Source organism: Micrasema longulum, unplaced genomic scaffold (genome assembly GCF_059751315.1).
Source record: "Micrasema longulum isolate JH-2025_06_02 unplaced genomic scaffold, ASM5975131v1 h1tg000274l, whole genome shotgun sequence".
In the NCBI taxonomy this organism is placed as follows: domain Eukaryota; kingdom Metazoa; phylum Arthropoda; class Insecta; order Trichoptera; family Brachycentridae; genus Micrasema; species Micrasema longulum.
In genome coordinates this window covers 71673-143761 of record NW_028277478.1, presented here as the reverse complement: position 1 = coordinate 143761, position 72089 = coordinate 71673, and the positions used below count along the sequence as shown (strand labels likewise).

General features: G+C 31.7%; 4 protein-coding genes across 4 annotated transcripts in view; 2 read left to right on the top strand and 2 right to left on the bottom strand.

Annotated features, from left to right (window-relative positions):
* The window catches only part of LOC148282952 (carboxypeptidase Q-like), a 13077-nt gene extending 12218 nt beyond the window's left edge, over positions 1 to 859 (top strand). The window contains exon 3 of the mRNA XM_088224229.1: positions 1 to 859. This exon is cut by the window's left edge and continues 286 nt beyond it. Within this exon, the coding sequence (XP_088080355.1) occupies positions 1 to 836 (836 nt within the window). The 3' untranslated portion in view covers positions 837 to 859.
* Positions 860 to 26863: 26004 nt separating this feature from the next.
* LOC148282951 (ADP-ribosylation factor-like protein 3) lies at positions 26864 to 34232 on the bottom strand. Its single transcript, XM_088224242.1, has 5 exons — positions 34114 to 34232; positions 33309 to 33569; positions 32579 to 32711; positions 30055 to 30158; positions 26864 to 26941 (listed from the first exon to the last, which is right to left on the bottom strand). Exons 1-5 carry the CDS (start codon positions 34117 to 34119, stop codon positions 26900 to 26902), a joined length of 546 nt encoding a protein of 181 aa, XP_088080368.1. The 5' UTR covers positions 34120 to 34232; the 3' UTR covers positions 26864 to 26899.
* A 1-nt stretch (position 34233) lies between these two features.
* On the top strand, positions 34234 to 39104 carry LOC148282950 (uncharacterized). The gene is made up of 3 exons (XM_088224240.1): positions 34234 to 34359; positions 34623 to 35272; positions 38406 to 39104. Exons 2-3 carry the CDS (start codon positions 34659 to 34661, stop codon positions 39085 to 39087), a joined length of 1296 nt encoding a protein of 431 aa, XP_088080366.1. The 5' UTR covers positions 34234 to 34359; positions 34623 to 34658; the 3' UTR covers positions 39088 to 39104.
* Positions 39105 to 39820: 716 nt separating this feature from the next.
* LOC148282949 (uncharacterized) lies at positions 39821 to 52330 on the bottom strand. The gene is made up of 5 exons (XM_088224241.1): positions 52288 to 52330; positions 50691 to 51057; positions 46186 to 46347; positions 43267 to 43564; positions 39821 to 40940 (listed from the first exon to the last, which is right to left on the bottom strand). Exons 2-5 carry the CDS (start codon positions 51016 to 51018, stop codon positions 40565 to 40567), a joined length of 1164 nt encoding a protein of 387 aa, XP_088080367.1. The 5' UTR covers positions 51019 to 51057; positions 52288 to 52330; the 3' UTR covers positions 39821 to 40564.
* Positions 52331 to 72089: the final 19759 nt, after the last annotated feature.

The window sequence follows — 72089 nt, the reverse complement described above, 5'->3', positions numbered from 1 at the left end:
TAAGATCTGTAACACCGTTTTCAATGGCAACCCCACATACGGGAGGTCAATACAACCAAACTGATAAAAAAAGAATTCCAATCGCAGCCATTACCGCAGAAGATGCTGACCAACTTTTGAGAATGCAAAACAATGGCGTGAATATCACGATCAAACTGATTATGCCAGCAACATCGGAAACCAAAATATCAAGAAACACCATAGCGGACTTGAAGGGAGCTACAGAACCAAATAAATTAGTTATAGTGTCAGGACATATAGATAGTTGGGACGTAGGAGATGGTGCAATGGATGATGGAGGTGGTTCTTTCATATCTTGGGTAGCTCCGGTTGTTTTAAAAAAGCTGAATCTGCGTCCCCGGAGAACTCTGAGAACAATTTTGTGGACAGCTGAAGAACCTGGACTCATCGGAGCTAAAGCCTATGAAAAAGCACACCGAAAAGATAACGACAACATAAACTTTATTATGGAGTCTGATTTTGGTACATTCTCACCCCGCGGATTAATATACAGAGGAAGTAAAACTGGAGAGTGCATGATGAAAGAAATATTAAAGTTATTTCACCCTATAAATGCGACCCAACTGACGTTGGATGAACCTGGACCAGATATTGATTTTTTTACGAAGCAAGGAATTCCTGGAGGTGGACTTTTTACTGATAATGAGAAGTATTTCTGGTACCACCATTCAGCGGGAGATACAATAAACGTTATCGAACCCGACGCTCTCGATAGATGTGCAGCGTTTTGGACTGCTTTCTCATACATTGTAGCTGATTTAGCGCATGATATTCCGAGAGATATAAAACCTGTTAATGCTATTTTGATAGAATAATATATTTATTTTTGGTTCTTAAATTCCTATTTTATTTTCCATTGAAGATGACTATTAATTGAGGTTTTGCCATTTTATTTGTTTTTACTTTAAAATACTTAATTGGCGATGCGTAAGCTGGTTCTCGACAGAAGGTATATAAATTTATTTTTTTCACAGCGCGAAATTGGAATTAATAGGAAAGGAGTTGGGATGGACTGACCTTTTGTAGATTTTTGGTTCCTCTTGAAAACAGCAGCAAAACTCCACATTGATGGTCTCTTCTTTGTCACATAAATTTAGTTTAAGTTTAATATTAATTGTATTTTTATTTTTACGCAATGCGGTATACCGAAATCGATTTTGCGATTTACGTGTGTGTTAGTCGAGTTTTGATCGGACACTGACCCCAGGTGACAAATTAATTAACTAAATAGTTTCTGGAACTTTACACAGATGTGAAAGGGACAGGATTCAAGTTGGCGAGAGAAAAGGAGACGGGTATAGGAATTCATTTACGCTGTGACACATTTTCAAACGGCCTAACCAAACTAGTACCTAATAATTTAACAATATTTGAATTTATTAAAAATTAAATACTTAGCACAAAAGAATTTGATATTATATTACAACACAACAAGTTTTCGGTATTCCGAATTACCCATCATCAGGTGTAAATATAAACTAAACTTAAATATATACATAGAAAAGTACTTAGGTATTGATAGGGTCGGGTGGAAAGGGCAAGGTAATGTGTGGTAGAGGGGGTGATTATGGATACAAATCATTTTTTTCATTTCCATGAAATTAAACTTTTACATTATGTTACAAATAAAGGTATTATTATGAATAATTTAGAAAATATTGAAATACAAAAAAAATCTGAGTTTAATTTAATTAAAAATTCTTCACCTCTGTGATCAATATTCCCCAAAATTAGGAAAACTCTACCTTCTCCACCACACATTGCCTTGCCCCTTCCACCTGACCCTATAAGTACCTTAGTACTTATCTGTGTATATATTTTAGTTTGGTTTATATTTACACCTGATGATGGGTAATTCAGAATACCTGAAACTAGTTGTGTTATAATATCTGTCTAAGTTGTATATATGTAAGATGAAGATCCATAACTGGATTGTATCGAGGGGTAGAAACCACTGTATGAGATTGCTTCGGGAATAAATGCATAACATCGCTGCTGTTTTCATTATTTTTATTTTCATTACTATCCATATACGTATATCGTAAATGTGCATGTCATCACTGTCATACGTATTATTAATTAACTTTTGATTCCATTTTCGAGATGTATTATAAATTTTTTATTATTTTTATTTTTCTATTATTATTTTGTATATTGTTTTGATTATTTTGCATATTTTTTTGATTACCTGCATATTGTTTTAATATGTAAATAAACATTTTTGATTTTTGATTTATATATCGAAGAGTCCCGACTTAACACGGAATTTTCTAACAAGTCGGGACGTAAAAAAACATATAATTGTGTCTATGTAAAATTTCGTATTTTTTGCATTCAATAAATAAAATAAAAATTTATAAAACTCTTACGTGGTAAAAATTACGAAGTGTTTCATAAAAAAAAAAAAACTTAATATTTTTCCACGAAGTAAATGCTAAAACAATAAATAATAAGACTATATTTATTTTGCTCGCTCAAACTAAGGTTTTTCTGATAGTGCATCAAATAAATGCTAAAATTTTATTTGTTGAGTTATGCCTTTAGTTGTACAAATAAAACCTGTACTCTTTTTTTATTTATTTTTCAAAAATATTTACCCAATAATATTTAACTTAAAGCCCTGCTGAATTATATACTGTTCTTATATATTGTTTCAATTGTTTCATATTTAACCTCCATCGATAATAATTTGATTTAAAAGCGCTTATTACGCCATTTTTTTAATTTTATTTAAAATTAAAATTATTTAAAATTAGCACATAACAAAAAATTTGCTAGCCATACTTTGAGCATACTGACATTACAACTTTTTACTCGTGTACCCATCCTTGCCGGGTAGCCGACTCCCAATACATAACTTATTTTAATTTTATTTTTAATATGTAATTTTTTTTAATTTAAAGAAAGAATATATAAAATAATTAGACCCCCGAGGCATTATATATATATACAAGCAGTCATACTTGTTACCTAGGTAGGTTCATGCTCATTTGCATGTTTATAGGAAGTGGACACTACTGACTTTGCAACAATAACCAATGAACCAGAGATTCAATCTGTTTGTACAATATACTAATATAAAGTCTATTTATTTTTATTTTTGCCGAATTTATGTGTCTATGTAAGATTTACACACCTAAAATGCATCTCTAATTGACTACTTTTCGTCTATATTTCTCTGTTTTCCCATAAATCTTTTATTCTTAATTACCTAACATTACTTTTATTGAGTTTAGCCATAACAATTAACCATGTTTTCTTTTTATTATCTAACTTTGTATTCAACTTTAATTTTGTACAAATAGGCTACGGCCGTTAGTCATGGTAATAAATAAATAAATAAATAATCGATGCAACAATTTTTCAAAACATTTCCCGGCAGAAAGTATGTTCTAATCTCAAATCACTTACTCGAATATAGTAACACATGAATGAACGTTATTTTGGTAATAATAAGCGTGAAAATAATATCGAGATAATTTTAATGACTCAAAGAATATGATGTGTATTTTTAAATCATCGCAACGTTGCGCTGGCAATATCTAATAACTGATTTATATTTTTTAATATTTTTTACTTCTCAAATGTTCTTAAGTTTTCCTTTTATTTATTTTTATTATTTATAAAACATATAATGAATTTAGTAGATATTATACTCCCAGGAGTTATATTTAAAAAACTCATTTGGGACCGTACATATAAAGATTTTTTTTTTGTGACAATACATAATATCATACGTAGATACACTCCAAAGTAGTAAGAAAACACAAAATAAAAAACACATAACACAGTACTTTACACTATCTATATAAATTACATTAAAAGCTATCACTATCAAAAAGATTTAAGTAATATTTTTTATTGCGACATTTTTGGTTTTGCTATTCGACTTTTCGATTTTAAGCTCATCGGGCGGTTTACTAAATTTGTAGTGGCCAATATTTTACAGAGTTTTTTTTCCAAACTTCGTTGAGCGAAATTGAGTAACATGATTTTTTTCTGAGTTACGCGTATTATGGTTATGAATGTTTTAATTAAATCCGTATTTTAAATTTGTGTAAGCAGAAAAGTTTATAATATTTATAATATTATGTCTGCCTTAAAACAGGTTGTACCTAGTTAGGCAGACTAGACATGATCCAGAGAAATCTATTACCTAAGTGTGTATGTAATAGATAAAGTAATTGTATTTTTTGTTAATAAACTATGTTTATTTTAATATTATTATTATGTTAAATAGTCTTGGTGATGTCATGCAGTGGCATCACCTTGAATGTATTTTTTATTTTTGTTACGGATAAAAATTGTGAAGACTGTGTTTGTGGCATACAAAATTTAGGAAAATATAATGATTTGAGATTCGTTTAACATAATTTGCTATTATGAACCATACAACTTCATGGGAAAACGAATTCTCACGCGGGTGCGGGGCGAGAAATAGCGAGGACAAAGCCCTAGGGCTTCTAGGATATAGTGGACTGTGTTTTTTAATTTTAATATATTTGGTGAATATCTTTGATATGCGGTATGCAATGTCAATCGGTCACAACCCGAACAAATGAAATAGATCGGGAATGGAAGCTACTTACCTGGTTTGTTCTTGATGGAATTGCGGTCCGACTGGTCAATTGCGAGCGGCACCAACACTAGGACAGCCCCCCGATCTGAAGCTGAACACTGGTGGTTGGTGGAAACAAATGGCGATGCGGCACACGTTTGGCAAAAAAAAAATACGACACTAGGTCTTGCTGTGGCGGGTTATCAAAGGATGCAAGAGGTGGGAAGTGAACAGTTGTTGTGGGTAAAGGATATTGAAGTGTAACAATAATCGACAAATGCATTCCCACATAATTCGCAACCACAACGAGTTATAATTTTAGTTGGATTATCCGAAATGTTCAAATACCAAAATTATTCGATTATCACAACCGGTTATACGCAACACTAAATGAAAGTAATCTTCGACTAGCACATTATTCATAATCCCGGTAATTCAAGATAAGACATAATTTATGTATAAAATATTATGGTTTTTATATCGCACTGGTATTGTTGACTTATTTGAATATTGTGTTACTTAATAAAAACGTGGACGTGACAAATGTTATTTGTTGGTATTCTATTGCCGTTATGATTACTAACTGAAAAGCAAATAATATTATCAAACAAAAGTTTTGATTAGTGTAACCTGTCTCCGGAAGTAGACAAATATATACATTGCTGAATATATCAACGTAACAAATATTATAATTGAACATTTTTTTAAGGGTAAGTAAAAAAGATAAACGTGAGATGGTAAGTAGTGACAGAACAAAACGAGAATTCAGCTGAAACGGAAACCGAAACAGTTTCAGCCAAAATCGAAACAAAATCATATTTCATTCTTAAAAGACTGTGGTAAATAATCCCTTTGCGCGCGGTGATGCAACATTGTGTTACCATTGGTAAAAAACGGAATATTCTAAAGTTCAGACATTTGAAAAAAAAACATGAAGATAATTTTTTATAACTTCTTTTCCATAATTTATGCAAATAAACACATGACTTAGCCCTGTTATAAAAAAATAATTAAAAATCATAAAGACTCCGGTCATATAACGCACGTGTCCCCCATCACTGCCATCAACCAATTGAAACTATTTTAAACAACACTCACCACAGAACACCGTATTTGTCTTCCTTGTTATGAGTTTTATCTTCGTGCTCTCTTATACAGATGTGTTGCTGAATTAGCGAACATTTATTCTTCGCGTAGCAACGATAAAAAAAAAATGTATTAACATCCAGGATAGTAATACATATTTTACTTTCCAAATCCGGTGTGAAAATGTCCATTTGAATATTTTAAAAAATACGAGTCCATAATTTAAAAAAATAAGAGACATATATCAAGTTTTGTGTCCTATGTCGACTAGTGTGACATCACAGCCACACAAGAGTTAAATAAGTCTTTTTGAAACTTCCGAAATTAGGCGTTCTTATTGTTAAACATATGATTCCATTAATATAAATGTTAAATAAAATAAGCAATGAAAGAAAAGGCATAAACTTAATTAGTAAATATGTTTATTTTTAGAGCTTTTCGATTTGTTGTCCATAATAATACTTAAAGGTAACAGTTCTTTAATGTTTGTCATGCGAACTTTAACTTATTGACTATAAAATATTTAAAAAAATAGAAACATTAAAGAACTACTAACTTTAGTCAACAAATTACAAAACTAGTATATTTTGTTTTTAATCTTTATATTAGACAATGGCAATACAATAACTATTTTTTTGAATGAACGACAATCAAATATCTCTTACTGTGCTATTTTTTTTTTTTTTAATTAAAAGTTAAGTATTTTCAAAATACTTCAGTAAAAAATAAAAATAAAATTTTGAAAAATCTGCTTGTAAAAACATAATTAAAAACGGTAGTGGTAAAATCGAAACCGCCCGTCCGACGCGTAAGGATACTTTAAAAAAGATTCAATTTTACGAAATATGTTTTTTTTACATTCACGCCTTCAAGGCCTTTTCAAAAATTAATTATTAAAAAACAACAGTGCAAACCTCCAAAAAATTAAATAAACAGTGGGGTTAATAAACGATTATAGCGGGAAAAAATTCATTGATTAATTGTAAAAAGCAATAAATGAATAAATGGTCATTAATTAATTACCTAAGTGAAACATAAATCTAAGCAAACAAGCTATGTTTTCAATAATAATCATAAATACAGGTTTTGGTAGAGCCGATGTTTCTGCCAATTTTAACCGAAACCACCGCTGAAACTAGTTTTATTGCCCTTATTGGTCGAAACGGAAACCGAAAATTCATGCAATCTCTAATAGTAAGTTTTATCTTCCCAGTATTTTGAATGACGTATTTTTTATTCGAAAACAGATTTATTTTATTTTATACGGGAAACAAAAAGTTCTTCTTGTAAAAATTAATAGTTCTTATAAGATGGAATCATGCACAAAGAGCACACAACCCGCTAAAGAAGTAACTTTTAACATGATGGATGTTGTCTGAAACTCTCATTTATACTCAGTCTCGGTATTTTTTGCGCTTTGAAGTGACTTTCAACTTATTAAATATTCTTCCGTTTCCGCCGAAACAAGAGCAGGAGCTGAAATTTGGTTTCGAATTTATCAGAAATTCTTGTTTCGGTCGGTCAATAGCTACTCTAAAGCAAAGAAAAAAAGGCTGTCCGTTTTATTAATATGTTTGCGATAGTATTTATCGAAGGCAACGGGGAACCGTTCTGTAGCTCAATCACAAATAACTATCGACGTGCTAATAAGCGAAGTGGTAACAATTTCTTATCATGGCGGTTTATCGTATTCGCGATCACAATGGAACATCCGTGAACACCTAATATTAAATGTCAAAATATTTACGTTTCGCGACGTATAATCCTGCTGCGCAATCACATATTTGAATTTCACCGGTGTAAATATGAAAAATATTATAAAGCTGCTATTTTTGTTTATTTTTTATCATGCTATTTATTGCATTTAGCCGGCAGTTGGCTAGTCAAATGTCAAGAAAAGCAGTCGCCATGGTAATTGTAATTTAATTTTCACTTTTTTGTATTATTTACTCCTTACTATTTTGCAAATGCAATATATTGTATTTTTTTTATAGTAAACGCCGATTTTTCGTCAGTGAACTGTATTTATTTACGAGAAAAACAAAAAACAAACCGACACGAACGTTGACTTAAAGATTTCACACGCGTTGACTTATGACTGCGATAACTTAAGCATGTTCATTATTGTTTATTGTGATCGCTCAAATGCTTAGCATTTTTTAAGCACGTCGATAGTTATTTGTGATTGGGCTTCAGGTCATCTTATCCCAAGAATCACCATTTTATTTTATTTTTATTTATTAAGGAAAAACAACAGTTGTTATATAAGAACACAAAATATAAAAAATAGTACATACATCCAGTTAAAGTTTTTCACAAATATTATGAGCGAACATGTTACACAGTAAAGAGAAAAATAATATATTATTTCAGACATGAGAAAAAAAAGAGCTCGTAAGAAGGTTAAGGGATGAGGAAATAGAGTGGAGGAGTAGAGGAGAGAGATTTTCATAATATAGTTGACTTATTCAAAATGTTGATATTATAATTAAATAAACATAATTAAAGGAATATAAACTTATCACACACTGACAAATGTTTCATTTTACAGTGTTTCAAAAAGTTTTTTTTGAAGTGAGTTTTTTTTTACTATGGCGAGTAAATCCAATAAGCAATTTTTCTGGCCTTGGAGTAGCGCAGGACCAAGATGCTTTCGCTGTAGTGATCGCCAAGGTCGAGGGGACCGAATAAAGCACCGCAAGAAGTAGTATTCATAATTTTTTTAACGTTCCATATCAAACAAAAACAAGGTATTATTTTTACAAAATTAATAAATAAACATTTTCAGAAATTTGTATATTTTATTTTATTTCATTTCACATTTGATCGTATCAATAATCGTCAAATTTAGCGGTCAATGTGACCGGACCCGGACACTTACGTCACACAATTTTATCACCTGGACAGTCTAGTATTAATTATCTGCTGCGATTAAAGAACGTTTCATTTATTATTATTATTGCGTAACATATTTTTTGCTGAATTATTATACATAATTTAAAATATTTTTTTCTAATAACACGTTATATAATTTTATTTAGTTATAAACTAGTTCTGATATTAAAATGTTTTTAATATTTTAAAAAAAGATATCGTTTCTTTTTACTATTATATAACTATGTTTTGTTAGCAATTACTATTTATCTTTTAAAATATTGTCAGAACTCAAAAATATTTTTATTTATTATTTTGTTCTGATTTTCTTATTTTATTATTTAAATGCTGAAATCCATACATTAAGTTAGACTGAAATAAGCATTATCGACTAAATCAAGAATGAAGTGTTGCGTTGGTTTGGACATGCAGAGCGAATAGACAGCGAAAGAACGGCTAAAGAAATTAACTATGCAAATGTTGAAGGATGCAGAAAACGAGAAAGACCAAGAAAAACATGGCATGACAATACAACAAATACTTAAAGATCGACGTATCGAAAGCCAGAATAACCGGCGTACATGCATGAGAAGATGAAAAAGTGAGGTCTGAATGCAAAAACAGAGTAATATGGCGCACTATCCTCTCTGCCTTCCTTTATTTACTTTATTTTATTCACATTGAGAACAATACGGAGTATCTAATTCATTCTCAATACGCATAACAGATTGATTAAATATGCTTAACAGATTGATTAAATAGAAAAAAGAAAAAAAATATTGCAAAATGAACACACATATTACATGATATATTATTAATATTTAAAGCATTCACTTTGTTGCCAAGCATTGTACTAAATGTTATAAAATATTTTTATATGACCACTTACCGACTTTTCTACCGATTTTGAGATTCACCCACCTAAACTCTTTGACTCATAGACTCTTGGCCCCTCACCGCAAAAATAAAGAAACATGCTCCAGCTGATGTAATTTTTGACAATCACGTGAACCCTGCCGCTTTGCAAGACAATTTTTGTCTAATGAACCAAACAAGAGGCGGTTTATCTCGATGCTGAAGAAATAACTAGACAATTCAAATATTACTGTGAAGCAGTCTATGGAGGATGCCGATAGATAAATTGTCAACACGTCATTTGAACATTCGTATTTTTTTATTCTATTATTATCGTTGGGGAAAATGTAGATCTATTGGTATATTTTACAGCATTAGGTTCAGCTATTTAAAAGTATATTTTCTAAAGGTTATTTTATGAGCTCTGAGAGCCCTTGCATATATGCAATTATGAGAATTCTTGGAATATCTGGTGTTCCGAAGTTTTTTTACCATGATATAGCCCCGGGTCTAAACCCCATAAAAAATCAATTAATAAAAGCCTTATGAAAATCTTACAACGATAAGACAAAGATCAGAGTTTTCAGTGCTTGACAAAATGATGTCTCTAGCTTTAAAATAATGAGGCTGGTCAAAAGTCACGATTCATGTGTTTAGATTTGATCATTTTAATTTTTTCACATCTGAAAGAAGCACGGAATATACCAGATCCAGAGGGGCGTTAGTGAAAGCCATGCATACAATTTTAGCCTTAACAAAAGGCATCTCTTTTGTCACTTCCTCCATGAAGCCATTTTATCCAGGTATACATGTATACAAGGAAGTTCGGTCCATTTTCCATAAGGCCACAATAAATCATACGTTGATAATTAAACTAAATGGATGTACTATTTCTCAAAGATTCTAATCCAGATGCCTAGCGTTTTTCAAAATGTGTTATTGGTTGTAATTCAATTGCATGTAATGTTATTGCGGAAGGTCCGCGGCTAAATTTTAATGAACATCTGGATTTTTTTTTTTTTTTTTTTTTTTTATTTAAATTTTATTGATAAACCCTTACGGGTTACATACATTTAACAAAATGTTTTCACTTTTAAAATTCACATTCTACTGTTAATAATAATATTTTTAACATCTTTTGTAAAGGTTGCCTGAGTCTTTTGTTTAGTTTTGTCTGGTAGTTTATTGTATAATTTCAGTCCATGGTTTATAAGTCTCGATTGTCCTTTTCTCGTTTTAAAAGATTGTATATGATATTTTTCTGATATTCTCGTATTGTGTTCATGTTTACTACAATTGTTTTCAAGTTTTAATTCCTCGTCTACAATTACATCAGTGGCTAATTTATGAATAAATTTTAAAGATTCTAGTTTAAAGAGTTCAGTTATGTTTAATTGTTTAGTTTGTTCAAAAAGTTCTTTAGTTGCTGTTAGATAGGAAAGGTCATATACTAACTTTAATATTTTATTTTGCTGTCTTTGTAGTCTGTTTATGTCATTTTGATATCCTGTTCCCCATAGTAGTTGCATATAACATATTTTAGTTTTTACATATGCTTCATACATTAATTTTTTTTACTTTATTGGAACAAAGTTTTTGATTTTAAAAAATAGACTCGATAAAGTTGCCACTTTGCTAATTAAATTGTTGATATGAATTGTCCATGTCAATTATCTGTCTATTGTTAGTCCTAAGTATTTAACATGTTCAATTTCAGTTAGTCGTTCATTATTTATGTAAGCATCTACTTTGTGTCATTTTTTTCTAGATTCAAAATGGATAATATTGCATTTTTTTTCATTAAGTGTAAGTAAGTTTGTGTTTGTCCATTTGGTCAATATAGTAAGGTCTTCGTTTATGTCATTGTTTGTTAATACGTCTGTTTGATTTTTATAAAAAAGTCCAATGTCGTCGGCATACATAATAATTTTCCCTTTAAAATTATACAGTGATAAGTCATTAATATATAAAATATATAATAGTGGACCCAAAATAGATCCTTGTGGGACTCCAAAATTTACTGTTTGTATTTTACTTTTTTTTTCATTTACAAAGGTATACTGCTTCCGATTAGTTAAGTATGATTTTAATAGTTTGTATTCTTGAGATTTTACTCCTATATCATTTATTTTTTTTATCATGGTCTCAATGTGAACCGTATCAAAAGCTCTTTTAAAATCTAATATTACTCCTGTGGTTGGAATTTTAGCATCCATATTTGTTTAAATATAATTAATCAAATTTACTAGAGCGGTTCCAGTTCCTTTTTTTTCTTGAAAACCATGTTGGTTTAAGCATATTATATTAAAATTTTTAATATGTCCCATTAATCGTTTATGAATACATTTTTCAAAGATTTTATTAAATACAGTTAAATTTGCTATAGGTCTATAGTAACTAGGTTCCGTTCGATCTCCACCTTTAAATATAGGAGTTATTCTTGCAGTCTTTAGTTCTTCCGGGTAGATTCCTAACTTTATATGCATGTTAATTAATTTTGATATGACCGGGCTTAAAATATCTTTGAGATTATTTTTTTTGAGTGAAGGTTTAATTTTATCATATCCTGGCGATGCATTTTTTTTAAGATTGTCAATTATTTTACACACTTCTTTTGTCGTTGTTGGTCTAAGAAAAAAGGTACTATTTATTTTTCTTCTTCGTTTTTCTGATATGTTTAGACATGGTCCATCTAATTTACTTGCAAGGTTTTGGCCTACATTGGAGTAATATTCATTAATAATGTTTGATATTTCTTCTTCATCATTTGTGAAAATCCCATCTTTTACATTCATTTCTTTTATACTAGCTGACTGCAATTTTTTTCCAGACTTGATATTTTTTATTATTTTCCAAAGTTTATTGCTGCTGCCTTCTGCCGATTTTATATAATTCTGGTAATATTGTTTTTTTGATTTTCTGATTTCATTTCTTAAATCTTTTTGAATATTTTTTAGTTCGGTTACAAGTTGACTGTTATTTCTTTCTTTAATCATTTTTTTATCTACTTGATTTTTATTTTTTATTTTTTGAAATATGTTTTTAGTTAGCCAACCCTCCTTTATTGACGTTGTGAAGTTCCTCACCTTGGTTTTTTTGTTCTTTTTTATTTCGTTTTGGATAATGTCTTGTAACTGTTTAAAACTATTAACTTCTTGTATTTTTGCCATGAGATTTTCTTTTAATTTGACATAATCATGAATTCATAAAGAGGCCGGATCGACAAAACCAATCATAAAGAAAACATGACCCTGGCTAAGAACACATCAAAAGGAGTTCATTTAACACAAACTCAATAAAAATTAATGGCTACGGCCACTTGTAAAACTGTCTTCAGCGGTCTCTCGCTGGTTCAGAAGAAATTATAACCTGCTTCCATTTCAGGTATCATGTTGAAATGATGCGCTCCAAAAAGAATTAGATAAATTTAAAAAATTACACTCACATCATAATGCGAATTTTTAAAAGGCCGCCAGACCGAATTCTGTTACCGTACCCTGACGCCGAAGAAATTTTTCATAAAATATGAGGTGATTTGTTTGCAAAATTTGTGCACAATCCCGGATAGTACTCGTGTCAAAACTGCATCCAGTGCTACGAATTTTTTAAATAGACTGTAATAAATGCTGTTTTTTTTTTTAAATCTGCGTAATTTTTTAAATCATATTAAGTCAAAAATGTATAAATAAAATAAAATAAATGGCGACCTACATTCCATTTTGTTTTCCTTTTCAAGATTGGATGTCAGTTTCTTTAATCCTCTCAAACACAATGACATCAAAGTGGTTTTGAAGAGTACTTTCTTGAACAGAAGAAAACTTAATTTAAATATTTGTTTCAAACATTAATTTATTTTTACTTCCGGGGTTGAATTTAAATTTAAGATCAAAGGTTTACCTTTTCTTAAGACAGGTTGAAGAAATGTATTATTAATTTTTTTAGCAAATTAATGCTTTTGTTTTATAGTCTAAGCATGGAAATAATGTGTTTTTTAATCTTTCTTTGCCACTGGATATGGTAGTATTTGAAATATTTATTTTAAAAATATGTATGATAAAAAAAAAATACAAAAATATCCAAAATAAATACAAGATGCGTCATTTAAGACACATTGCCACAAAAAAAACGCAATTTAATTTTTCACAAAATGCCAGGGTTGTCACATGTCACATATATTTACTCTTGTTTATTTCTTAGATTATATTTTCACACATTTATACATCCTACATTTATATTCTCCTTCACAGGCACGTAGAAAAAAGCAAGATTTTTTCACTAGCTTAAATTTAAGTAATATTTCGCCATGGAAACAATTATTATTATTTAAGTAGGGAAAACTATTTTTAAATTATAGGTAAGTTGATAAAAAATATTAAACGCAATTTTTTCTATCCACAAACAATAGTTTTATAACAGAAAGAAAAGGAACAAATAATAAAACCACGGAGAAATAATAAATTAGCTATAACAAACAAAGTTTGTCAAAAAGTTTTACAAACTAAAGGGGACTTAAAATTAAGTGGATGGTTTTACTTTTTACTGCATATTTTACTATGTTTTTTGCCATAAATATGTATTTTTTTAACAATGTATTTTACTATGTATTTTGTTGTTATTACGAATTTTACTGGTTTTTTAAATATATATTTCATTACGTCCTTTACTACATTTTTACCAAAGTTTTTAAAGTATGTATTTAACTAAGTATTTCATTATGTTTTCATTACTGTCAAAAACCTTTTTTTTTTCTTTGTAGTGATTAATGTTTTATATAATTTTAATGTCTCAGATCGGGGTAAATAACCCTAGTTAGACAGTCAAAGCAACTTTGTAAAAATGTAAAATTTTATTTATATAATATGATAATAAAAAAAAAATAAAAAAGTATATTCAACAATTATGCACACTTAACTCAAAAACGACGGTTTTAGACATGAATCATTAAAGGGCCGTTTACATGTGAACAATACAGTAGATATGACAATAGTGTCTTGTCCCAGCTTTGTGAACAGCCATGACCATGCAGGACAGAACGCTGGGACAATACGAAAATTCGGCTGCAGCTCACATATGAGCGCTGCAAAAATGAATACACGACGGCGCGGCGTTTGTCACGAACGATTAACGAAAAATATGATTAATTTCACATCAAGATGTGTTGGAATTGTTAAAGGTGGAACTAAATAGTAAAAATTGTTTCTTTTTGCCACAATTTTTATCTGATTTTTTTTTTGGAGCGACACGTTCACGTCACGAGCTATTGTCGCAAGGTCCTATCCATACGTGTTCATACGAGGACAGTGTGGCCGCTGGCGTAATCATTGTCCCGCGGAAATAGCCTGCCCGTCTATCTCGGTGGCGATGTCTGGGGACGATTTTTGTCTTACAAATTGCTGTTTACACGTGGACAATGGTCAAGTCCTGGGACAAACAATATTTTGATGCAGCAAATTTCCGTCATCATCACCAAAGTACTTTCGAAACGACCCAATTTTTTACCGAACACGGAGCTATGAGAAGTTATCTATATAGGTTTAAATTAAGGAATGATTACTATTGTCCATGCGATGATATTTCTTCACAGAGTATCGAACATCTGCTATTTCAGTGCCCATTTTTCAGTTTGCAACGCCATAATCTTGAAGCAGAATGCAGGAAAGATGGAATATCCTTAACAGATATCCACACTGTATTTAAAAGTAGTTATCACGCGCCATTGTTCTTGAACTTTGCAACAATGGTAATTGGACTCATAAAGGTAATAAACCAAAATCAGTGATCGAACATCCCATTTCCAAGACAAACAAAAACGATTTTTTCCGAGTACCTTAGCCTTGTACATGACACGTAAGGCTATTAAATACAGGGGTCCAAATATATATTTATATAAACATACATAACTATATATCATGAGCAAATAAGGAAAAATGATCAAGACATAATTAAACGTAGTTATTCAGAAAGCAGCAATCCATAGAAAAGTTAAATTGAGATAATAGCACTTTTATAAAAAGAGTGAAAACTTAAATCTACACAACAGGTGGAATGTTTTTGACTTTGACAAATGATAAACAATGGATACGTGAGTTTTTTTAATATTACAAACAATAAAGTTAATGATTTTTAAAGTACCGTAAAGCTACTACATACAGAGGTCCAAATATATATAAAAATATATAAAAAAACAATATTTTATTGTCTACACGTAAACAGCCTTTATCGCTCGGGTGCGAGACGATGATTAATCTTTAGAATAAAACTGGCATCACACCAGCGTTGCAGTGGCGAATGGTGATTTTATTTACAGGTAAGCTATAAAAAAATATCATATTTTTGTACCTACATAGGAGGTACATAATATAATGTAAGTAATATTTGCTAAAAATTGATATTTTTCAGTGGTTCTGTGTGATACAACGACTCTCATCCATGAAACCAACTCAAACGATGTAACTTTGTGATATATTATATGATATAAATATATTATCCATTACCTTAGTATAAAATTCATTAAAAAATAAATAAAAAATACCACTATGAATTCAGTCGATATTAGGTATTCAATTGAAATGTCAACTGGCTGCATTGTTCTAGTAATTAATAGTTCTAAAAACGGCCGCGTGGAGCGCTATATGTCCTGCAATATGACGCATGAAAGTAATTATGGTCTTTTGTCAAAAGTACCATCTCAAAGAAAAATAGTCCTCAAGAAAAAATGTTTGAAATACTATTTTCCAAATCAAGAATCTTCAAATAATTTGTGTAAACTGCAAGTTTAATCTAGGAGAAAAAACCCGCACTGGGGTTAAAACATTCAAAATATAGTAAACTAATTTGTATGAAAAAATAAGCTGGAATAATCGACTAGTTTCTTGGCTCACTGCAGGCGCTGGGCGCGCTTTATTTAAAATTATATTTATATTAGGATAAAATTACAAATGGCGGAAATGATTTAAAATACATGTTAATTATTTTTTTGTTTTTCTGTAAATAAAGTTACAATAAAACATCATTATGGTTTGTCAAATATAATTGTAAGCTGCGCATAATTGCTTCTATATATGGTTTGCCCCTGCAGCGTTGTTACAGCGAATACCTCAAGCTTACATAATTATAATATTATTTAACCTTAAGGTATTCATAGATTTTACATTCACAGTTGATTCACCCTATTACCTTATCGAGCTTACAGAGAGATTACCTCAATTACTCAGGTATATTAATCATAATTAATATTAAGTGCTGTGGTGTATATTAAAATACTAGTAATGTTTACTCACTTCCATTTCATTTAATATCTGCGAATAAACAAACCCCTAAGAGATTAGGTCACTTAACCAATTCAAAGGAAGAATTATTCGTTCGATTTATATCTCAACGTTTATTTATCAAAACCAACCAACAAACCATTACGTTATTTCCCATAGGATATGTGTAGACAAATCGAATACTCCGCCGCATCAGCCTGTCTTTGCATTTAATTAGAAATTTATTTAGTTTTGATATTATAGTAATTTATTTATTTATTTTAAGGAAACAAACAGTCGACAGTTATAATATAATAACATAAAAAAAATACGGTTTAAAGACAGACCAGCAAAGTTTCTAAATAAGAATCATTCAACAATGTTTGAGTATGTCCAAATGCTTGGAGACTGGCTGGATTTCCTCCCTAGGGAGTTATTCATATTTAAATTTATTAAGCCAGCCAATGACAGCTCATAAGTCCTGTAAATGCCTAGACTTCCATATTCCCTTCTCAAAAATGTTTTCCCTCTCTGTTGAAATAAATTCAAATAAAAATCATACATATAAATTTGTGGTACGACAAAAGGATGTGTTTATGTGTATTTGTATGAGAGAAAGTGTAGAGGTGTGAGGGTGTGAGGGTGTGTATTTGTGTGGGAGTAAGTATTCTGGTGTGCGTAAGTGTGAGCATCATTAAATAGCAAGTGGGATCGTATTGCAGCCAGAAAGAATGAGTCTTAATTTATTTTTAAATAAATTACGGGGCATGTAAAATATATCAATAAATGGAAAAAAAAGCATTATAGTTAGAGCAAGAACGATAGAGGAAAGAGTGTTGTGCACAGTTATTTAGTGCTACGGACTGGTAATATAATAATAAGCACAAACAAATAAACCATCACTCCGTTTTCCCGTAAGGGTAGGCAGAGAGGATAGAACGCCACATCATTCTATCTTTGCATACAGATCTCGCTTCCTCTACATTTATACATCATCATTTACATATCTCATGCGCGCGCTGATTATTCCGACTTTTAACATGTCCATCTTCAAGTATCTGTTGGATTTGGTCATGCCATGTCTTCCTCGGACTTCCTCTATTTCTGCATCCACCAACATTCGCATCGTAAATATTTTTAGCCGTTCTTTCGCTGTCCATTCGCTCTACATTTCCAAACCAACGCAGAGCTCCTTTCTTGATTTAGTCGATAATGCTTATCTCAGCCTTGCATAATGTACGGATCTTCACATTTGTGCATCTATCGTACATATTTTTTCCACACATTCGCCCGAGAGATCGCATTTTGACAGCATTCAGCCGACTTTCATCCCTCTGTGGGTTAATTTATTAAGGTAAACTTTTATCTATTTCTATTTATTTATTTACTTGGTTTACAAACAATGAAAAATAATGCCTACATAAAATACAGAAATAATCAAATAAAAAAAAGACACTACTTAAGTTTTACTTTAATATTATATTGTATTATATTTTATATTTTACTTTCATCTTTATGAACAATCAATGTGTATATATAATTTATATTGATGTTTAAATTTTTGTTATTATAGGTATGTTTTCTAGCTCATAGATTTTTTTGAGATTATTTTTATTTTTTAATGAAAAAAAATAAATTTACAAAATACAGTCTACCCTAAACACACTTTAAACTAATTTTCTAGCTAGTTGGGACCTGAAACAAAGAACCTCTGTACATTTTAAAACTGTAAAATAAATAATTATGTACCCCCTATTTGGGGTTCACAATTGAAAAAAATCATTAGAGAACAAATTGTATTTTTTAAGCAAACAAGCTTCTTCGTCAAGGTTTGCGTAATTAATGAATTTTATCCTATTTTATTTTTATCGTGTTCACTTAATACTACACGTGGAGCCAATAACCACCCTTTTAGGAAAAAAAAAAGACTTGATTGAATTCAGAAAACCAGCGAAACACGGTGGCTCGAGATGATGCGTTATCACCAAAAGTCGCAGCGAGTTGATTGGCACACTGTTGTTGGTCAAATCCACGTCGAAAGTCATAGAAAATCATCGCACGAAAATGTTCACAATTTATTTCCATTTTTTTCTGTAAACAACATAAATATCATTCGTATGACAAAACATTCTGAGTACGTTTACCATTAAAAATGTCAAACTTTAGAACGACAATGTGAGGTTTGATATATTCACACTGGTGTTGCCATATCTCCAAACTTAAGTAGCAACCCCGTATATCAGCATCTAACGGGAACAGTTAGGAGCTCCCAACGCAATACCCAAGTCCAGTCCGAACAAACCGACGGAAGAGTGTATAATCGTACTCTGACATCCTCCAAAAGCACACAGTGCCACAGGATGTGTTCGACCGATTAATGGTCATCTCCACAAGCGCAGCTCGTGACAGGGCAAGTCCAAGTTTATGAAGCTGGTCTCATGTCCCGAAACCATTTATGCGGTATGATAGTCAAACACCAAAAAAATTACTACACATTCTGTGTCTGGTGGAAGGTATGAAAGACCACGTCCATCTCGCTTTACGGGCCATGTCCCATTTATTCTGCCATTGATTGAAAGTTACGCCTCGTAGAATATCGCATATTTCGCTAACTAAATATGTCCAATGTCCATATACCCATTACTTATTTTCTCAAACTGAACGGTTTAGATATGTAGGAAGAAATTTCCTTAAGGCAGTATACCAGCCCTTATATGTATATAAAATATATGTATGTTTGTATAGGGTTAAATAAATATTTAAAATACTATCCTCTCAAGTTTCGTTTTCACTTTTTCGTACTTCTGAATAATTCATAGATTGTATCGTATTCACATTTTGCAATAATATTGTATGTTTAAAATGGTTGGTAAATTTTGTGAAATAAATTCCTTATTATTCGAATATTGACACCGCAGTGGCTTTTACTGAAACAATAAATTTCAATTCAATATAATGGGTTTGAAGTAGCTAATACTTGGCATTTATTACTCAGAAATGCTGTTATGTTCCGCAATATTGCTAACAGATTTCCACAATATAATGATAACAGAAAATCAATCAACGGTTTCTTATCGTGTTTAATGTTTCAAGTACTTTTCCAGGTAAATACGTAGCTAAAACTTTCAGGACTAAAATCATTTAACAACTGACTTGTCGATACATTTTGTGTTATATAAATGGACTAAGCAATTAGCTTAACAAAGTGGTTAAGAACTATAAAAGTTCAGCCAAGTTCTTGGCCTATATATATATATATATATAAAAAGAAGCAATAAGTCGGTATTCTGACCAAGAAATCCCCTACATTCAGCATTTTTTTATTTGGTGTATTATGATATACAACGAAAGCGCCCACCCATTTCCCAAAGCTGCTCATAAAGATTACTAGTTAAGTACCCTTCTTCAATTTCAGAATGAAAGTGATACCAATACCACAATAAATATTCTATATAATAAAGAGCACGAGAATATAACTTATAACAAGGAAAACAGATACGCTATTGTGTGGCCGATATTTATGTGAAAGAGACAAAAATAAAAGAAGAAATTCTTTCAATCAGTCGGTTATTGGCCGTCAGCGGGAGTGCACGCTAGTTCAATGTCCGTCGTATTTATGATTTTTAATTTATTTTGCTATAACAGGCTTAATAATAATATCATTTTCATAAATTATGGAAAAGTAACTATGTTTTTTTTTAAGTCTTAACTTTAGAATATTCTGTCTTTAAGGTAACGCGAAGTTACATCACGGCGCGGCGCGGCGTGTAAAAAAAATTCGTAGCACAACCTTTTAAGAGTTGAATAAAAGAATATTGCATTTTCGTCAAAATGACAAAATGGGTTGAATGAAAAAATTTAATAGAGTAACTCATTTTGCTAATTTTTACAAACACGCAACAATTACTTACCTTTTTTTTAAACGGAAAAATAAATATTAGCATTCCTTTTTTTTTTTAAAAAAAAGAAATACTAGCGTTTTTATAATTTACCAAAATATTTCAATTTTGGTGACCATTTTCAACGGGTTGTAAGTAACTCACTATCAGAAAATGGTATTACACCAGAGATATTAAACATTTTATAGAAAGGAATATGGATAATAATCACTAGATTTTTAGGAACGCAAAGATAATATTAACTCACGTTTATTATATTTTAAAACGTATTCCTATAAGTGCATGCGTGTAACCAAGAAGAGCTTCCCAATTGCGCCGCCAGGCGTGGTTTGACGCTTACAAAAAATAATTATTACATTTGAATATGAATTGTTTTAAGTTTTGTTAATCACTCATGAACAAATATTTACCAGTGAAAAGGTACACAATTCTTTTTTAAATGTTTATCCAAAAGGTTTTAACACGTTTTCATGACACAAGTAGACATTTTTGTTTCGATTCTTAAAGTCGCGCCTAGCTGGCGGTCGAAGAAAGACTAAATACGCGTTGGGCATAAGTTAAGTGTTATCATTTTTGAGGGCTCAGGACATGTCTAAGTATGTATAAATAATATAATATGTCAATGGAACTGATCCTTGAAATTCCAGTGGCGTTCGCTTCAATTCATTTTTTTTGTTAAACAATTCCAGGGTTATTGATTTGCATGTTTGGCCCGTGGATGACTTGCATTTTTGAAATGCGATAGATATCTTGAAAAACAAGTTCAGAGCAGGTAACCAAATTGTCACAAGTCCCCGTTTCAATTTACAAGTGTCGCTTTTTCTTCAGGCCTTGTAATGCCGGCCGCGACAATGATGCCCGCCATCTCTGGGCAGGAATTTAAACTACACACCTAATAGGGTATTATCACTTGGGAGGAATATTGGATTCAACCTACTATACAAATAAAAGACTTTTTAAACTTCTAGTGTTAATATAACCCTTATAATGAATATTTTCATTAATATTATTTTCGTTTAAAAAATAAGGTCTTTAGAAAACGATCGTTTCGTAAGTTGGTAATAAATTTTGTCACAGAAGTTCACGAGTAATGCATTCATTTAATGGTGGTAATACCACAGGCCACAGATAGAAAAATAAGGAGAGTTGTCTATGCATATTATCTAAGGCCCCCCTTACCCACACCACACTCCAGTTCCAGGCTCTGACAGATGAAAGTGAAAACGGATTACATCTTACATCTCGAATTTCTTTTATTATTTTATGATTTTCAACCTCTTCTAAATATTAATTTAGTATGATAACTATGAATTGAACTATCAATTTATCATGAAAATTATAAATCACAACTCGTTATGTTTGATTAGTGACAGGACGCATAAATGTAAACACGCGACACATAGAAAAAGGAAGCTATCTACAATACTCTATAAAATCCATAGACATCGATGAAAAAATCTGATGACGTCACAAAACATCCGATGACGCCACGAATTGTTTGTTTTTGGCACCATTTAAATTACTAGAATTTAATCCTGTATATCCCCCTTATTTCTCTACAGATTTTAATAAGGATAATACCGATCGGCTTGTGATTTTTTAGATTAATTTATTAGCTAATAAAAAAAATTAATGATAATTGCCCATTGCAGAACTCAATAAATTACAGAAGTCGATTTAATTTATTCCTTTCTGACAGGTGTCATCGTTAAAATTGATCTGCCGGCCATAAAAAATACAGTTCTGTGTGTGAAATAGAACCGGAACCTTGAACAGGTTGACAGGTTGGAAAGAATCATGAACATTCAAACATTTAGAAAATGAGGAACGCCACAGCGTGTTAAATGATCACTTACATTAAAATATCTTTTCAATAATGATTAAGATTTATCAATGGATAGAGTTGTAAATAAAACACCAATTCAACTTTCAAATTATTTATTACATTCAAACCATACATAAATAATAAATAAGCACAATATATTTACAATAAACAGTTGCTATAGCAACTAACAACAGCAGGATTGATTAATTTAGAAGCAAACGATAGGTAGAAATGATTAATTCAAATGAAAATAATCTCGTGCATTAGATTACTAAAGTCATTTAGCAAAATACAGAATGCAGCAATTTATGCAAATGAATTAATAATCGAATGAATCAACGAATAAATTGAAATTAATTAATTCGATAATTTGATTAATTAAATTACTAATCATTCGATTAGTCAATCCATTGGATTATTTTCATCTATAATAGATAGGCACTCCAAAATATTTTAGAAAATTTTGTGAATGATTTTTACTGCATGATTGACATTCTGTGTTTAGGCGGGTGAAGAATACAGTTCTGAGTGAAAACGAACCAGAATCCTTGATGAGTATTTTTTTACTACATGGCTTCTCTCAGGCTATTGAATAGAGATAAGTCCACCTCGTAGTGTAGTGATTGGCGCGTTCGCCTATTATGTTTGAGATCCTTGGTCCGATTCTCATCAAGATTGAGATGAAATATTATTATAGTGCTTTGACCATAATATTTCACAATCCCTGGACTGGATCTGACGCCTTAGACTGATCACCTGACTTCATATAGCAAATATTAGCACTTTTGATATCTATCGTATTCTTCCAGTGGCCTTTATTAAAATTTAAAATAAAATGTATACCCTCACACAAGCCATGCCTTTGTGGAAATATTTTTTTGTGTTTATGCTATAGTGTATTTTGTATTTATAACTTACGTATACCTATTGTAAAATGCAAAGAAGAAAAATATAATACAATAAAAATGTAAATAAATGTAAAAAATGATCAAGATACGCTGAAATTGGAGTAATATTAGCAATGTTAAACGATGGTGTTTAAAACCATTCTTAACTCTTATGGAGATTTTGACAGCATTATTTCAAAATTGTTTTCAGTCAATTTTCTCAATTCTCTAATATTAATAATTAATTAATCAAATTTAATAATTAAATAAGAATGAAACAACCCTTATTAACTGCTTACGAGTTGTATGTATGCAACTCAGCAGGACTTTAATTTAAGACTATTTTTTAAATATTTTTGAAAAATAAATTTAAAAAAAAAATATATCAAAATTCTAAATATATTTTTTTTTTTAAAAATTAAGAATAATTAAGGTTCTATGTTTAAATGGAAGTGATAGCCGTGATGTGGGTTAGAAATTTCTTTAATTGGCAAAAAAAGTATAGCACTTAAGCTCTAAAGCTTAAACGTTTTCAGCACCTAAAGATATCGTAGTATGCTATTGAAACCGGCATTAAACTTATTTTAAGCATTTTGAGGTTTGGACGCTTTCTGCATAACTACGTCCAATTACATTAAAGTAATATGTTTTTAAATTATGAAGTGCAGTGGTTTTTATTTGTCAATAGATTATCAGGCTACTAAAGTCAAAAAAAAATAAAATATTTTAATGTATTGTATTATTAATGCGACGATTTTTTTTAATTTTGAAATTACTCCGCCTGTGATGTCACAGGTTGTCGTCGGTGAGTTGTGTGGGCATTTAAAAGTACAACCCCGTAGTGTCAAAATATAGTACACTAAGCATTGAATAAAATAGTTACTCCGTAATCAGAAATCTATCACAATACATAACAACGCTATAATTGAACGGTTATTGCTCACAAGAACTTGTGACGTTTCAAATAAGGGTGAGTGCTATAGTAATTAGACATTCTAAATCTAATTGAAATCTAGTAATGCGTACATTTCAATAAAAAACACAAAATGAGTGGAGATACATTCTTACATTTACCTATTTTTGACCATTAGATTAAGTGTCTAATTACTATAGTGCCCCCTAGCTCATTTTTATGAATTTTTCAAAACATTTTTGAGACACTTCGCCAAATAATTCAATTTTCGAATTTTTACCGGGTGAATGAAAGCATTATTTACATCAAATTTCCCGAAGAAATGAACAGTGGTGTTTAAAAACGTTTTTATCTCTTATAAAAAATTGATAGCATTGTTTCTAAAATATTTTCATATTGTATTTACAAAATTAACCAATGCACCAATGTTCATTCTTAACTCACCAAACACAGACTTCATCATAAAATGTAGGCACCATGTTTAATTCTTATTTATAAAATACTTTATTATGTATGTATATTTTTAATTGGGATTACTAAAAATGAAGTGGATTCATACATAAATAAAAGCACTGCATTGTGCAGTATATCAAATAAAATTCCTCTGAAAACTGTGCTGTTTCGTTGTGGTACATTAGGCAAAAGAAGAGATATTTTGAAATGCAGTGATTGAAAAACAAAAATACATATTACAATTTTCAATAATTTGATTTCCATAATTTATATAAATAACACTGTTCAACATGATTTTTATCTCATGAGTATCAATAAGTCGACTTAATGCAATTTTTTATCCCGTTTTCAAATATGTATTCGGAATTTCTCCATCACCCACAGAATTCCGTTAAATGTATGGACAATACTCACCTCAAACGGAAGTTTCCTAAAATTAGTGATGCAAAAATTAAAAAAGAAATATTTGTGGGTCCACAAATACGATCACTAATGCACGATGAAAAGTATGAGATACTATTGAATCCAATGAAGAATGCAGCTTGGCAAACATTCAAAAATGCTACTCACAGTTTCTAGGTAAGTCAGCATGTTTGAATATCGAGCAGTTATAACGCAGAAACTATTAAAATGTTAGAAGTTATAAATGCCTATTCTTTGAAAACATTGCGTGACAGGGAAAACCCATATTTCAGTCACATTTTAATTCAGGAGAAAAAATGTCATCAGAATCACATATTTTTCTTTGGAAAACAAAAACAATTTTTTTTTGTTGCCAGGTGTAATCATTAATGAAGGGCCGTTCTAGCAAGATAAGACTAGATATTTTTTTTTAATTGGAGAGATGGGTATATCAAGTGACCATATGCCTCAGAAGAGTTATCCGATTTTGGTCACCTCGCAAGGAGAAAGGAAGATTGCCAGGAGAAGCTTGTTATAGTCGGCAGCGTAGCGGATAAAGGAAACGAGGAAGGTCTCCCATGCGCTGGTCGGACCAGAAAAAGCCTGCCCGTCTATCCGGGTGGCGATGTCTTAGGACAATTTTATGTACTACAAATTGCTAAACAGTATTGTATTGTCTATGTGTAAACGGTCTTTAACAGACAACATTACCACATTGTAAAAGCAAGTAAAAATGCAGGACAGTCAAAAATACTATACGAGTACAATGCACTTAAACTGTGCAATGATTTGACCTGACTACTTGAAAAAAGTAATTGGGGACAAATTAAAAATCAACATTATAAAGCACATAATGACGGTTCTAACCCAAAGAGACATAACATGGCTTTACCTTATAATATGAAATTACGTTTATATAACCCTAATGGGTTTTAAAAGTTATGATCGAATTGAGCCGATTCAATCAATAAATAATCCACGAAAGCTTCACAAAACATCAATATTTTTTGGTATGAAAGGCTGAAACAGCATATTAACACAATTAGGAAGTTCAGTGGTTTTTTTAAATTTTTTTATTTGTTAATAGACTGTTAAACTAAGTCAAAATTTTTTTTTTTTAATTTTTATATATCGTATTATCGGCGCTACAATTTTTCAAAGTTTTGTATTTCTGAAATAACTCCGCGTGTAACGTCAGAGGTTCATTTCTGCTTATTCTCATTCAGTTCTTCCTATTGGTCCAGAAGCGACAAGCAGACCGGAAATCTTCCATAGCTCTCAGATCATAGGTTGATTCACATGAACCAGTGACGTCATTTAAAGTAGTGCGTTTTTATCAAAATATTTTTTATTATTTTTTCTGTACATTTTCAAGAAACTTTTCTTTACAATTTAATGCTCTAATTTTTACCCCGCGTAAGAAAACATTTTTTGTATCCAATTTCCCGTAGGGCTGAAGTTCCTCATTGAGAAAGGGGTGCTGTTATAATTTTAATATATGCATAGAATAAGGTGAAGAAAGAATGGCTTAAAAGATTTGCAATGTGATGTTGGTGGATGCAGAAAACGAGAAAGACATATGAACATGATTAAATTCAACAAATACTTGAAAATAGACCCGTCAAAAGTCGGAATAAACACTATGATTGCATGAGAAGATTCACAAATGAATTTATTGTGTATTGAAACAAGGTGCGAACATAGAGTGATGTGGCACTCTATCCTCACTGCTATGTGCCTACCCTTCAGAGAAAAGGTATGATGGTTTGTCATTGCTGTTATTTTTAAATGCCGTTATTTACTCTTTAATACATCACTCTTAAAAAAGAATACTGTTAAATTCATTATTTCTATTTATTTATCCTTAGAAAACATATCGCTATTTTTTTCCTATATTTTTGCAAACCCATTCCATGCCCTCCTGAAAAATAAAAATAAATCATTAAAAATAACATAATAATTATCATTTGACATGAAAATTATAGAAATCGGGGAATTTAAAAGTTTTGTTATTACGAGCATAGGAACCAACTACTTTGTAAGTAAAAAGCTTAACACCTTGCTAAAATGAACCTTTCTGAAACTTCTAGATGTAGGTTCTGCAGTGCAGATGAGGAAACACTTATACACATTCTATGCGAATGTGATGCTTCACATCATAAAAGGAGCCTCATCCTCGAGGGACCACTGGTTAAACATGAGGATGTTAAAGAGCTCGCCCTCTACCTAATAGCCTAATACTTAATGGATCTGGGCTAAGAGGGGGAGTTTTAGCAAAATGTAAACTCTCGCCTTCCACACAGTAGCCAGGCTCTTTATAGACCTGGGCTTGGAGGGCGAGAATTATTCACGGACACCCGTCACAATAGATTTTCACAGGTCGCAGTGACATCAGGAGCTTGCATAGTACTGACCCCCCCCCACTAAGAATAAGAATAAATAAAAAGCTTGGAAAAAAATCTTCTTTGAAACATTTAACATTGCTTTTTGTAGGTTTTAGTGGCAAAATGAAATTGCATACATAACTGCAAACATTATAAGATATTTCTGTACCTCAGAGACAGACGGATGCAAATCCAGAGTTTGATGATAAGATATTTTGATTTTCGTATCCAGTTTATTTATTTATTGATTTATTTATTTCGACGGCTTACGTCTTTGACAAAGTATGTATAAAATAATATGAAAAAACAATTATAATGAAACAAAACACCTGAACACAGTATAAAAAATATAGATACACGAAATACAAACAGCAGAAAATAAGAACATAATAAAGAAAAATTAAATAAGAAATTATAACATAGGTATGCAGCAAATTAACAATAAATAAAGGGTTTGAATAAAAAAGTATTGAAGAAACAGAAGCGATGTATCATAGCATGAACAGTAAAACAAATATAACACTTAGTACATTTTTATAATTTAGAAAAGAAGTGATTAAAAAGTAATGATTTTATTTGGTATAAAGATAAATGAAATAAGTCTAAGTTTCCATGTTTGTTTGCTAACATGTGGAACATGATCATGATCATTGATTTTGCAGAAATGTAAGTCTTATAATGAAAGAACTAATGTGTTAAGATACTGAACATACACATGAATGTTCTGAATAATAAGAAATCTATTAGAGAAAGTAGATTATTTGGGCTATTATTGAACATTTGACGTTTGGATTTGCATCCGTTTGCCTCTGAGGTACAGATATTATCATCAACGTGATAGGGAAAGAACTGAGTAACAATATCACAGTTTTGAGAAAAGTTACTTGACTTGACTAATTAAATAACCTTGAGAAAATATTCACTAGCAAATAAACTACAAATTTCATAAGAAAGTTTTATGAAAAAGTTGTTACAGAAGAGGGACTAGGCTAAGTAATTTTAATTTGGGTATTTTAACTTTAACTACAACAATGGCAATAATATGGACTGAATTAAAATGTTAAAAACAACTCAAAATTCAACAGATTCATTAAAAGATCTATACTGCTAGTATTTCCTGACGAAATTCCACAGTTAATAAATTAAGTAAATCTAAACCAAGGAATTTCAACTTATACCCACCAGAGATAAGTCCGATTACACCCAGTAGTATTAAAAATGATTGGTCATGTGAAAAGTCATTTTTGCAAGTCATTTTTTTTAACAAAGTCATCAGAAGTCGTAAACAAAACTTTTCCACACGTTTTTTTCATTATTCAAAGCATACAATCATCATCATCATCATTCCCCTTCTGCACTTAATGGTGCATAGGGCACTGCATTGGAACACTGATCGCAGCGCATCTTGATAATTTTCGTTACATAAGGGTAAGACGAACAGCCTCACGCTTCAGGTACCAGTCCAGGGACTGTGCAATATTTTAGTGTAAAAACACCCTTTTAAATAAATATTTTGTATCAACCATGTCGGGAATTGAAACCGAGACCTCTGGCGTGATAGGCAAACGCGCTTACCACTACACCACGAGGCCGACAAAGCATATTGCGTTGATAAAATAATATTTAAGAAAAAACAAAAAATTGGGTCTCATATGACCGACCATATACGCCCGTATTTTTTGAGCCAGCTTTAAGAGTTAATTTAACTTCACAGCAAAATAATTTTACTATACCTACCTATATTGTGCATAAATATGCATGAAAGAGTTTTCTGTATGACTACAAAAATGACAACATGGAAGATAAAATGTGCTTGTAAATAATGTCCATATTATGTGTTTTATGAATATTTTTTTATTATTATATTACATACACAAAATTATAATTTTACCCCATTTTAAGACAGCCAAAAAAAATTAATAAAAACAGTAATCAATATATAGAAACAGTTATTAAGATAGTTGACAAAGTGAAAAACAAAGTAAAAAATGGAATAAAAACATGGTAAAAAATTTAGTAAAAATGTAATGAAAAACGAAGCAAAAAAATAGTAAAAACAAAGTTATAAATATAGTAAAAACATAGGGAAACAAGAGAATTTTGAGTATTATTCAATTAAAATCTATAACCTACTTCCACTGTCTATTAAAACAATTAGTAACGAGAAAATGTTTAAAAAGGCTATAAACAAATGGATAGTGGAGCTAGGTAGAAGTAAGTAGTGGATTGTCTCATTCGCCCAAACCAATATTGAATCAACTGCTCCACAAGTGTATAGTTTATGTTAGGTTTTTGTTATTTTCATTGTGCATTTTGGAATATAAATAATATAGATGTACATATATACCTAGTTTTTAAAACAGTCTGAATATTTTGTTAATTATCTCTGTTTATTAAGTTAGTCTTTGTTTATTCTCTAATGTAAAAACGTTTCAAAAAAGTATATTGTTAAGTGTCCTCGGCACTGGTAACCCCAGTGAGGACACATTTTTATTATTATTAATTATAGTTTGTAAGAAAAAAATATGAACAAATAAATAAATACTAAAAAATGTAGTAAAAATCATTTAAAATACAAATATTTTAAAACTCAGTAAAATGTATCTACTTATAGAACTCAGTAAAATGTAACATGTACTTATATTGTTACCTTAACACCGGTTCCTTCAATTGCTACACAGGATTGAATTTGCCAAGTTCGGTCTCTTAGTAAATGTAATCCCAAAGCTTGAGCTACTTCACTCGCGGGTAAAGCTGAAAAATATCAAATACATATTGTTATTACACATTCAAGAGTGGAAGAAACTGGGTAAAGGCCTACCATGAGTATAAAATCCCTTTTAAATAAAGGAATACATGCTTGAGTACTTGCATAGGTTGTCTGAATAGAACTCTTGTCTATCTGTGTTGTTGCTGTTCCATCGAACGGAAGTGGTAACATACAAAACTAAATAGTAAACTAACTCAAGAGGACTGCGTGCTGACTGTACTCTAGAACCCGCTCCGTCTGTTCTAAGGTCTGAGAGGTTATAAGGGTGATTAGGGTTGTCACATACATGTTACCACGATGTGTGCGCTGGTTCGTCACCCGCGTCGCCGAAGCCGCCCTCCCAAACAGAGTCAAAGACAACGTCGGAAGGTAGGGGCACAACTGCGCCGACCACAAGTCTACCTCAATATCCCCGAAAAAGACTTTCCATCCGGTCCAAGTGAAGTTGAGAGGTGAAGGCAGTCATCTGGCAGAGCGGAGCAAAAAGTGATGTGCAGGAAGGCGAACAGGACGGAAAACTCAATAAAACACGTGTGAACTGTTCAGAGTTAGGAACTAAACTAATTTAATAACACAAAATACTTTTAATACCCTGTCATCGCTCTAATTTTCTTTCATCCTCTTTCACAGTAGTAGCCGCTCGATTGTGGAATAATCTACCCACTAATAGAGACGCTCCTTCTTTATTTACATTTAAGTCAAGATTGAAATGTCACTATCTAAATATTTAAATTGTTCCTTTTTCCTTCTTTTTTCCTTCCCATACCCTCTCTTTTCTTCATAGTTCAGTGTTAATTTTTTATTTTTTTTTATTTTGTTAATCTTTGTTTTTAATTTTTGTATAAAATTGTAAGATACAACATGTCCATGTATTTGATATTTACTCAAACTGAACGGTTTGGGTTGGTAGGAAGAAATTGCCTTAAGGCAATATGCCCGCCCTTATATGTATATAAATATATTGTATATGTATATAAAGTGTTAAATAAATTATTAAACAACAATACACATTCTTTGTGAATGTGATGCTTTATATCACAAAATAAACTGCATCCTCGGGGACCACTGGTTAAACCCAAGGATGTTAAGCGCTCTCCCCTTCCTAATAGCACGATACTTTAAGGACCTGGGCTTGGAGAGGAAAATGTAAAAGTATGAGAACACTTGCCCTCCACTCAGTAGCCAGACTCTTTAAAGGCCTGGACTTGAAAGGTGAAAACTAATTTACGAGGACACGTCACAAGAGATCTACACAGGTCGCAGTAACATCAGTGACGGGATACAAATACTTACATAAATATATTAATATTATTTTGTCAGTTGTATTTGCAAATCCCGTTATCAGATCATTGATTCATAATATTATCTTTGAAAAATAAATTGTTCTGATTTAAATAATAAAAGAAAACACTAAATAGAACGAAAAATGTATTTTAATCTGAATAGCGAATCACTAAGTGGCTGGTAGTTTATTTTAAGCTACTTAATTATCTATGGTAACTATTATTAGTATGTACATGGTTATAGTTATGGGTGTTTATTTAGTACTGCATAATAAATAGTATGATAACAATTTATCTTTACCAGGAATATGATAATCATACTGAGGTTATTTGGTTGATGACTGATATTCTCATGTATGCCAATCAATAAATGACGCTTTTAATCTGCAAGCTTAAAGTATGCTTGGGAACACTTATTATTTTTGTAGTATGTAAGTAAATGAAAGAAAGAAGAAAATAAATTACAGAGAAAAAACTCAAAGAAAAATGTAAGAAATTGATAGAAGAGACTCGTTATATAGTGTAATTGGTGGCCTCCATAGTGCAGTGGTCAAGACACTTGTTTCGGGTTCGATTCCCGGTGAGAAAATGCAGCCCTGGTGAAACTAACTCGGTAACTATGGTACGTTTTTGTGTCAATACTCCATAGAGCATGTCTATGCATTATTATGTCAATGCATGAAAGGTAAGGTGATCAGCCTTACGCGTCATGTGCCAGTCCATGAACAAAAAACACTGCAGTGAAGAACCGCCTTTAAAACCAATATTTTAAATCCACCCTGCCAGAAATCAAACCCAGGACCTCGAGCGTGGTGTGTGTGTACATACCAACGACTTCACTACAAAGCGAACTTTTTCCACTCGATTTTCTTTTTCAGGATTTTTACTTAAAATTCGAAAGCACTCGTCTAGGGTTCGGGTTCCATTTCACATACAGAACTGTATTTTTCATTCAGCCGGACACGGCAAAAATAAAAATCAGAAATGGTTAAAATAATCAGTTAGACAAAAATCTTTTTAGCGGTTCTTTCGCTGTTCATTCCCTCTACATGTTTAAACCGCAGCACCACATTCTTAATTTTATCATTTATCAATTGATTGTTTATAATGAACAGTTTTACCAGAAGGAACATCCTGTTTGTTGGCATATACAAGTAGAGGAACTCCCTTTAACTTTTCATCTCCCAGAAGTTCACTGAGCTCTGAATTAGTTTCTTCTAAACGTTTTTTGTCTGAGCAATCAACGACATAAATCTGGAAATAAAAACACTGCTGTCATAAGTAGTTCAAACCATCTCTTTTCTAAGCCACCATCATCAATCCATCGCCACTCCCCAGTTGGGGAATATGGCGTTCACAAGGCTTCTCCCAAAACTAATCTGCAAAAAACTATTTCTTCTCTGAGGCCAGTAAATACTATAATTCTGTTTTTTTCAGTCATGCATACATTTTTTATATTTCATACAGCCATTTGACAATATTAATGAATGATTATAATTTCATTGCTGTTATTATTATTGTTACTGATCATATATTCATATTTAAAACCTTTATTTTATAATTGAATAAATTTTAAGTTTATAAACAAGATTAATTTAATTTCTACTTATGTATTTATTGAGATAATTGCTTTTAAAAAAAAACAATTAGTAATTCCTTAACTATATACAATTCCTTATAACTTTTACATAATATATTTATTTATTATCTACAAACACCCAGAGGACATTTACGTGACAGGTATAAAATTAAAAAGTTTTAGTAGTATTTGGTAATTTGTCATTTACGAAAGTTTAGTTTTAATGATTCCCTAACACATTTTTTTTTTAATCGTTTTATTTTGATTCTTACCAAAACGTCGGTGTTTTCAAAATAATTTCTCCAGTAGGGGCGGATTTTTCTCTGCCCTCCTATATCCCAAACATTTAATTTAAATCCATCGGAGAGAACGGATTTAATATTAAAGCCGGCTGTAGGGGTTATGTGAGTAATGTCTTCGGATGCCAATTTTTTCAGAAGGGTAGTTTTTCCTGCGTTATCCAAACCGAGCAATAATAGTCTTAATTCTTTCTCAGGGGAAGACCGAAGCTTCCTGAGTAATGCTAGAAGACCCTAAAAATAGTACCAATACAACAATATACAAGTAATTATATCCTTTATTTAAGCTATTATAATGTAAATGCTTATTATTGTTTTATATTATTCACCAGGTTTAGGTCTCGTGATAGTGTTATGGACTGTAAAATTAAAGATCTAAGTTTCAAACCCTTTGCTATCTTTGGATTACCATTTTTCTGGCACAAGTTGTTTAGAACATTTGGAAAATGGCCGTATTTGTGTTCATTATAAGAACTCCAATGTTTAATCATTAATCAAACTAAAATATTCGTCCAAAACAAATATTTAAAAAAAGTACTTGTAAGTAAGAACTTTTTACAATGAATATTGTATTATATTTTATACTACTTTTTTTTACTTTGATTGGTAATCATGAAGGATTATAGTTGCAGAGTTCATGATTAGCGTTTCCATAGCAACGCGCGAAAAACTTTAAATATTTTAATCCAATTACTAAAAAATGTCTAGTTGCTTTATCGTAATATGCAATACTTGCGGTCAAATCAGATAAAATTTAAATATGTATTTGTATACTCACCATCATTGAATACTATTTTAAGAAATTCACTATTGAATATTTTAATGGTTTATAAATCAAATTGAGCACCGAACATTTGACAAACCGCTGCGGTTTTTACAGAAACAGTACTGACAACTTTATAAACACCATAGCTTATTTTACTTTGACATTTCGATTTTGTCTAAACAAATCTGACGTCTTCGTTAAAACTCGAGTTCAAACCAAGTTGTCAGAAGTTGAATTCGGATATTGGAATACTCATCGGTAAATTTACATATGTTTTCTATAAAATTTGTTTAATCTTTTTATAGTAGTAATAATTTTAATTCATATTTTCCAATGCATTTAATACTATTTTAACATTAGCGATAAAAATAACCTCTAATGTTATTTGTTAATTGATAATTTTTTGCCGCTTTTGAAGAAAAAAAAACAGTCTCGTCTAAATTAATGTTGATTTAACCTAACTAATTCAGCTGAACTTCACGGATTCTGTCCGCTTATTGTTTTTTTTAATCATTTTGCAGGACGGATCAAAAGAATTCGAAAGGGTTCGATACAATATGACTTTATTTTATTCAGGATTCAATGGCTTCGGACAATGGCCAACAGAGCAGAATGTCCTTTGTTATTTTGAAAACACTAGCCTAAATAAATATTTGGATTTTCCCGACAATATTGAAAACTTTGATTGGTTTTTAGAATGGGCTGTAAACGTTTTCATTTTGAATTCTAAAATCGTACTCAAAGGTTTTATCAATAATTCAGAAGGTAAAACAGAGATTCTGCGTAACCCAAATGGTAATTTATTTACCAATGTAACAGGGAATGATAAATATTTATTGTTTTACAACTTTAAAGAAAAATATGTTTGGAAATATTTTTTGGACCCAGATTTGGATGACAAGTGGAAATTGTTACCAAATTTCTTAGATTCTGAAACGAAACTTGATGATGGCGCTGTTTTATCTGATGCAAATAAAGACGAAACTATTGTGAAGATTTCATGTGGTGTTTTGATCAACATGTGCCTTACTTCGAAGGGAAGGATATTCAATATTCCATCACAAATCTCTTCAGAAAGTATTTCTGGACAAATAATTGACGTGTGCTGTGGATACGAACACGCCACTCTACTAACAGATCAAGGATGTGTTTATACTGTAGGAGGTGGCAGGTAAATCATTACTATATTAATTTCTTTGTCCAAGCGGAATAAAGAATACATCATCCCCGCATAGAGCACCGCATCGGTAAATCAAATGCTGTATATTTCAATAGTTAGGTAAAGTGATCAGTCTTACGCTTCAGGTTCCAGTCCAGAAAATATTGCAGTTCAAAAAAACCTCTAAAATCAATATTTCATATCCATCCTGCCAGGAATTGAACCGAGGACCTCAATAATGGTAGGTGAATGCGTCAACCACTACACAATGAGGTGTACTTATCTACACTTGATTTCCTCAGTCAGGATTTTTACCCGAGAGCAGCCAACGAGTCAAAAGCACTCATCCAGGGTTCCGGTTGTATTTGTACTCAGAACTGTATTCTTCATCTGCCTGAATGCAGAGAAGAATACCCTTTAAGTTAAATAGATGAGTGTTTTCGACTTGATGGGAAATCGACTAGAGAAAATGCTTGATGGTAATTTGGTCAGTCAACAACTTCGGTCATATATAAATAATTATTAAATAAATAAGTATTGCAAATGAATTAAGCGGAGAACGAAAGAAATAATCAAATAAATAACAATTTGATAGACAATTGCTGACCTCCCTCTAATACACAAAGTGACATGCAACCAGGGGCGAATGCTCCTTATAATCGATTACATGCAGCTTACCATATTGTTTTGACATCGTAAGTAATGTTTTATAATACTGTAGTACTCGTATTATAAGGAAAAAACACATCACCAAAAAAATATATTACTTTTCTTGGGTAAGTACATTTATATCATATTCCTTTACTCCATACAGCGACCAGTTGCGCCTCTATTGGCCAAAATTATTACACGAGATTACTCTGCTCACTTTAAAATCACTAATTCAAATACGTCTTTAACCTAAAACTTTAGGATCTCGTTCGAAAAATTACACTTGCGATTACATTAAAATCTTGCAGCTTTCATTAATGCAATTTAGTCTTTCAATACTTTTTCATAAGGGCTAGTATTCTTTAAAATACATCAATTTGACTTACGACAGTCTAAGGGAGGTGACAATATACGCACTCGTTATGTGTGAGAAAGAGATAACGAATATATTTTGTATGTCTTAACAGGGAAGTTACAATAATAAATAATAAGTAAGTAATTGATCATACTTATGTTTCGGTGGTTTGAAAGTAAATTTGCTTTGAAATAAATTAATATTTTGATATTTTAATCGAAACCAGTTGATATTTTAATCCATAATATAGTATAAATCCTTTAGTGGGTTTTAAAAAACAAAGATTCGCTAATTGTTTTTGAATTGTAATTCGTTTTTGTGCATTCGATGACAGTTGAATATTGTAGGTTATTCTTAAGTATCTATTTAAACTTTTAAAATTTAGTTAGAGTTATGATAAAAACGTTACTAGTGTATAGTGTTAAGAATAAATATAATGAAGAATTATAATATGCATAACTTATGTCGTTTTGTGAATAATAATGTGATATAAAAGTCGATGAAACAATGATTCTTAAAACGTAATTTATGTTTTGTTTGGTGAACTATCGTACTCGGTAAGGAATACTTTAAAATTATTTAATTATTATCATTTATTAAGAAATAGTGTTTTATTTCAAGATAAGTTATAATAGTCTGACTTAACCAAACATGCACCGGTATGCTAATGAATTATCTAGTTTATTAATTACTTTTTCGACGCCTAGGCCAAAACGCGAAATAGCTGCGCGGATGGGTCGTTGCTTTCTAATGACGCAGGCGGGGGTTTGAGTCCATAGGGGTACCATTTTTTTTTGCAATTATGTTTTTTTAAATTGTATTTTTTAAATCAAATGTTTGTGCTACATTAGAAAATATTTTTACTGAAACTATTAGCCGCTGGAGCCATTTGTTAGGAATTATTTATTTAATATAAAATAGACTTGTTTTTTATATGCCATACTACCACCATGGACATTTTATCAGAATTTTCATAGCTTACCAATTTAAAAACTCACCGCTCGCCACTGCATGCAACATAATAGATTGCCCAAAATTACTGTCCTTGATAAACTTTTGTGTACCCACAAAGACCACCAGACTCCAACACATGTTCCAGTGTGAGTACAATAGGACAAACTTTACCCACCATTCTCCCCGGGCACGCATCCACAGAACAGCTAATAATTATGCTGAGTTGTTTGATTTGCTCCACACCACTACTGCTACTCTTAAATTAGCTACCCTTTCCATCGAATGGCCATCCCCTCAATTCTCATCTTTTTGATTTCTATTCATCTTTACTTATTTCCATTTTCTTTTTATTTTTATAATTAACATATTAGTGAAATAATGCTGATTATATTTTGTGTTGATTACTATAATACTTTACGTACTTCTCAACCAAATATTGTAAGAGCACTCTGGGCGATTATTAAATAAATAAATGTGCCAAAATATCTATCAGTGTCAAATACGGTAGAAGCGCTGAAGATAATGCATTTCACCAGCCGAAAAAAATCATTTGTCTCTAAATCTGTCTCTTCCCCTAGACAAAATCCGATTTCGAATGTTTCTCCTGAATATGGCTTTTGTCTTGGAGAACTATCGATAGTCTAGAAGACAAATGTGCTAATTACAGAATTAGTCATTTTTCAGGAGAGCCGTTTAAAGTTTGACAAGTAGCATTTTTACCTTTGTTTTTATGTCGCTGAATGAAAATGCAACTACGATTTGGGAAGAGATGAAAAATTAGTGTTCTAGTGAGTGCAAATAGTACGAACGAAATGCTCATTGAAAACATTCGGCGTTAAAATGTCCAAACTCAGTTTTTTTGTACTTGGCACATTTGTCATATAGACCATCGGTATATTCATCGAGGACATTGAGCACTCTTGGGGCCATAAAGGAAAAATTTATCTGTGCAAAAGTCGTATGCGTTTTAAGTATTGAGTAATTTAAATTACTGGGAAACTTTTTACGAGCATTGGGGATTGTTAAACTATCTGTAAAAAATTGTTAAGAAACACTTCTATCAGTGTTTCAATTCAGTGGCTTATACACTGCCGAGTGTTATAGCTTATTTCGTAATGATTATTGATTTTAAAATGTATAATATATTGACGTTCTAATATTCATGTATATATTTTGATTTTTTAGCCGCTGTCAGCTTGGAAATGGATCAATTGACAGTTCAGAAAAGCCACAGCTTGTAGAAGCTTTAGCTGGTGTGGAAATTGTGAAAATAGCAGCTGGTGGCTGGCATTCTTGTGCCATCAGTAATATCGGAGATTTATATACATGGGGATGGAATGATAAAGGACAACTCGGAATATTTTCACAACCAGCAAAAAACATAGACTCTTCAGAAAACAAAACACAAGAAACGAATGAAGACAGTAGTTCTTTTGAGGATTTCTTAGGAACAAATCCATTTGAAATTAGCTTACCAAATGTTCACAATAAAGATGCAAATAAAAGATCACAGTCATCGGCATTTCATGAAAATTTGGACGAAACTCAATTGAAAAAATCAAAACAATCGAATGACAATTTTAGAGAAGTCAATTCATACGCTATTCCTAATTTAATTGACTTTTACGATGCAATGGATGGAAGAATTTTAGAGCTGAATATCGTTGATGTCTCTTGTGGATCGAAACATACGGTTATCAAAATGGACGATGGATCGATTTGGGGATCTGGTTGTAATAAATATGGGCAGTTAGGATTGAATAGTGAGCTTATTGAAAGTGTGAATCACTTTACAATATTAAATGTCAAAGCCAAAAATACTGTAGTAAAATGTGGCATTTGGACCACTAGTTTATTTAGTAAATAAATAAGGAAATAACTAAATATGTATCAAATTATTTTCATATACATATATGCATATCAATACCCAATACCAAAAATTTACCCCAACACTTAAATTTTGAGGCCATTTTCTTTTAGTCGTAACTAATAGTATTATAATTAAATAAAAATACTATACAATGGACTGAGTCCTTACTACTTGAAAAATTACATTGGAGATTAATTTAAAGGCACATGATGACTACATTAACCAGACAATAAATAAAATGATTTGACCTTATAATATGTTTATATAATCCTTACAGGTTTAAAAAAATATATAAATAAATAAAAAAAACTCAGAAAGAAGTTGCGATAGAACAGGGTTTGAACTTTGGACCTTCTCATCCAGAGTCCGCGACACTATCGAATAATGTGTGAGACCGCCATAAGGATTTATTATTGATTTTATTTCCCCACATAAATTCTTTTTTTTTTCTTATCATTTATTTATTTATATTAAGTTTCAATTAATTTTATTCGGAACATTTATTTTTTATATACATTCACACATATCTTTGAGTTATTTCTATATTTTTTACAAAAATATATTAAATTTTTTTTATGGGAAAAATGGCTCTGCATTTTTACAGGAATAAATATTATTACCTTAAAAAATGTATCGGTGAACAGTAATTTATATGTGGATATAATATTGTCATATAAATAAGAATACTAGTGTTAATTTTCAAAAGGTTCAAAATCTCACAATTCGGCCTATCTTGTTGGATATGAGCTTTCTTTATAAAATTGTTAAGAACCTAATCGATAGCCCAGAAATTGGTAGAAGCATTTCATTTTGAGTCCTTGTCCGTAGAACTCGTCATTCTGTACTCTTCAACATTCCAAGCTAACAGACTAATTTTATGAAAAATAGCGCTCTTCGAAAAATACAGACTACCTATAATGACAGTGTTAGTGACATCAACATATTACACTGTGAATACTATATTTTCATCAGACCCAAAAGACCTTTTAAATTTATCTCCTGCTTAACTTTTAATTTTTACTACCTGCATCTAATTAATTATTGTTGGTTGTGAATTTTTACTAAGATATATAAATGTTCATGGAAGCAGATAGAGAGGGGAGGAAATTAGAGTTGGAACTATACAATGTCTTCTCCATTTTATTTACTTTTTATTAAATGAGTTTAAAAGTATAGGGTGTCCATTACAATGGAATATCGAATTATGGGCTATATTGAAAGGTTGTTCGATAACTGATCAAAGGAACATTATTTGAATTTTTTTTAAAGCCTTCCTGATGTAAAATATTTCTAAATCGTTAACTTTTAATTTTTTATCGAAGGGTTGCCAGTAAAAAGCATGGCATGTTGGTGCAAAGATACGGGGAATGCCTCAAAACCGGTAGAGAGAAGTGTTGGTAAGTGGTTATATACAAATATTTAATAACATTCAATAAAATGTTTGACCACAAAGCTTTAAATATTAGGAATAAAACTATTTTGGTTTCTTCCCCTTGTCATTACTGGATACAATAATTTCTTCTGCGGGAGGCCATAAATCTTCAAAAAACGTGACATCTACAGCCATTTGTAATGGCAATATAACATCTCTTAAATCTATCTCTTCTTCTTCTGGTTCTTGAACCTTTTGTGTTTCTTCCATGATTTCTTCTTCCTTCTTACTTTTATTTTTTTGGTTGTCTTTTTTATCTTTTGCAGGAGTGTGCACCTCTGGTTTTGGTTTGAATATGTCGTGATATAATAAAATTGGTTTTGGTTTATTGATTGTGTAAGGCGAATAAACATCAAGACAGAGTGGTCTTTTACCAAAAATTCCACTCAAAAGCATGAAGATAAATTCATCACCAAATCTAAAAAAAAAAGTGTTTTTATTTCTTTTATTTATTTCAATTCCCATAAGGCTTTTACTTATGTTATTATATATTATTTTTATAAATTATATAAAACATGGGTACATAAACAACATACAACAAGACTTACAATTTAAAGATATAAAAGAAAATACTATATATAAAATTATAAAGAAATAGAGTATCGTCATTGCGTCGACAATTTAAGTGGTATTTTTTTAAAAAATAAGGAGGTAATTGAAACAATATACCTTTTGATGATAGCTTTTTAAAATGTATATTTTTTTTTAAACATGTCATTTTAAGGTCATGTTTATTGCCTGTCCGTATTGTTGGGGCCCTACTATTTTTATATCCTATATGTTTGTTTATTCAGATAATTATTTAAGTAAGTGTAATTTATATACTGGTATATTTATTAGATGTACAACTTTGCTTCCGTTGTTTTTTTTCCAAATTCGAGGCCTTATTGTTAAAAACAGGTTATACGTTAATGATTCAAAGAATTGTTCATCGCAGGCCAAGACTTTCTCCCATCTTTCGGGCAGCGTACGAATCCCGCATTGAAAAAACTGGTCATCTTTTAAAGCGATCTACGAATCAATCCAATTGTTTCACTTCTTCATAAGACCGGAAGTGCTGGTCAGCCATTGATCGAAACAAATGATAGTCAGAGGGAGCAACGTCTGGAGTATACACCGAGTGGGATAAAACTTACAATTTCAATGTTTTCAAGTATGTCTAGACCACTTTTGCAACATGGGGTCGAGCATTGTCATGCTGCAAAACACTTTATCGTGTCTCGTTGTATTGCGGCCATTTGTCTTTCAATTCGGCTCAAATGCATTAATTGTGTTCGATAATGACCGCCTGTGATTATTTTACTCGATTTGAATAGCTCAGAATACCTACACTACACCCAGCTGGTTCCACCAAATACAGAGCATGACCTTAGAGCTGTGAATATTCGGTTTGTCCGTTGACGTGGAAGCATGGCCAGGAAATCCCCATAATTTTTGTGCTTTGGGTTATCATAATATACCCGTTTTTCATCCCCGGTCACAATGCGATGCAGAGATCTCTTCTGTCTTTGCTTTTCAAACAACTGTTCACAAGCAAACATACGCCGTTCAACATCTCGGTTTCAATGCATATGGCACCCTTGCTTCTGAAGCATTTTTGTTTTGTTTTGAGGCGTTTTAAAATTGCTTGTTGAGTCACTCTCAATGATCGTGCCAAATCTTCTTCACTTTGACACGAGTCTTAATCAAGTAATGCCTCTAATTCTGCATCTTCAAAAATCTTCTCTTTTCCACCGCTACGGCTGTCTTCGATGTGAAAATCACATTTCTTGAAGCGTTAAAACCACCCATGATACATTCCTTTACTAATAATGGCCTAACCATAAGTATTTGAGAGCATTCGATGAGCCTCAGCCACAGATTCCTTCATATTGAAACAGAAAATTAAAACCTCCCGAAAATTACAATAATTTGGCTCGTAAACTGACATTTTCAATCGAGAATATCTTCATGATGCAGACAAATGGACTAATGTTTCTATGAGGTTATATCGACAGATGCCCAAGTTTATTACGTGACTTGTATGATCTATTTATTTTGACCACTACTTACCGCTAAAGCCATCTACAGGAAAACGGTGAAGCAAAGTTGTACACCTAATACTTAAAAATTGATAAAAAGTGACAATTTATGCTGAATTCTTATGAAATCATCAACGTGTTATTGTAGTTATTGGTGGTACTACTACTACTACCATCGCACTATAGAGCTAGGCAGAGAGGATGGACCACCACACACGTCTATCCTGACGTACATTCCTAGCTTCTTCTACATTCATACATCTTGTCATACATGCCTTTCGGTTGTATCTGCTTTTGACATGAATGGACTTAAGATTTTGGATTGATGGTAGTTCATTGTAATTTATTATAAAAAATGAATATGGAGTGGGTTTTGTAACTCTACAACTCAACGAGGAAGTTCAGTGCCACGAAGAGTGTTGTGATATATTTCCGGAAAGCCAACCCACCAAACAGGACAACTCACCAAAGAGAACCAGGGACATCTTGCGCAGAGTAGTTAGTAAATTATAAAACTTTGTAGCAACGATACATAATTTTTTTTTTTTTGAATTTGGCTTAGTTTGACAGTCAATTAACAAATATAAAAAACCACTGAACTTCCTCATTCTAAAATATAGTGTTGAGGTTAGAACGATTCTAAATATTTCATTGTATAAGTACCTTCCTTAATCAATTAAAAAACATAAAAATCTCTAACTTATGATACCATCAATTTCTTACATGTTCTGCAAAATAGCGGAGATTTTAATAAGCGCATTAAGGCCATCCAAAATTAATGGTTCTTTGTTGTAAATGCCAGTGAGATATTTTGAATTAATGGGAAATTTCTGTACAATTTCAAGAGATTGATTCTTATTTTTTTCATTCTTGTCATTTGAGGATTTTTCTTTTTCTGCACAATATTTTTCCCCATTTCCTTTTTCTTTATTCAAGAAAGTGCTTTTGCCATTTTCTTTTTCATGGTAAGGTCCTATTATGTGTTCATTAAAATCATCTTTTTCAACTTCAAGAATTTGTTCTGGAAAACATAACTAAAATTAAATAGGTGCGAAGGTTTTCACGGTCACTGTTATCAATTTGTTTCTTGTTTGAGTGAGGGACTCAGTTTACCCTAAAGATGGCTTCTGCAATGGTAGCCGAAACGTCAGAACAAATCCAACAGACACGGTATCACCCAAAAAAGAAAGAAATTGATCACTTAAAATTATTTGTTTTGAATGTATTTCTTAACTATTTTTTTTTTTAAAGGAATAACCCGCTAAGCCTTTATTTCAAAGGCTTGTCAGCAGGCAGGAAAGATAGGATATAGATGGAAGCAATGAAAAATACACCACAACACCCAGACCAATTGAGAAAAAAATCTTTCTTGGATTTCTTTCTTGCAACTGGCGGGAATCGAACCCGCAACGCCAGTCTCACAGTTAGCCGTCTAACCAACTGCGCCACGGCGCCTGTCAACCTGTTGGACTATCAAATAATAATTCATTCATATTATGGGGATTTTATACTTTAATACTTTGTTTTCAATCCAATAAGTAATAAGTAGTAATAAGCCTAATAACATGTTAAAACATTAGAAGAATTTTTACATAGAAAAGGTGCAAATATGAATAATTGACACATGCTAAGAATATCACAAAATAAGTCAAATAGTTTGCAATGTATGACATAATAACAACTTTTAAATCCATTGTAATATGGCAAGGATGGCAACATTGGTGCCAAGAAGGAGGATTATCTAAAAGCCAATCAGGGGGTTTGAAGAAGCCATGTTGCCTGGAAGTGAGTCCAAAAAACCAACTGTTAGTGAACTTCACCATTTTTGCATTTTATCTCTGTCTTTGAGTTTGCCAATAAACTAAAGTTATATTTCCACAAGTCTTTTGATTTGACTCTTTATGGGACACCTAGAAAAAAGTGGTCCATACATATACTACCAGAATTGAATACATCGGACTGTGTCCAATAATTCCCCTACTTAGACACACCTTAGCCGCACGCATACTTGAAGTCACCAAGTAATATTGCCAGATCGCGAATAATATAACCATAATACAAATGTAAGGTAAAAAAAAAAACAATTTGTTAATTTTTCTAAAATTTTCTTGTGCACTCGGAAACATTGATTGACACAACAGAGTAGACAAGTAAAGGGTCATTTAATAAGAGTAATTGAATTAATGAACTTTAAATATAAAACAAATTTTATTTTACATAAAACGGATATTCTTATATCATGTTAAATAATATTTGATGTTTTAAAGATAATGTCCTCCACGGCATTGTTTAATCCGAGGTCTAATTTTCATTAGTTCTTGCATTAGATGAGCAAAGTAGGGTAAACAAATTTACAACCCTGACAACACTAACGAAATTTCCATTTTGTTTCTTTGACAATCTGACAGATGGAAAAATAATTCAATTTTTAAGTAATGTATTTGCTACTTACACATTCATTTGCTAATTACAATGAAATGTGATCGCATCCTGTTTCTTCAAGATCCTAGCAGTATTTCTAAACTTTAAAAGGACACGGCACATTAAAATTCAAATTAGGAGTTGCGTACTGAACGAGGTCTACTAAGAAACTAATGGGTCAAAACGTAAAACTACTCATTTATGAGTAGTTTAGTCGCCTTCTGTTTGATGCTCATATGCGGTTTCTGGACTATTCTTAATTCAATGTACAGAACTCATATTTTGCAAAATTTACAGATCATTTCATCATTATTGTAGTAATTTAACAAATAACAGATATATATTTGAACCATTAAAGAAGGGACAGAAATGAATCTACTTATACTAGGTATTCACACTTATTATATTATTAAAGTTTAATGGACACTAAGTTGTTTATGTTTTGAGCAGTCAGATAAATGTATTGTTAATACCATTAATGCAGGCATACACAAGGAACACTTTCTCACACAAATCGTAACTGAACAAAAATGATTTTACACTGTTAAGTCCGCCCACCAAAGACTTAGAGTATTTTCATTATTATTTTTCATTTTTTATGTTTATTTTCACACATAGCACATAGTTACAATATCTTTATAAAATTCTGAGTCACAAAACAAATAAAATATAATAATGCGGTTCATTAAATTTATACTCTGGCATTTAATATATAAATATATCACTATTGTGGACAACATAGCAAAAGAGCTAAATAAATTATTTATTATTATTATTATCAAAAATTATGTTTAAGAGTATAGTAATTAAACTATGCGCAATAATTTTAATTTTCTTAATATCTATCCTATGAATAAGAAAATTTGTATATTGTTTATGGGAACCGAACGAAAATATTGGCTGTGGGAAATAATATTTTTGCAACTATAATTTATTACTAACGACTTGGCAAAGTTTCAAACTATTCTTGAATAAAATGTTTTTTTCCTACTGACAAACAGATGGCTCAAAACTTTATGACAAAACTTTTGCTATCGACACATAGAGGGCAATGTCATTAACCCACGATGCTATTAAATATTATTTTAAAATGTGCATAATCATAATTATTATTGTTTGAAAATAAAAACAACTCATTTATATTTAAAGTGCAATTGATTATCAAGCAATTAAACTCTAACATGCTTTATCATGTAAAAACCGTAAAAATTGACGTCTTACCTAATTCATTTAGTGATGGCATCCTTCCTTTATTTTCTTCGACAAACTCTTCTGCTGCGTAAAAAAACATTTCCATAGTTTCCAAAAATGTTTTATGGTCGTCTTTATCTTCCAATTTTTTGAAAAAATAGCAGAACCAATTTACCAAAACTTTTTGGTTAGCTAAAAGCAAAACGATGAATAAAAAAATTAAACACACAATCATGTTAAAAAAAATTCGCCCATTTTGGGTGGGTACTTTGAATTGCCAGTTTCATGTCTTTTAGCCTTTGCAGTATTTGTAATATTTTACTTTGCGTACTGTTTACATTAAAATATTTACACCCACGTATAATAATTATGTTATGTGTCCAGGTGGATGAAGAATACAGTTTCGTTTGTGAAATAAAACCAGAACCCTAGACGAGTGTTTTCGCCTGGATGGCTGTTCTTAGGTAAAACTCCTGAAAAGGGAATCCAATGGAGATAAGTCACCTCGTAGCGCAGGTGGTTAGCGTGTTCACTAACTATGATTTGAGGTCCTAGGTTCGATGTCTGAGGGGGTCAACATGAAATATTTTAGAAAGAACCGGGTCCAGATTTGTTTTTTCTTTCTTGAGGTTGGTAAGATTGTCAAAGGCATACGTGTCAATTTTTAGCGAGATCTGCCACTGTCATGTAATTTGTTTGTGGCAGCTATGTGAATAAGCCGATCTTTGATGGGTTCGGCGAATTTTTCTTAATTTTCTTCAAAAAGTTCAACGCAAATCTGTCGCTGAAAAAATGGTTTCTTTGGACGATTCCACCATTCAGCGCATCATTACAGGCGACGAGACGTGGGTCTATGAATATGACCTGGAAACAAGTCGACAATTTCGGAGTGGCTCTTGCTAACTGAGCCAAAACCCGAAAAACCAAGCCAAAGTCGCTCAAAAATCATGAATGTTGACTGTTTTCTTCGATTATCATGGCGTTCAGAGCTCTTTTCAACAGACGATCAACAAGGAATACTATTTAGGCGTATGAAAGCGTTTGATGGAGAATATTCGCCGAAAAAGGCCAGATTTATGGAAAGGTAACTCTTAGTTTTGCATCACGACAGGGCATAGTTTTACACATTTCTCTTGTACGCGATTATTTGACCAGAAATAACGTAAAAGTCGTTCCTCATGCACTGTATTCACCTGTTTTGGCGGCGTGTGACTGGTGTGACTGTTTGCTGTTTCCTAAACAGATATTATTACTTCGCGGAAATAATTTTCACCTGATTGAGGTAATAAAAGAAAATTCGCAGAGGGACCGAAAGTCATTTCTAAGTCGGCGTACGATTAGTGCTATGAAGATTGGAAAAAACGTTGGCATATGTGTAATGCTTCTAATGGTGATCACCGTATTTTGCGGACAATAAGACGCATCGGACAATAGGACGCACCCCAAAATTTAGTTATCAATTTTTAGAAAAAAAAAATATTTTGGACAATAGGGCGCATCGGACCATGGTCTGGAAAATACGGTACTTTGAAGAATATAAAATAAACATTTATGAATATTTAGATATATTTATTTTTTGCAAATTTCGGTTCATATTTTAACACAATGTATATTAATTTATAATGTGATTTTTACCCTGCTTTATTGTCCTTAAACTGGCACCCGAAGCGTAAAACTGATTACCTTACCTTTCTGTAACAGATTATCAAGATATATCGCATTTATTCCACCAATGCAGTACCCTATTCACCACCAGGTGCGGATGGTGGCTTAATTTAATTTTTTTTAAATTTTATTTTATTATTTTTTCACGCCCATAAGGCTTTTACATATATGGAAGTTATATAAAACATGAGTATATAAACAACGTTAAACTTAAAAAATCCAATATACAGAAATAAAATATAGGACATTGTTTAGAAGTAAGGTTGGTATAAAAATAAAAATATGAGTTTAAATACAACATCAATTTCCAAAAATACAATATAAAAAAAAAAATACAGAACAGTGTTTAAAAGTAAAGTTAGTTTTAAAAAAAAAGAACTAAAAAGAAGCCATATATAAAAAAAAATTAGATAAACAAATCAATAAAATACAAACATATTAAAGAAATATAGTTTAAAGGTTTAAAGCAGCTAGGTACATAATATAATAATGCAACGTCAACAGAATATTAAGTTCCATATGATATGATATTTGAATGATGATAACATAGAATTAAGAATAGTCCATAAATCGCATACGCACATCAAACAGAAGGCGATTAAACTACTCATAAATGAGTAGATTTACGTTCTGACCCATTAGTTTCGCAACTCCTGATTTGAATTCAACTATGCCGTGTTGTGTCCTTTTAAAGTGTAAAAATACTGCTAGGATCTTAAAGAAACAGAATGCAATCACATATTATATGTTATTATCAAATGAATGTATATGTAACAAATGCATTACTTAAAAATTGAATTATAGTTGTATCTGTCAGATTGTCGAAGAAAAAGAAAAAAAACATTTCGTTAGTGTTGCCAGGGTAGTATTTTTTTTTACCCTACTTTGCTCATTTAATAAGAGAACTAATAAAATTGTATCTCGGATTAAACAACTCTATCGTAGACATTTGACCGACAGTATCTTTAAAACATCAAATATTATTTGACATGATATCCGTTTTATGCAAAACCAAATTTGTTTTATATTTTATGTTTAAAGTTCATTAATTCAATTACTCTTTTTACTTATTTACTCTGTTGTGTCGATCAATATTTCCGCGTGCACAATAAAATTTTAGAGAAATTAACAGCTCCTTTTTTTTTACCTTACATTGGTGTTATAATTATATTTTTTCCCACCGTGCAACATTATGCGGTGGCATCACGAATGCGCGCGGCGAAAGTGAGGCATAGTAGGAGAATTATTAGACAGTCCGATGTATTCAAATATGATTCTACGCTCATTCTGGACTATTCTATAGATGATAATGATAATTATAAAATGTTAATAATAGTTTAACCGGTTAATTATTTAAGAAATCAGAACCGATAAATAATATCAAATTATTCGCTTTGGAGAAAATTGTTTTTTTTTTTGCCAAAAGGCTTCTACAGAGTATTGTAAGTGAAATTTGTAAGTATACAAGAGTATATATTGTTATTTTTAAAAGTTTAAATACATGTGATATTGGTGTGGCTCTACTTTATTAACTTGGTACTTAATTATCCCTGTGAATTTAGTCATTATTGTCAAATAGTCTGTCAAAAAAGAAAACATAAAAAAAAAATTTCTTCATTTATTATTTATTGATTAAGACTTACAGAAACAAAAGAAAAAAACTTTTAATAATTCACTTTTTTTTTTACAAACATTTGCAATTCACAATTTGTTAACTAAACAATAGTCTGTTGTAAGGCTATCAAATTGTGAATCTACTGGTTTCCAATGGAACAAAATAATAATAAATGTATTCAAACGAAAAATTAAACTAAGCATCAACGATAAATTAAAAACAAATATTATGTTGGGTTCAAAGCACACTTTTTTCATTATTATTTTTTTTTTATTACATTTTATTTTTTAAATAATTATAAATCATAAAACAGAGCATTACATAACAATGGAATACATATTAATAGTAAAAATAGTAAACAAAAAATCCCACAAAGGCATGGCCTGTTCGTGGGTACCTATACAAGAAAATGTTAATGAATTTTTGCTCCTATAATAAATAATGGACAGTAATAATATTTTTGTGTAACATAAGAAAGGAAAAATAAAATATTCTGTAAAAGATAATATGTTTTTTTATAGTAATTAAAAATGGAAATAAAGAATATTAAAAAAACACAAAAATATTTCTTTTTATTAAAGGGCAACAAAATAAATCATAGAAAAAAGAGTTCGTATCTTTAGTTTGAATCCAGGAAAGTGCATGTTTTTTAAAAGAAGGAAAATTTTGAAAGTTTGTAATCAATGAAATATTATCAGTAAAAAAAAATAATTTGGGCCTATAAAATATGCATGTCTCTGTGCGAGCCTCGATTTACAATGTGGTATTTCTAACACATGATTCCTTCTTTGACTTGATCTATTTGAGTTACTTGTAAATTATGGATACAATCGTGGTTCTCACCGGAAATCGAGCCCGGATCCTTCCGTGCGTGAGTCAAGCGTCTTAGCCACTACACAATATAAATGTTAAAATATAGGCAGAATGGTGAATGTTACACAGCGTGCAAAGTGGCCATTTAAACCAGCTAATGACAGGTCATAAGTCTTGAAAATGCCCAGACTTCTATATTCCCTTCTATAAAAAAATGTTCTTCAACTTTCATGTTGTTTTTTATTACAACTTTATGGATTATCACTAGTCTTTTATTTTTATAATAAATAATTTTCGAGACGAATTTTCAACAACAATTATGTTTTACAAAACATCGTAGATAGGTGGTGGGTGGTGTACAAAGATTGATGGGTATCGTGCAGCACAAACTTACCGTTTTTCAACTATTACAATACCTATCTATGTGAATAAATTTACTTACCCTGCGTCATTTTTTGGATTTGAGCCTTAATAAGGCCATCAGAAATAACGTCTAAAATCCAAAACTCAAACAAACTGATCGGGTAAGATTCGCATCCGATCAAATCTCCCAAAATTCCAATCGATTCCTTCACCCCAGTTTCCAAGACGTCGGGAATCTCGTCTTCCTGAGTGAAACTTCGGAATTCCCCAGGAAAAAGATGAACAAAATCTCTTCCATATTCTTCAGTCACAAAATAAATAATTCCTTCTAAAATTTCGACGCAAAATGCAACATCTTTCAACGTGGTCTCCACTTGAAGTTTCTTCACATTTTTTTCACACTCCATTAGAAGCGAAGTTAAAGCGGCTTCCAAGTGTCGAGTTTTCTGAAATATGAATTAGTAGATATTAATGACCGACTAAAACAATATTTTCACACAGAATTAAGAATAGTCCAGAAGGAGCGTAGAATCATATTCGAATACATCGGACTGTGTTCAAAAAACCCCCTACTTTGCCTCACTTTCGCCGCGCGCATGCGTGAAGTCACCGCCCAATGTTGCCAGATCGCGAAAAATATAATATAATGTTTGAATCGGGTTGTGGTCCTGTGGCTAGTGTCTCGGACTCACGAACCAAAGGTCCGTGGTTTGAATCCTACTCTACCCCAACTTGATTCCCATTTTCTAATAGTGAGTTATTTACAACTCGTTGAAAATGGCCCTTAAAGTTAAATATTTGGGTAAATCATAAAAACGCAAATATTTATTTAAAAAAAAATATAGTAAAAATTATATTTTCTTTAAAAAGCAATTTGTTAATTTCTCCAAAATTTTATTGCACACGCGGAAACATTGATTGACACAACCAACAGAGTGAATATAAATAAAGGTTTATTTAATAAGAATAATGTAATTAATGAACTTAAAAATTAAAACCAATTTTATTTAACATAAAACGGATATTTTAAGTCATGTTAATTTGATGTTTTAAGGTTAATGTCGGTCAAATGTCCACCACGGTGTTGTTTAATCCAAGAGGTCCCATTTTCATTAGTTCTCTCATTTTGACTACCCTGACAACACTAACAAAATGCCAATTTTGTTATCTTTGTCAATCGGACAGATGGAAAAACAATTCAATTTTTAAGTAATGCATTTGCTACTTCCACATGCATTTGCTACTTACACATGAAATGTGATCCCATACTGCGAATATAGGGCATGCTGGGGGGATTATTGGACACAGTCCGATGTATTCAAATAGGATTCTACGCTCCTTCTGAACTATTCCTAAATCTTTGCAAGCAGGCTTAGTTTCGATTCTAAATATCACGCCTGGCTGACGGTCGAAGAACGACTGAATACGCGTTGGATATGACTGAGCGTTTGGGCATGAGTTGAGTCATCATTTTTCAGGGCTCAGGGCATGTCTATGTGTATTAATATGTCAAAGCCTAGAACATTTAATGAAAAACAAAATTGATATTATGATATGATTATGATATTTATTGACGAATTTTTTTTTTAAAGCTATCAAGTTTTTTTATTTTACAACCAATATTGAATTATCGATTAATTAGTACACAGATCAAAGAGTTTAATAAAATTTCTTACCTAATTATCGTAATTTTCTTAATAAAATTGACGTTTAATTATTAGTTTAATTCAGCTGTTTTAATAAATTTTTTATTCTTTTATTTTTATAAAAAATAGTTAATTGATATTTTAGTACCTACCAACTGACATTATTTTCAATTGATTATTTAACAGTTAATTTGCAGGCCGTAAGTATGGGTACACAACATAACAACGGTGGCCTCCGTGTGTAGTGGTTAAGACACTCGACTCACGCGCGGAAGGTTCCGGGTTCGATTCCCGGTGAGAACGCAAGAAATAGTATACCATAGTTCACTACTGTAATTGGGCCTTCTGGCCTGTTGTGGTGAAAAAAAACTGTATTTAATTCATCATTGTAATCGTTTCCTTATCCGTATTAGTGGTGCATAGGGTACTAAATTGGTATTCCAATCCTGAACAAATCAAATGTAACAAAGGGTAGGAAAAAAAGGATGGATTTCACATTAAGATTAACAAAATAAAACAGAAATTGAGAATATCTTAGCGAGGGAAATATTGAGTTCTGGGTTTTAACAGAGCTTATAACGTTTTATTGGCTGGTTTAGGTGGCCACTTTACACACTGTGTAGCATTCAGCATTTTACTTATGTTTGAATGCCCAAATTTATACTATTCTTCCATTAGTTTATTTTAGTGGTATTAAAGAGATGAAACGTGGATAAAACCCTTATTGTTGTGAGGAGATTAATCGGGTCGAATTATTTCACATACTTCAGAAATTTTCGATTACAATATAAATAAATTTTAATAAATTATTCCTTAAATATTTTTGAATGTTATTTTTATTCTCTGTTGCTGAAAAAGAAACATTTCACTTCAACTATTAGTTTTTTTAAATAATACTATAAAAACATTTTGCGATGAATACAAAATCTGCTTTTTAAATAATAGTTTTTTTAAAATTTTATACTGAACAATTTTTTGCAAACAGAGAGGGGAAACATTTTTGAGAAGGGAATATGGAAGTCTAGGCATTTACGGGGCTTATGACCTGTAATTATTTGGTTTAATTGGCCACTTTACACACTGCGTAACATTCACCATTCTACCTATCTTGAAACATTCACATTTCCTGAAATCTTCTATCTATTGACTTTTGTGAAGTAAAAGAGCTGAAACCTTTATCATTTGGGTAAGATTCATCAAGCTGAACCAATTCGCCTACTAGACAACGCCTGGACAACAATTTTTTAATTGTCAACATCATGAACGTCAACAGACGGAAGAGTTACGGAAATGTGGATATTTAAACACAGGTAGAATGGTAAATGTTACACATAAACCAAACAATCTCAGGTCATAAGCCCTGTAAATGCCTAGATTTTCATATTCCGTTCTCGAAAATGTTTTTTCTCTCAGTTCCAAACAAATGTTAAGTGTAACATTAAAAAAAGAACTATAATTCAAAAAGTATTTACATATTACAACAGAGATGAATAACATTTTAGACAAGGTAATATAGAGATCTAGGTATCTACAGGGCTTACGACCTGTCATTTGCTTGTTGGTAAATCCACCTGGTCCATGAAAAAGTAAAGAAATTGAACAAATAAAATTTTCCGGCGTTGCCTAGTATGTAGGCCTAGTAGTATGTGCCTTAAATGACTCGCCCACAGTCTGTATTGAATGCCGCAGCGAGACTTATTTTTGAAATCTCTGAAAGTTCAGTCATATTACTCCACTATATCGGGAACTACACTGGCTACGTTTACCACAGAGGGTGGAATACAAACTCTGTTGGCTTATGTATAAGTCACTGCACAACTCTGCTCCAGAATATCTTAGGGAACTCTGCATTCCAGATGAACTAGCTGACATACGTCTTACGCTTAAATCAGCTACATCAACTTCGAAAAGAAAAGTAATTATACCTTTACGCAAACAGCGCACTAAATTTGGCGAACGCGCGTTTGCGGTCGCAGGCCCTACGGCATGTAATGCTCTCCCAGCAGAGGTCCGAAACTATGAGAGTGAAGTGATGTTTTGGAAGAAACTTAAAACCCACTTGTTCTCTAAATCATTTGATTAAATTCTTAGCATGTGGTTACAAAGTACATTATTTTTCCTCAATTAAAAAGTTAAAATTAAATTTATATCTTTATATAATCACTTTGTAAAGCGCCTTTGAGGTATTTTGTTATGAAAATGGCGCTATATAAGTTGTCCATATTATTATTATTATTATTATTAGGTGAAATAGTTCAATTAGATAAATCTCACCCGCATAAATAAAAGTTTCAGCTCTTTAACTTCACACACATCAACAGATGAAAGAATTGAAGGAATAAAGATGTTCAAATATGGGCAGAATGGTGAATGTTACACAGTGTGTAAAGTGGCCACTTAAACTAGCCAATGACAGGTCATAAGCCCGGTAGATGCCTAGACTTCGATGTTGCCTTCCCTAAAATGTTCTTCATCTCTGTTGTAATATGTTGATGTTAACAGCTCCCTAAAGAGTTAAATCCAGTCCTTGTCTACAAAAATTTGGACAAACTCAAAATATCGTTTTAAAGTCAAATTTTCGGCCCCTTAAACTAGGCAATGACAGGTCATAAGCTCGATAAATGCCTAGACTTGATCCTCTTTTCTCAAAAATATTTTCCTTCTCTGTTAAAACAAATTTCGATCTAAATAACTCCCTTGAGAGGAAATCCAGCATGTCTACAAATAGTTGGACACAATGAAAACATTGTAAGTAATAAACATATTAATAATAATTTTGTGGTAACAAATAAATAATTTCACTGGGTTATAATATTATTATTCTTCTTCTATACGTGTCATATCGGTTCCCCCCGACATTGACGATCACTTGGGAGAAAGCTTCCCTATCCTGAGCAGTGCGAAACAGCTCCTCCACAGTTCTAATCCTGGTCCATGCTCGGATGTTTCGAAGCCAGGAAAGCTGTTTTCTTCGGACCCCTCTACGTCCCTCAATCTTCCATTCGTGACAAGCTGAAGTGTGGCATATTTATCACCTCTCAACACATGGCCATATGAAATCTTACGGAGCTTAACAGTGGTGAATAGTTCTCTATTAGTATTGGCTCTACGTAATACTTCATTGTTGGTTATCATATCGGTCCTAGATATTTTTAACATTCTACGGTGGATCCACATTTCAAATGCTTCAAGGCAGTTTATAATATTAACTTTTAGAGTCCACCCCTCTACACCGTACAGTAAGACAGACCATATATAACATTTGACCATTCGTTGTCTCAGCTTAAGGTTTATATTATCGTCACAAAGAAGATTTTACATTTTGTTAAATTCTGTTCGGGCTGCTTCAATTCTGCAATTTATCTCAACGTTGGGGTCTAGATTTTCTGTGAAAATACTGCCTATTTTGCCCAGTAAAAATTATATTGAGTACTAACTGAACCCAGCTACGCTTCGCTGTGGCTTTGTCTTATAATTATTATGGGAGTAAATAGTCTAGCAACGAGAAAACACATAACTAAATTTAATATCTTTTTTTGCATTGCTGGGACTATGCTGTAGAATATAAGGAAAGAAAATTGTAACTTTGGCTAAAATTGAGAAAACTGTGTATAACTGTCATTCAGTACATGTTAACTATGACAAATTATGAGTTAATTTAAAACGCTTACACCGTTCCGTTTCCATTGAAATTTCATAAAAATACTTTTTTGCTAAAAAGCAATGCTTTGTAAAAATCTTGGGTCAATCCATCGATGACTTTCCGAAATTTGCGACCACAAACATACGGAACCTGCATTTTTATATATTTATAAGAATATATGTTTTTTATATAAATATATGTATTGTATCCGCTTCTATTTATATAAGGCTTTGATATATCTAACAAAGGTTTTTTTGCATTTAACAAAATGACGTCTTTAAAGTAAGACTTGTGACCCAGATGAGAGATGAGGATTTATATTTCTGAAACTACACACAGCCCGCAAGTTAGCAAAGGCTTTAATGCGTTCCTAACGATACCAACCTTAACGTCCTTTACCACGCACCCCCTCTGTAGAAATCATCGCGAACATTTAAACTGCATTTAGGAAACCTAGAAAAGCTTTTAATGACGTCACATTTCAAGTCACGGGTTGAGCTTAAAGCTCTCGCAGTTGAAATATGGATTATAGCTTTTATTACATCGCCCTGGAGTGTAAATCAATTATATGTGCTCTAAATATGATTTTGTGACACAATTTATTTTTAAAATGTTCGTAATGCACCTAACCTTATTTTTTTAGCAAACTCGTAAAAATACTTTACTACATAAAAATTCGACACACATTTTCTACAACTGTTGTTCTAACGTGAACTGTCGACAAACAGTCAGCAGCGGACGTCCAGGATCTAAACTAAAAAAAAAACCAATAACTCCACAGCATATTTTATTTTATTTTATTGATTATATATAAAGTTTTTTTATTTTATTTTTTTATTATTTAATAATAGACTATTGAACTAAGCAAAAATTATATTTAAAAAAATATATGTAATGTATTGTATTATCAACGCTATGATTTTTAAAAGTGTTCTATTTCTAAAATTACTCCGCTTGTGACGTTTCAAGGTCTCTTCCGCTTCTTTTAGGTCAGTTCTGCCTGTTGGTCATGGACTTTTCGTAAAACGGAAATCCTTCACAAATCTCTGATCGTTGTTTGATTCATATGACCTAGTGACGTCATTCAAAGTATTTTATTTTTTAAAAACTTTTTTGTCGTGCATTTTCAAGTAATTTTGTGGTACAATTTAATGCTTTAATTTTTACCTCGCGTAATAAAATATTTTTTTTATCAAATTTCCTCATCACAACAGTTATTTGAAGAAACGTATGTACAAGAAACTGAACAAAAATAACAAAAAACTATGTAGCAAAGACAATCAAGAGCAATAAAAAATTGTATACAATATATTCATAAACACGATTTATATTTAAGACTTAAAATAAAAAGTTGTCAATAAAATTGTTGAGAATGTTTTCCCGGTCACTGTTATCAATACCTGGTGCCTCGTGGCGTAATGGTCAGCGCGTGTGCCTACCATGCAAGAGGTCTCGGGTTCAATTCCCGACATGGTTGATATGAAATATTTATTTGAAAGGGTTTATTTCACACTAGAATATTTCATAGTCTCTGGACTGGTACCTGAAGCGTAAGACTGATCATCTTACCTTCATGTAACAAAAGTGATCAAGATAAACTGCGATTGGTGTACCAATACAGTGCCCTATGCACCATTAAGTGCGGAAAGGGAATGATGATGATGTTATCAATACGTTTCTTTTTGGGTGATACCGTGTGTGTTGGATTTGTTCCGACGTTTCATCACACATTTACATGAAATATTCTCAAAGTTCAATTGAATTACAGGGAAAATACAATTACTTTGAAGTGATTTTAATGCATTTATTTATTTGACACTTTATATACATATACATATAAGGGCGGGCATATAGCCTTAAGGCAATTTCTTCCTACCTACCCAAACCGTTCAGTTTAAGAAAATTATAAATACATGGACATATTGAATCTTACAATTTTATACAAAAATTAAAAGCAAAGATTGAAAAAAAATATATATTTATAAAAATAAAAATAACACTATACTACGAAGAGAGGAAAGGGGATGGGAAGGAAAGAAGAAGGATAAAGGAACAATTTAAATATTTAGATGGTGACATTTCAATCTTGACTTAAATGTTAATAAAGAAGGGGCGTCATAGCATTGTTAAACAATTTTTTTTCTTTGTGTGACTTTTTATTAATGTGTCTGTAATAGGCACACGGAACATGACAGGAAAGGCATTTTTGACAGTTTTTAAGTAAGTTCATGTTTATGGTATACCTTAGATATTTACATAACTATCTGTATATAATTAACTGTTCAATCATCAGTAATATTAATCCTGTTGGAATAGTGCTTTGTTATGTATTTAATATCTGAAGACTATCTCTGATGATAATCTAGCTTCTTGTACGGTTGTTTGTTATCAACGAAGTTTATCGCATCCCACGACACGATGCAAAAGTCCCAACATCCCCAATCTCTTAAATATATATCAAAAAGTTATATCTTTCGTATGTGTCGAGATATTGGTCACTTTAAATGAAATAAAAATGACGTTTAATCATTATTGTGGCTTTTTATATTTTTTATAAATTTGGACCCCTGTATTTAGTAGCCTTACGTATCATGTACAAGGCTACGAAGTGGGATGTTCGATCACTGATTTTGGTTTATTACCTTTATGAGTCCAATCACCATTGTTGCGAAATTCAAGAACAATGGCGCGTGATATCTTCTTTTAACTACAGTGTGGATATATGTATGATATTCTATCTTTCCTGCATTCTGCTTCAATATTATGGCGTTGTAAACTGAAAAATGGGCACTGAAATAACAGATGTTCGATACTGTGAAGAAATATCATCGCATGAACAATAGTCATCATTCCTTAATTTAAACCAATTTAAGTAACTTCTCATAGTTCCGTGTCCGGTAAAAATTCGGGTCATTTCGAAAGTACTTTGGTGATGATGACGGAAGTTTGCTGCATCAGCTAGCGTTGGCAAAAACATTTTAGTAATTTTACATGTAGAAGAAGCGCGGTAATGATCTTCGTTTGTTTGTTTGTTTGTTTGTTGTTTGTTTTACACTGTGGCTGTTATATGAAATTTAAAAAAATAAAATACTTAAATTAATCACTCTCTGGGGGTAGAAAAAATTCAGAATACCACCCATGGTCGGTTCTAAAATTTTCAACAGTAAACACAATATTACGCATTTCTATAGATATATGCAAACCCTTGCAAGTCTCCCTTCACCACAAAGGAGTGAAAAGGATGTTAATAACTTTAACTCTCCCGGAAGGCTTCATATTATTTTGAGTCCTTTAACAGTCCAAACGGGGGCTTTCGCGTCAAAGGGAAAAAAATCGCCGACCTACCCTACTAACTTTTACGTTGGCGTATCCGTAGCGGGGCGGGCAGGGGAGGGCGGTGCGTTCTTTAGGAGAAAGGGTAGCAACCCTCCCCATACTCCCGCCCCCTTATCCAAACAGGAAGTAACTAATACAGTGGCGTCAGAATTAAGGCAGTATTTAAAATCATCATCATCGTTTAATTACCGCTCCTAAAAATGCATCGGCCACTGCATTGGTACAGCAATCGGAGTGCATCTTGATAATTTTTGTCACATGAATGTAAGATGATCAGTCTTACGCTTCAGGTACTAGTGCAGGGACTATGAAATATTCTAGTTAAAAAATACTTTTTTTAAAAAAAGTATTTAAAATAGATATGCAATTTATATGTTATATTTATTTATTTAACAGTTTGCAAGTCAGCCTTACTCTACGGGTTATTTATAATATAAATAACTGTGTGTATTGTATTTAACTCATTACGTAAATTTGACTGTGAATATCGGGTAAAATTAAGCACATAGCTGCTAAACTGCCGATATGTACCGAAAAATATGACCAAATTATGTGCAAAAGCCGTATTCAATCAACTAAAGTCATTCTATTAAATAAATATACATATCAATATGAGATTGCCCTGAACTATTATCTCTCATCAACTTTAGGGTGCCTAGAAGAATGACTAGACAGGTGCCACCGTTTTGTAGCAACAATTCACGGACAGTGTATACCGAATGCCGAATTAAACAGACTTGAACTCGAATTAATGAACTCGGCAATAGTTATTCCCACGTATCCGATATATTTAGTGTAGGGTAGTTCCTATAGAACAAACCTTTTGAACTTTTCCAAAGATGGTGAATGGTAATTATAGTTATTTATTCATGCATTTCGTAATATACACAGTTTATTGTTCACTTTGCCCCGCTATATAAAACAGTACTAATGATTTTCTTGTTGTATTACTGTAGAATGTTTTATTATTTAAACTTTCTACTGAATATGCTGTATAATTTTTAGGTTAATTTTATAAAAATAAATCTTGTACGATTTTTTGGTTTAATTTTTTTATTTAAATCTTGGATATAAGGAAGTTTATGTTTAAAAAAAAATATATATATTAAGCCAAATATGTAGTATCATAAATGTTTGTAAAAGGCAGATTTGCCGTTTATGTTAATAAAATAAATAAATATATTACATGCTATTTGCTATTAGTTATATCCCATCTCTATTGCAATCAATTTCCTTTCATGTTCCTAATCATGTCACCAGAAGTCAAAATCTGCTACTAATTAAACCTTCTAAGAGCAACATTTTATACCCAAAATGTGTAGATAGGTTTATTGTCACACCACTTGGAATTCTTCGGAACATATTATATTCTATCTGTTCGTAAATTTCTTTGCGATTAACACAGTACCTATAGGGTGAAGATTATATCTAAGATTTTTATTCTTAAAAGCGTTTTTTATAATTGTTGTTGTATATTTAGTTGTAAAGGTGCTAAACTTGCTTTGTTTCTTTGTTTTTCTCATTATGTGTTATTTTCTTAATGTTAAGATTATTTATGTCCCGAATTGAGTTGTTGTAACTCCTGGGAATGTAATTCAACGTATTGTACTTGTAAAATACTTTGTGTTTTATGATTCATAAATAAAAAATTAAAAAATAAAATAGATGGATTGGCATGGGTTAGCTCGAAGTCTTATACATATATATTTACGATTATTTTACGGCCCTTGTTTGTCATCTTTGTTCAGTTTCTTACGTTCGTTTTTTCAGTTTTTTCATGGTACTGTTGTAATTAGCTTAGGCCGCACGCATAATATATAAATAAATATACTCTAAGATTAAAAAAGTATAGGTATTAAATGAATTTTGGCGATTTATTATCATTAACATAATTTGAGACCCAGTGTTCATTAAAATTGAACGTTAATGCGTTATTTAATAACAACATATAAAATATGTTTTTCAAAAAACATATCACCTTTTGTAGATATATACTGAATAAACAATATTTTATACATCCAAAGAAATTCATTTAAATCTGAGTGTATTAACAATGTATATTTCACTACTGTTTCAACATGTATTTTATAGTGCAACTGGTATTTTTTCAACTCAATTATTTTTTCTAATTGGCTAGTCGCCACTGGCTTAAGGCTGCATCCATGGGGTGGTTGTTGGCAGGGAGGGGGTATTGGAGGGGTCGGTTGTAGGACCCGCGGGGTTGTGGAGAGGAGGAAAGGGGTGCGTGCTTTTACCGTAAAAATGTATTGATTTTAAGGTGGGTCAAATGGTCGCCTGGCTTGGGATGGTGTCTTAATTATCAAGAAACTGAAAAACTGTACTTTGAGCATCCAAATCCTTGTAGATTTGCACTGGATTTAATGATCGAAGCATTTAATTGACGTATGTAGTCGTCGATATTATTAAAAAGCTGTTTATGTTGAAAAGAGAGTGAGTAGCAGGAACAGATTGAACGGAGTACTGAATTAAATGGTGGAAAAAATTATATGTATTTTTAATAAAATACTTTGTATTTTGACGTCATACAAGAGTTTAATATTTGTGAGAATACAACAATTTAAAGATATTCAAAATAATCAATCTTCAGATGTAGATATAAACTGTGTATACTTACGTCTGATGATGGGTGATTCTGAATAACCGAAATTTTTTGTATTCTTACTAATATTAAATTCGTGTAAGGCGTAAATTAATAAATTATTTACTATACATTTTATATTAAAAACACTATTTGTGTGGTTTTTCATTATAATAAAATATCTTTGTTTTTAACCACTAATTAAAATAAAATAAAATGACTGAACGGTTTCAAAGCAAATAAGCTTCTTCGTCAAGTAGGTTCAAAGGTTTTCACGATCACTGTTATCAATTTGTTTCTTCTTTTTTGGGTGATACCGTGTGTGTTGGATTTGTTCCGACGTTTCGGCTACCATTGCAGAAGCCCTTTTTCATCAGCTCACTCAGTTTACCCTGAAGATGATTCCTGCAATGGTAGCCGAAACGTCGAAACAAATCCAACACACACGGTATCACCTAAAAAAGAAGAAACAAATTCTTCGTCAAGGTTTACGGAACTAATGAAATCTTTTCTATTTTACTTTTTTCATGTTTACTAAATACCACCCTTGGAGCCAATAAACCAAGTCTTTTTTTCACTAAAAGGGTGGCAATTTGATATTAATATTTTCAAAGCTAGTCGGGAGTGGACTAAAATAAATATTGTTTATTTGGTAATTATTTTTTTTTATCTTATAATTTCTAGGTTGTCTAATTTCAATATTTTATTTTCAACATGAAGTACTTTTAATCCAGTGTCTTTATTGAAGATATGATTATTTTCTATCAGATAGTTTACGAATTCAGAAAAAATATTATTTTTTAAGCACTTTAAAAATATTATTATTTAAGAACTCTAATATTAAAGTTACTTTTAGTTTTTCCAATGCAGATTGAATCGCAATAATTACAATTTAATTGATATATGCCAGATTTCTTATATTTATGGACTTTATCTTCGTGATTTTTTAACAATGTTTCTATACAGTTTGTTGTGTAGAATGCAGTAAAAATAATTTATTTTTGAATTATGTTATAATGTTCTTTCACAAAGTCAATGCTGAAAGAATATGTAAAAAATATATTGGCAAATTGATGTTTGTCGCCAAAGGCGAAATTAGCAATTCACACTGGTGTCTGGAATTGGAAAAAACGAGGATAAAAGTAGACTGAATGCTCTCGAATACGATATATCAGGCCTGTTTGTGGTAAAACTATGTATGTTCAGCACACAAATGTCGAGAATCGTGCAGTGCAGTATGGGATAAACATTATTGATAATATTAAGATACGTTTTCTCATTGGTTTGGATATGCTAAGCGAAAGGACAGCGAATGAACGGCTAAAAATTAACGATGCGATTGTTGATGGATACTGAGAACGAAAAATTTTGAGGAAGACATGGCTTAATTGAATTCAATAAATTCTTGAAAATGGACGCATCAAAACTCGAAACTCCAGGCTGGTTTTCATACTAGGGCTCTTACAAGGGACATATGAACTCTTGACATTCACAGAGCGTATGACCTGTCACAGTCGTGTTTAAGCAATCTCTTTACACACCTTGTATCATTTAATTCTTATCATTTCGTGGTTCACCAGATCAATCTTTTTTTTTCTTAAAGAAATATTTGCGTTCTTATAATTTACGCAAATATTTGATTTTGAGGGCCATTTTCAACGAGTTGTAAACAACTCACTATTAGAAAATGGGAATCAAGTTGAGGTAGAGTGGGATTCGAACCACGGACCTTTGATCCGTGAGTCCAAGACACTAGCCACGGGACCACAACCCGATCTTATTCTTAAGGCACTCTTAATCCCCATCCACAATTTCTACTTCTTATCTTATTCATTTAGTGTTCATACAGCTTAAATGTGGAAGTGTGAAATAATCTCTAATCCTCTATCAAAAATGTTTCTACTGTAGAACTGTTTAAATCGCACCTGAAGAAACATTTATTTATCTTCCTTAATTTTTTCTCTTTTGATATCTCTTATTTTCCTTTCCACATTTTAAAAAACATATTTTAAACCCTAACTGTGGGGTTTCTCATTAAAATCTAAATGAAATAATTACATTTTTTGGATCATTAAACTAAACTATACCATGATTACTTTTGACTGGCGTTTGTAAAATATATGATTAAAATAAAGTTATTTTAATCGGCATATCCTCTTAATTTAAGTATTATTATGTCATTAATTATTATTAAAAGACATATTTATTAATTACCCACGGAAATTCATTTAAAAAATGAAAATAGGATATAATTCATAGCAGGTGGCTGATGCGCCGCTTTAGCTGAAATTATATGGGTTACATTGGTATACAATATATACCTCTACTGATTTTACCAGAATTTTAAACTGCGTCATATGGGCCGACTTCCGTGGATATCAGACCTAAATTTTGACGTTTACATCAAAAACTATAAATTTAACAGATTTATATCACACAAAATTGAACTAATTGTTATGAATTGCCTTTAAGATTTACGTAAAAAAATGTTTTTGGTACGTTGGTATAAAATACATAGGAAGATATATTTTTGAACTATCGAACCCGACAGACGTTGTCCTGCCCGAACGTTGGCTTTCCTGCCATTTATTACCTTGAAAATAGACAATTCATTAATAAGTAGATACCTAGGTATTTGTTTCTGATTAAATTCCAAAACTAAACATTGTTAATATTCAAATAATATTGAATTTGAGTAGGTACCGAGGTACTTGTTTATGTTTAAATTCCAAAACATAAAATAAATATTTTTTCAAATATGGCATTCTTTTTGCAAACGTCAAACTCCGGTCTTCTCGCCAACAAAGGAGTGTACTTATTTAAGAATACGATTGAAATTAATGTGTTGAGTTTAATACTATTTTAGTATTACCGAAAATCCAATAAAAATAAATAAATGGGTAGAAATTATACGGGATTTAAGGAAAGAATCCGATTGAGATCCACAAAAAACAAACGCTGTTTGTAAACATTAAAAAAAAAAGTTTTTTTGTTACACAAAAAAATAACTTCTTTTCATTTTTTTGCAAATGCGCTCTCATCGAATGCAACCCTGGTAGATCTACGAATAAAACATTTATACTCCTAACTTCTTTTTTACATATTCGATTGAAGATTTTAATATCTACGAGCACGCACAACGCAAAGATATATATTTCTCTGAAAACCGCACGTAAATCGGTTAAGACATTTAGGAGGAGTGCGGTGACATCACACGTACAGAGTTATTATATATATATAAAGATTACATTTTTTATTATTATTCTTCTTCTAATGCCGCTCCTACCGGAAGGTGACGACCATCATTCTATATTCATCACGACCCTGCGCTAGTCTCTATCCAGCCTGTCTTTTACGTTTCCCTCCATAATAAGTTGGAGAAGGGCATACTTCTCATTGCGGAATATGTGATCAAAGTATGAGGCTTTTCTTCTTTTGAAATTGTTCAGTAAATCCCTCTCCTTGTTTTTAATACTCAAAACCGCTTTATTGGAGACACGATCAGTTCATGAGGTTTGAAGCATTCTTCTGCACCACCAAAGTTCGAAGGCCTCAATTCTGTTCATCGTTTAAACTTTAAGAGTCCAACCCTCCACTCCATGCGGCAATACAGGCAATACGTAAGCTTTTTGCTCTCCATCTTGTGCTTAGTCTCAGATCTCGGTTGCACAAGAGTTTCTGCATTTTATAAAATGTTGATCTCGCGATTTCAATTCTGGTCTCTAATTATTTAAAACGGATAACCTGTTCTATCCCACTACCATCTATAGAGAGATGGATGACAATATCTCTCCGTTTGCTGGCGACCATAGCTTTGGTTTTGAGAGCGTTCATTTTGAGTCCGAATTTCTAACCTGCATTGTTCACCTTGTCGAAAAATTTCTGTAGATGATCAGCAGTATCAGCTAAAATTCCAAAAACAGATTGACAGACAGTGAGAATATGTTGCAACAGAGTGAAAAATCATTTATCGAGAACGTAATATGGAAGTCTAGGTATTTAAAGAGCTTTTGACCGTTTTATTTAACTGTTTTAAATGGCCACTTAACACACCATTCTAGTCATAATAAAAGAGGCGTGCTCATTTGACTTTTTTGCTTATTACTTTTTCAAAAAAATTTAATTGACTCTCCTGCAATATACGCTATATAAACTTATTTTTTTATATAAAAGCTATCAATATAGATAATAATTGATAATATTTAATATATATTTTTATTTTTACGTCGTTTATAGTGATCTAATATGCGTCGAAAGGGTTCTTTCCCCTCAAAGATAGTTTATTGTGCTACGTGGTACTTGTATGGGGTAGAGTTGTGCAATTAGGGACGAGGGAAGTAAAAAGATAAACAATGAGTTAATATAGCAGAAGTAGGGGAGACTGTTGCAATTATAACTACAGATGGAAATAGTGCATCATGACATATTGATGCTCATTCAATGATGCTTCGAATAAGGAGTCAAGAGTCGTTAGACACACGAGTAGCTAGAAATTTGAAACGTGTTTTACTTCGATAATATTTTGAGTCGAAATAAAAAACCAACAATCATCATCATTATTTTTTTTAGATAAGTTACATTAAAAGAAAAATACGAAGGCCTCTGTGGTGTAGTGTTGACTCACTCACGGAAGGCTCTGGGTTAGATTCCTGGTGAGAACACAAAAACGAAATGTGTTTTTTCTCAAGCCTGGGTGTTCTATAGTGTGATTCACCGCTGTATTTGGGCTTCCTGGCCTGTCGAGGTGCAAAAAAAACTATTGTTATGATAACTTTTAGGTAAGTGGATATATATATATAAATATAATGATCTCTTCAATTAACTAAAAACTTTTTTAACTATTACATCACTAAATAAATTCAAAGTAAATTTAAATGAATTTTTTAAACACGAGTAAAAACAACATTCTTCTGTTTTTCTCTTTATTTTGTTTTTTTACTATTTTATTCTGATGTATATTCGAAATTATATAACTTCAAATATATGTTTAATAGTACATAAACCAAATAACTTTATCAGTAAAAGCCGCGCTCCAAGAATGAGAGCTAGTCTCTTTTTGGAAAGTTGCGGTTTTATGATTAACTAAATACATAAAAGTGTATTGTTATAGGAAACAAAACATGTATTATTTTATGTAACTATATTAATTATTAAAAAAATAATTTTCGGGGTGGAAATCCAGGCTATCTACAAAAAATTGGATATACTCAAAATATTGTTGATATTTATATCTTTAAATCTACAATTCCTCTGTACGTGTGATGCCACTGAACTCCTCTTAAACGGCTTAACCGATTCACGTGCGGTTTTAAGAGAAATATAGATCTTTGCGCTGTGCGTGTTCGTAGATACTAAAATCTTCAATCTAATATCTAAAAAAGAAGTAAGGAGCATAACTGTTTTATTCATCGATCTACCAGGATTGCATTCACGGAGAATGCATTTACAAAAAAATGGAAATATGTTTTTTTTTTTGTGTATAAACAAAGTTTGCTTTTGAATGTTTTCAAACAGCATTTGTTTTTTGTGGATCTTAATCAGATCCTTTCCTTAAATTCCTGAAAATTTTCACCCATTTATTTGTTTTTACTAGATTTTCGGTATTTATTTGGCTTTATTTTATGTTTTGAAATTCAAACATAAACAAGTCCCTAGGTACCTTCTTATTTGTGAAAAGTCTTTTTGCAAGCTTATAGCAGGCAAGCCTACGTTCGGGCAGGACAACGTCTATCTGGTCCACTAGTATATATAAATATATATATTGCACCACAACAGGCCAGGAGGCTTGTCTACTCACAGGGATTCGAACCCGAAACCTGCCGTGCGTGAGACAAGTGTTTTGATCACTACACCATGGAGGCCGCCAATCTTTGTGCGATAATAACTAAAAATATAATAAATATTGGAGGCGATTTGACCGTTATGTTTGCTATTACACTGTAATTTATGACATGTATATATGAAAATGTTATAAAACTAATCTAATTTGAATCCATTGAAAATTATAAGTAAAAATACGTTAAAAATACAAACATAGGAATTTAACATAAAATTTCAATTTATTGTCAAATGGTACCTAGATGTCAAGGTTCCAAACACCTCGCAATAACTTCATACAGTACATTCTAGCTAACAACCCCTTAAAGCTTAATTTTTAAAGCTGTTTAGATGCACAATGAGGTTTTCTAGTGAATTATGCCGTGAACTTATCATTATTACTTCCCAGTGGTTCATAGAGCATATTGGGACTCTAACTTGGGAGTATCTGGATAAGAATTACTCTCCAGGTGCCAGAAAATGGTAATTTATTAAATATTGCAGTATAAGACTTTATTTTAAAATATATTTCAAGTCCCCTCCGACAGGAATCCAACCCGAAACATAAGCACGATAGGTAAGCAACCCCAATTACTTCATCACAAGGAGAACTTATCTCAACTCGATTTCCGTTTTCAATATTTTTTGGAATTTTTGGTTGGAATAGCTGTCGAGACGAAAGTTGTCCAAGATTTTTTGTTGATTAACAGTCGACTCCTAAAACGACACAAAGCTGTTTTACGGAAATATACACATTTTTTTTGTACCAACATAATGTAATTTATGGTTTTCAGTAAAAAATCATCGTGGAAATTCAATTTTAGTTATTTATCATTGAAATACTTAAATACTAGTTTCGAAGATGTTTCAAAAGTGATGAAACCGGTAACTTGTATTTTATTTCTACGTTTATAATATTTACATTATGTATTGAACGTTAGTATCTCTCTAATGGGAAAATCTCGTTCACATCGGTCCAGTTTATAATATATCAAATTACTTTTAATATAAATTAATCTCGTCGTTAAACTTTGGATTATTAAAAGAGGTCATTAACCTTTACAAAACATCAAAGTTTCGTTATCTAAAAGCCAACTCTGAGGAAAAAGCTCCTATTAAGTGCTTACGAAACAAATTGAATAATTAAGTTGAAAACATCCTTTTGTCGAGATTTTCCACTTAACCGATTTCAAGCAACTTCAAGATTGTTTGAACTTGTTTTGAGGGTGAAAAAATCTCAAATATTAACCTAGTTAAATGAAATGATTGCTAAAAAGGTGAAAAGGAACAATGCAGTCGACAATCTTTGCCAAGTTGGGAATCTTAACGTTTTGAAAATATGCTGAAGGAAATTTGTATTGAGATCAATCTTTTGAGGGGTGTGACCACACCCATACTGATCTTCCTAAAAACCATACCAGTCTGACGATGTCACGGGAGCGATGAAACTGGTTGTTGGCCCTTCAAACAAAGTGGATTAAAGTGTCAACCTGTCATTTTGATTTTTTTAAATTATTATTTACCATGAAATTTCATTAATTTGAATGTTTTAAAATATTACGTTTTTATAAATATATTAGTATATTACGTATACTTCCTTCAAAAATATAATTACATACAAAAACAAACGAACAAACCATCACGCCGTTTCTCCGTAGGAATAGGCAGAGAGGATAGAACGCCATATCACTCTATCTTTGCATACATACCTCGCTTCCTCTACATTCATACATCTTCTCATGCGCGCACGCCGATTATTCCTACTTTTGACATGTTTATCTTCAAGTGTTTGATGGACTTGATCGTGCCATGTCTTTCTCGGCCTTTCTTGTTTTCTGCATCCATCAACATTCGCATCGAAGATCCTTTTAGCCGTTCTTTCATTGTCCATTCGCTCAACATGTCCAAACCAACGCAACGCATCCCTCAGCCTTACACAGTTCACGGATCTCGACATTTGTGCACCTATCGTACATCGTTTTCACATTCGCCTGAGGGATCGGATTTAGATAGCATTTAACCTACTTTCATCATCATTTTTCCGATTCCACACTTTGCTCCTTTACATTAAAGTTGGCACTAGAACTCCATTGTGAACTGCTAATTTAGCCTTCTGCGAAAAACATTTGTTTGCCAAAGTAGATTTCAGTGCACCGTCCACCCTGTTCCCGACACCCTCCTTTCAATATCTTTCTTGGTCTTTCTATTCATAGTAAACATACTTCCCAGATACACGAATTCAATTCGAAAGAAAATAAATAAGCAAATTATTGTAATAATTCATTGATATTTTTTTTAAATTTTTATCAGTAAATATTGTCTCATAATATCAATGCAAAAGCCCTAAGGGCGTTTATAAATTAAAAATACAAAATAATAAAACAAAAAAGAAGTTACATTTTAAGCCAATTGACGGGTTTTCAAAGATTCGTATCGAATTGCATTAAATATTTATAAACTTTGTCTGGACTTATCTTAAAAGATCTCAGAAATTATTTTTAATTAAAGCAGCTGTGGTATCTAGGTAGACATGGCAGGTGTATCACCTTTGAGCCAGAAATGATAACACATCTTGCTTCTTGTATGCTTGCCTTTGCTTTAGGAGCCCATCGATACTGTTGTTTAGATAGATTTTGTTTAACGTTATAAGGATCCTCGGCAGAGATGAAAAGATTCCGATGTTGGTTCCTACAACAAAGTCAGCTTTGGAACGCACATTAAAAATATTTAAAATGCCGAAGTCCTTCTAAATTATAAACTAAAAATATGAAATGTATGGTTATTTGAAAAAAAACACAAACTTTCTCAATGACTTTAAAACTTGAAGCGCATGTTATTAAACAAGTCCATCAATATAAATATTTAGGATGCTGGCTGAGTGATAAATGGGATCAAAGTCAGAATAGAGATGACGCGAGACGGCTTTTTTCAGGATGCGTGACCTTCTTTGCAGTAGAGACTTTGATTTAGACCTCCGAATCTGCATTGTACAATGTTACGTTTTCTCAGTACTTTTTTACGATCGATGATCGAAGCCCTTGAAATGTGGTGCTACAGGAGGATATTAAAAATCTCCTTGGTGGACGGAGTCCAAAACGATGACGTTCTCCGACGGGTGGAAAAAAATAAAGAGGTACTGAAGACCATAAAGAAAAGAAAACATGAGTATTTTGGGCATGTGATGAGAGGCCAAATATATAACATTTTACAAATCATTCTACGTGGAAGAATTGAAGGAAGACGCAGTGCAGGTAGAAGGCGCATCTCTTGGCTAAAGAACTTGCTTGACTGGTTCCATTGCACCAGTCAGTCCTTGTTCAGGGCAGTTGCCAACAAAGTGAGAATTAAAATAAAATAATAAAATAAAATTAAATAAAATAAAATTAAATAAAACAAAATACAATAAAAAAAAATATAAAAAAAATAAATTAAATTAAATTAAATTAAATTAAATTAAATAAAATGAAACGAAATGAAATGAAATGAAATAAAATAAAATAAATTAAAATTAAACAAAATAAAATAAAATATTAAACAGTTTAAGATAATAAAAAAAATACTCAATACGATTATAATTAGTGAAAAAAAACATGTTATCCACATAAAAATATTAAGAAATTAAAAAAAATACGTTGCATTTACATTCTCAATGATTGTCTACAGGTTGTTAGTAAAATTATTGTGTCGAGTCTAGGCATAAAATTATTAAAGGTAGGTATTCTCGCCCCTAATTTTAATAAGTTTGAAGTGGGTACCGTATGCGGTGAGCATTGGATAGTAAACATTGCACCTGTGTGGGGATATCCACAATATCATACATACATATACAATTAAATGAAAAAAAATGATGCACGCATATACTTCTACATATGAAGAAGAATACCTTCCGAAATTCAGCAGTATTTTATTTATTTATTTTTATTTCAATATAAGAAAAATCACATAAGCAAAATTACAGACAAGTATTTTACTTAAATAGTAAGGATAAATCAAACAAGTGGAGGAGAGCGGTATAGCGGAATACTTGAAAGGATCTATCGGTTCCTAAATAGGCAAAGCCTATTTTAAAGAACCGATATGTTGCGGCAAAAAAAAAAAAACTACAAACAGATTTGCCAAAGTGAACACATATATACCTATATTATGTATCTTTTTTGGGTGATACCGTGTATGTTGGATTTGATCCGACGTTCTGCCTACTGCTGACTGTGACACGGTACAAATTACTAGTACTTAAACACATACATTTCTCTATAAAACACACAGTTTTCCCTGAAGATGGCTCCTGCAATGGTAGCCGAAACGTCGGATCAAATCCAACATACACGGTATCACCCAAAAAAGATACATAATATTGATAACAGTGACCGTGAAAACCTTCGCACATATATACCTTTTTAAAATATCTTTATAAGTTTCGTGAAATACATTTATAAT

Excerpts from the sequence above, each read along its gene's own strand:
- LOC148282951 (XM_088224242.1), bottom strand. Across the intron at positions 32,712-33,308 it reads TTGAAAACACCGACGTTTTG|ATTTATGTCGTTGATTGCTC; the intron begins GTAAGAATCAAA and ends TTTTATTTCCAG. Across the intron at positions 30,159-32,578 it reads CAAACAGGATGTTCCTTCTG|CTTTACCCGCGAGTGAAGTA; the intron begins GTAAAACTGTTC and ends GATATTTTTCAG.
- LOC148282949 (XM_088224241.1), bottom strand. The coding sequence starts at position 51,018 with ATGGAGTGTGAAAAAAATGTGAAGAAACTTCAAGTGGAGACCACGTTG. Across the intron at positions 46,348-50,690 it reads AATCCAAAAAATGACGCAGG|CTAACCAAAAAGTTTTGGTA; the intron begins GTAAGTAAATTT and ends TTTTGCTTTTAG. Across the intron at positions 43,565-46,185 it reads GCCATCACTAAATGAATTAG|AACAAATTCTTGAAGTTGAA; the intron begins GTAAGACGTCAA and ends TATGTTTTCCAG.
- LOC148282950 (XM_088224240.1), top strand. The coding sequence starts at position 34,659 with ATGACTTTATTTTATTCAGGATTCAATGGCTTCGGACAATGGCCAACA. Across the intron at positions 35,273-38,405 it reads TATACTGTAGGAGGTGGCAG|CCGCTGTCAGCTTGGAAATG; the intron begins GTAAATCATTAC and ends TTGATTTTTTAG.